General features: G+C 40.9%; 1 protein-coding gene across 3 annotated transcripts; it reads left to right on the plus strand.

The window, feature by feature from the left end:
• Positions 1–10,988: 10,988 nt before the first annotated feature.
• LOC118284177 (protein phosphatase 1B) lies at positions 10,989–47,399 on the plus strand. 3 transcript variants are annotated; one of them, XM_035606885.2, is made up of 6 exons: positions 10,989–11,386; positions 24,934–25,845; positions 27,680–27,797; positions 32,083–32,197; positions 32,584–32,641; positions 33,208–34,055. In XM_035606885.2, exons 2-6 carry the CDS (start codon positions 24,958–24,960, stop codon positions 33,520–33,522), a joined length of 1,494 nt encoding a protein of 497 aa, XP_035462778.1. In that variant the 5' UTR covers positions 10,989–11,386; positions 24,934–24,957; the 3' UTR covers positions 33,523–34,055. The 3 variants fall into 3 exon arrangements, with proteins under 3 accessions (XP_035462778.1, XP_035462780.1, XP_035462779.1); XM_035606887.2 differs by lacking the exon at positions 33,208–34,055 and adding an exon at positions 42,829–47,399 and having other exon boundaries at positions 10,992–11,386; XM_035606886.1 differs by lacking the exon at positions 10,989–11,386 and adding an exon at positions 20,777–20,874.
• The last annotated feature ends 24,690 nt before the right edge of the window (positions 47,400–72,089 follow it).

The raw sequence follows: 72,089 nt of genomic DNA on the forward strand, positions 1-72,089 counted from the left end.
CAGACGGTCCAACACAGACAAAGGAGAAGCACGGAGACTAAATACACACAGGTGGGCGGGGCAAATAGAACACAGGTGAGACAATCACAGGGGCAGGAGACACAGGAAAAACTAGATACAGGACAGGAAGTGGAACAACACAAGGAACAACTTCAAACTAAAACAGGAACCAAACAAGGGATCAAAAGCACCAAAATATCAAATACACAAAAACATGTCCTTGCGGATCATGGCACAACCGTGTTTGATATTATCGTAAGTCTCATGCTCATGCAGATAGTGGCGTGAACATTTTCAACAACCAATAGGTGAGCTCTTTCTAGAACCAAACAGGAAGCAAAAAAGCGCGCGGCAACATCGCATGGAGACTCCAGTGAAGCCTTGAACGCCGCGGTTTCTTGTCGGCTTTTTTTCTGTTCAAAACATTACACACACTAGAGCACCTGTGGCTAAAAGTTGCCGCTTCTTCACCATTGTTCAACAATTTATCTTCATGTAAACTAAGCATGATAGGAAACAATCTAAAAAAGGAATCTAGTTGCAGTCATGTAAATAGTGACCCTGCAAGATCCCCAGTCTTTTGCAAAATCCTAGACTGCGACCAAAAACTCTGTGACTAATGACACATTGTCTTTAGATGTGAGAGGTTGTCAGACTTAAGCTTTATAAAAGTCTTATAAGTGTCTTCACAACTCCGTCTAGTGAATGGGAGGCATCAGTGAATAACTGCTTTGAGATTTCAGGTGTGTCATGAGTCAGAGGAGCTTTTGACAGAGTTTCTGGTTTGAATTCTATCCGGGAGGTGAGAACATTTGTTTTTTTTCCTGTAGAGCAGCTTTATTTTGACTGAAATGTTATGGAAATTTTCCTTTCACAGTTTTGAACACAAAAGTTGAAAATAAAAACCCATACATTTTTTGAATTTTCTGTGGTCCAATCTCCTCTCTCAGCCAAGGTGCCCATGTTCACATCTTTTCCTGTTGTTGACTCACAGCTGTCCAGAAATTAAACCCGCTAGATTTTTATATTCCACAAATTGTCAGCGCGCCAACTCTGGAGGATTGAGTGAAAGGAAGAGCCGAGCGAGACACAAACAAACAAGCAAGTATAGATGAGTAACTCAACAGTGATGTCAACAACACAGCTGTCCTCGTAACAGGAGACACAGGCCCTCTCAACCGTGTCTTACAATTGGCACACAGGAATATAATAAGCATACATCAACAAAATGAAACAGGGCAAATTAATGGGGAAAAGAATCAATTCATCTGAAATCTGCCTCATTCCTAACACGTTATTTTTCTCTTTTTTCCCTATTTTGTCTCATTAACACTTGACAAAATATATTGTATGTGCATATCTTCTTCACACGTGTGTGTGTATGAGCACATATCTATGAATTCCTGCGCTCTCTTTTGATTTATGTGGTGTGGAATGTCAGGCATGTCTCATCGCCTTAGGGAGCAGTGAGGAGGACACTGTCTTCCATTGCGCTCCGATGAAGGCGCCCTCAACACTGGATACTGAACTCCATCCTACAGCACCCCCCACCCCCACCCCAGCCCAACACGCACAAGTCCTTGGCACTAATCAGTTAGAGGGTCTGTGGTTCCCCAAAGGGGGGGGGGGGGGGGGGGGGGGGGGTTGGTGGAGGGATTGCCTGTGAAAAAGTGGCCTGGGGCAATAAGGGTCAAACTACGTCCTTTTTTGCCAAACTGATGAAGGCCGTGAGAGCAGGCAGTTTTGTTTTGAAGGCGATGATGTGATATGTTTTATGTGGCAACACAGTGCACATGGAAAATTGTTGTGTTGCAGCCTTGCGATTAAGTTCAAGTAACAGTCTCTGCTCTCCATCCTCATCATCACCTTCTGAAGGCTAATTTTATTGACAAATACTTCCTTTTTATGGAATGTGTCCTCTTCCTGCTGCTTTTCTTTGTATCTCTCTCTCATTCCCTCACCACTTAAATTACTTCTTCCTCCCACTTTTTCTCTTTTCCTCCCTTGAAACCTGACCCGGCCTTTGACATCCACTCATCATTCCACCAGCCCTTTGGTGTCTTGTCCATCTCTGTATCTGTCTCCTTTCTGTCCTGTAGGCATGAGCTCTATCTTATCCTTACCCCTTCCACCTCTCTTTCCAGACCCAAGGTACCTGCAGGTAGCTGGAGCTGGTCTGTGTCAGGGTGATGAAGCTGTCCTTCACTCTGCATGTGCATGTTTATGGGTGTATAAAGGCACATGTGTGTATTGTGAGAGGGGTGTGAAGACAGCTGTCATGCTATCTCAGGATCATATGCTGGCTGTCAGACATGTTGTAAAGTAACTGGCATTCAACCCCCCAAAACACAAAACACACACACACACAGACACAGACACAGCCACACACACACACACACACACACACACACACACAATATTTCCTCACAGTCCGCTAGCTGTTGGTTCCGTGCGTGCACCGTAAAAAATTCCAGGTTTTCGGCACAGCCCAGGTTCTGTAAAATCGAGAAAAAAAAAATGCCACACAACACTGCGGGTGCAGTTTGTAAAAATCACTCGTCGACACGGTTTTGGCCCAGTGGCTAGTGCATCGGTCTCCCACACCTAACCAGAACAGTACCTGAACAGTAAAATCATAACAACAACAAATAGAGAAACAAGGTTTCTCCAAAATCGCTTATTGCCCCTTTTAATCTAAGATTGATATGCAGGAAAGAAGGTCTTAATATAAGACACAATTTCTTCAAACAACACCTGAAAAGCGAGTGACATTGTTTCAGATTAAGACATTTAATTTTTAATTGAAACATTCAGGACCATCCTCTCCATCCAAGACCACTCTCTCCATAGTCACACAGATCATAGCATTCCAGATCAATCAAAGATAGACTGAGAAGCAATTATCAATCCAATTCAATACATTGTCAAAAAATGTTCGAGCAGCATACTCGACCAGACTAGGGTTATCCTAATATGTGAAATATGAAGCAGCAGGCTGTTTTCTGACTTATTTGCAATGAATACAAATTGATGAAGTAACTTTATTTGATTTCATTTCACAAGAATTTGTTTAAGTGGCCTGGAAATAAGAAAAAAAAAGCACGTACTTAATTTGCAAACCATTGTTTTCACTTGTTACTGTTGTTGTGAAATTGCTCAGTATCAGGTGGAATATCTAAACATATATACAAAGTTAGATATGTTTTCAAAATGACATTACTTTTCTTGAGCCAAACATTCCTGACAAAGAAATAAGATAAGACTTTTTTTTCACTTTCTTGAAATTCCTTTCCCCCCTCTGGCCCTCAAGTGGTTCTCATAGGTGAACAATGGCAGTTCATTGAGTTTTGACTGTGAGATTGGATGACCTCCTCCACTCTGCTGATCATGTTTCATTTTCTCATCTTTATTCTGATCTGTTCTCTTCTGCTCTCCTCTCCTCTCCCCTCCTCTCCTCTCTTCTCTTCTCTTCTCTCATCTTCTCTTCTCTGCATAGCTTCCTGGTGGTGTGTGTCTTTCTGATGTCCAGTGAGACAGGGGAGGCAGGCAGGTCTGCAGGTCTGTGGCCAGCGCAGCTGTCGTTTTAGGTTAGTGCAGGCGAGAGGTAGCTGAGGAAGAGGTGGAGAGGGATGAATAAGTGAAGAGGCTGGACTCATGTTAAATGTTGAAAGACTAACCAGACTAGAGAGAGAGGGGGGAGAGAGAGACAGACAGAGAGAGAGGCAGAAAGAGAGAGAGAGAGAGAAAGAGAGATGCCTGCATGCACACATGAGCACAACAGAGGACCTGCTGCCTGTCCCACTGAGCTTCCAATTAGCACACACCACTAGAGCAGGACACACACACACACACACACACACACTGAAGGACTCTAGAGAGAGGCCTCAAACCTGCCTGTCAGTTGTTGTTAAATCACACTGCTCTAGGCCAACACCACAGCGTGCGGACACACACACACACACACACACACACACACACACACACATATACACACACACATACTTCAATGAAAACTTAAAACTGAGATTACGATCAATAATAGTTATTATTAGCAATTACTGCTGGGAGAACATTGTATGAATCCAATTCTAGTATTGTAAAATTGTATGCCAACAAAAGTTAATCATATGTCTCATATCTTCTGCAATGGTCCTGGGATCCAGGTAATCCTACTTACAGTAATACTTCTAATATTGTACATTGTACTCCCCTGCATTTATCTGACATCTAGTTACTTTACAAATCAAGATTTTACTCACAAAGGATACAGTATAATGAGTTAAACATTTTTTTATTAAGTTTATAGATTTGACAGTAGAATGAATCAATAACTCCTCAAGAAAATTTTAATTTAAAAATGTTCTTGTCTTGTCTTTATTACTTACTTTTGAGTCTTTTGTTTTATTTGCTGTTTTTGAGGAATAATGCCTCAACACAAGAATTGATCATTGGTCATTCCATAATATAATATGGACACTTTTTTCTGCAGAAGCTTTTATGACATTTACTTTCATACAAAAGTAAATTTGGATGTCAATACTTCAGAAGTTTTAGAATTTTGAATTCAGGGGTATTACTTTAACTAAAGTAAAAGGATCCAAATACACCTGGACACACACACACACACACATACACACACCCACACAAATGTTTACATATAGCCTTAGCACTCAGAAACCTCCACTGCATTGCCTGTTTTGTCCTTGTGCATATTTTAATGACAACATCAATAATGGACATTGCCATTCTGTGATACAAGCTGCGATGTGCGCGCGCACACACACACACACACACACACACACACGCACACACACACACACACACACACACATATATATATGAATATATGCATGATGTTAACTTTCTACAATTAACATTATCGCAAGGCCAAATTAGCTGCTTGCGAACATTTTATATTGAAACATTAACTTCAGCATAGAGTCCAGATGATTACATCATGATGTACATAACATAGCAATATAATGGGTTATTTTGTGAAAAGAATATTACAAAGCGGGATCAAAAACTTGATGCTTGCTTATTTTTAATGTATTATGTAAGTTGTTCCATGATGTTATAGCAGTTGTCTCATTACTGAAGTTTGCAGTGTGGAATCAGGTCAAGTTACATCAATCTCTATCACCAGTTTATGTATTTATGTTGAACACTATTATCTATTGGATCTAGTCAATATTATATCTATTGAGATGTTTCATAGTGGTTGAAATACAGACTGACACATAGACACTTAAATTCGGTGAATGCATAGGGACGACCCACAGGACATGTACAAATAACTTACTTCTACTTACTCCTCTGCTCCCTACATCACTTTCTTTTCTCTCTTTTTCTTTTCTTTCCTTGAACAATCCATCTCAAACCATCTTTCCATGAATTGAAAACAAATCCACCTGTGACTGTGTTCTCTTGGGTGAGATCTACGTGAAACCACGAGCTCAGGGTCAAACAAAAACACAGACAGAGAAAGAGCTGGGGCAGTTGATGAAGATGAGGATGAAGTCAAAGCGGAAAGGAAGGTGGTTGCCTTCTCTCTGCCTATTCAGGGAGAAGATTGTCCTTGCATTGTTAAATAATTTCTTCCAGCTGAACTCTTCTCCCATATCAGTCAAAGACAGATCACTGAGAGATCACCGAGAGAAAACAGAGATTGCATGTCTACCCAGAGTTCCCTGGGTCACCTTGGCATACAGTTCACACAACAAATCGATTGGTTTATTGCTATTTCAATAGCTATTCAGGTTATTCTTGTCAGTAGGTGAGGTGCTCTGGCCAAATTGGAGTCAGACTTCCACAGATATTTTTCTAGATTTACATATCTCATGACTGTAGTGGATAAATTAACCAGTTTGAGGCCACTTGCAGAGGGATATAATTAATGATTTGAACTAACCACATAATTACAGATATATTAAACATAAATATTGTACTTGTATCAGTGAGGGTTTTAGTAAATCAGAAGATGGGTATAATTTCATGTCAAAACAACGGTGCTTTCTAATACATGTTCACTTGATGATGAAATTTGAAGGGCTTGAACCTATGACCCAACATAATTAAATTGAAATACATTTTGAAATCATCTGATATCACTTTCTAATAACCAGTTAACTTCGTCTTTGTCTCCATGCCTATCTTTCCTTCCGTTATTTTCTGTGATTCTATCCTTTTCAATCAAATATGTTTGGCAGCTGTACCTATCTCTCCCACTAGATGGGAGTGTGATACTTCTGATCCCCCACAACAACTATTCATCTCTGACCTAGTACAGTGGGATCACACAGCCAGGGCTCTAATTTACTATCTCATGGCAACCTTTCTATAGCAGGGCATTTTGATCGCACTGTAATTACCCTTTAACCTTACTTCTTTGCTACACTGTATGGGATTTTTTTATCCCTGTAGGTCTGCAGGAAGTGAATCAGTAGCTTGATGTTCCTTCATTACCTGCTGTTGAAATGCCCTTGAACAAGGCACTAATGCCTACTCTACTACTCTAATGCAGCTGCTCAGTGGCCCACACACACTTAAGGTCTGTGGTTTTGTGGCAATGTTATTCACCATTAACTTCATCCCAAAATCAAGTGTGGCGAGTGTTAAGATAAGAGTTTAAAACAGTAATATTTCATTATTATTAATACAAAAATATTTGTGTATTACATGAAAATTCAGAGACGTACAGTCAACAAAACCAGAGATTATTACCGCTGCAAAAGTCCAATACTGTTTCAACATGATGATAGTCATCTCATAGAGCTGGTCCCACAATGTCACTTGGAGATCACTGGCGACAAATGGCTGAAGCACATGCTCCCTGATATTAATATACAGACCATGCACACGCAAAATTAGTGGGTGAGTCCCAGAAGTGAGTGAGTGCCAGACTGTCTTGTGTTCTGTGTATGTGTACTATACGTGTGTGTGTGTGTGTGTGTGTGTGTGTGTGTGTATGTGTGTGTGTGTGTGTTTGTGTGTGTGTGTGTGTAGCAAGTGCTGGACATGCATGTGAATTGTTTGTGTCGATGCATAACCTAATGTGTTTACATGTTGTGGTTTTTCGGTTTTTGTTTCGTTTTTTTTTACAGTTTTGTCTCAGTGGGCATATGTGTATGACCATTGAGCACAAGCTTCTGTGGTATAATCCACACTGGGCAGCTGCGCTCATTCATATTCAGCCCTAAGGCACATCTAGTCTGTCTCACTGATTAGGGATCAGAGAGGCAGAGAGAGAGAAGGAGAGGGCAACATTGTAGAGAATGAGGAAGAGAGAGAGACAAAGGGAGAGTGTTGGAGACAAAGCAGGAAAGAGAGGTCTTCTCCCATTAAGTAAACAGTTGGATAATGACTCTAATCCCATTAAGCAGGGGAAGCAGCTTGCCCCATCACATAACATGCATTAATATGCATGTGTAAGTTGTGATGTACATTTTCTTTGTCTCTCACACAAACAAGCACATACACTAGATACATTACACCCAGGAAATTAAAGTGATTTGCCCTCATAAGCTTCAACAAAGCCCTAATGTAACGTTGTGAGCTGTTAAGGAGGCCTGGAGAGCAGACTTATGAAAATGACATGTAAATCAAATCAGTGTTGTATATTTTCAGGCCATATTTGCCAACAATTATTGTTTTGACCTGGCTCCTTGGTTGACAAAAGAAACCTGCTCCCCCCGAGGAGCAGGAAATCAGCTTTTCAAGTGCTCTCGTGTTTGAAGAGCGAGGGCAAGGCAAGGCATGATTGCGGCACTGTGCGGATCAGACCTGGATTGATTATAAGCAGAAAAACGCAAGAAAGGCCAAGGCTAGTTGTTTGATTCTCTTTCACATATAATACATAAATAAGCAGTGCATGACTCAACATATATTCCACTAAATACTGCTGATATGACAATACATTAATGATAAAGAAAACTCTCTTTAGTATATTACACATATTCTTGCAAAAATAATGTGTGTAAAGCTTCTATATAATGTCTAGGATGACAAATAATAAGTGTCTTACGCAGTAACTGTCTATCCATCAGTTAATTAAGTTATTATATGAAAGACATGAATGCAGTGGCATATGCTCATCATCTGCAATACAAAAATGGGGGTTGTTTATTTGGAAAATTGAAAATGTTTCTCAAGTGAAAAACTGTATCTTTCAATGTCATCCTGAAAAGAAGTGGCCACTAAATACATCCACCTGAGGAAACTGTACTAAAAAAGATTTTGTTCAAACTAGGGCACTAGAATGATATTATTTCAGGGGACCTGGATTTCCTAGCAGTTACACTACAGTATATGTCTTGGGAGCAGGATGAGGGGTGGACAATGTTGAGCAATTATTTATTGGCGAAGCCTACACAGTACAAATAGAAGAAAGTGATAAATACAGCTATGCTGTATACAGTATATATAGTCTGCAGCCTGGAGACATTTAGTCATCTACTCCCCAAAACACTCCCCCTTTGGAACCATGTAAGTTTAGGCCTCGTCTCCAAGCCCCAGCTACAGTTGTGTGACATCATTAGTGACATCACAGTAAGTGCAGTTTGTAATAAATGGGGGTTAGGGGTAAGGATTGGGGTCTCGAAATGCCAAGTTTTGTTCGTCCACTTACTTGAAAGGTTGGTCCCAGCTTCTTCCAGTCTGCATGCCGATGTGTCCTTGAGCAACACGCTTAACCCTCAATTGCCTCTGACAGCTCTTCCGGCAGTGTACCGTATGACTGTGCATAAATGTGACAGAAAAAGCGCTGTAAATAGCAGCGCTGTATGAATGACTGTGTGAATGGGTGAATGGGACACGTACTGTTACTCACTTTGAGTGGTCAATAAGACTAGATGAGCGCTATATAAATATAGTCAATTTACCACTAATCTGATAATTCTTTTAAGAAGAAGTGATGTGATGTGATGACTGAATATCGATACTCATTGATAAATACACTTTTATAAAACAAAATAAAACTGTCCCTGAAAGCATTGTAAGGAGTTTGGTCCACATTTCTTAGTAGATAGTGATGCAGTGATATATGAATTCAATATTTCAGTTTGTGACTTCCCTAAAGTTAATATAATATAAGTTAAATACACTAATGTGTATTAATGGAATCATGGATAATGTGTTTATGATGATGATGATGATGATAGTGAACTACTTCCAACTTAAGGATGGTAAAATGACGGTACTTTAAAAAAATTGCTTCACATGTTACAGTATTGTGTATAGTAAAGAGTATTTTCAAGCAAAGCAAGCTTTCTTCATGAGCACATAATTCACTGGTAAACTTTTGGTGCCATAATTAATCTGCTACATACTAACTAAATGACCACATGATCTTAACATACTATATAAATAGGAGACATAAAAAATGTTTTACTTTGTATTTTTTTTTTTTTTGGAGAAAATACATATAAAATTTCCTAAATAAAATCCAACCAAAGTAACCCAGCGGTGATGGCTTGACAAAGCCTACCTTACTCTCTTTAGAATTTCTCTGAAGATATTTTCAATAGACCGTTTTTGACAGCAGGCATTTTGGTATGAAATAATGCGTAAAAACAGAACTCAGAACTTTGATTAGTATTTAGTATTGAAATCTTTGAAATTCAGTATCCGCCCATCCATGGATGGAATAAAGCAATAACAAGAATTTGAAGTCTTAAAAAAGTAATAGTAAAAAAAAAATACTGCACTTTACTGCTGGTAGATAGCAAAAGATTTATACCCCAATTGTCATGAAGAAAATCTGTTTTCGCTTGGACAGAAAAAAACTGCCAATATTTTTTTAGACATTAATTGATCACATTTATGCATTTGACCCCATCTAGTGAAACTTTAGGATTGCAGAGGATCATGCCCATGATAGTTACATTACATTACATTAATTTAGCAGATGCTTTTGCCAAAGAGACTTACAATAAGTGTATTCAACCATGAGGATATTAGTACATAAACATTCATCAAAGACGCAAAAACTAAAAACTAAAAGCTTCAATTGCTCCTTTTAGATTTAAAAAATAATAATAATAAATTCAGGGAGTAAGGTTGTAGTCTGAACAGGTTTATTTTCAGTCTGCAAAGGAAGCATTGAAGGGATTCTGCTATCCTGATGTCAATGGGGAGCTCGTTCCACCATTGAGGAACCAGGACAGAAAACAGACAGGAGGGCAAAGCGCGCCATTTGGCAGAAGCAGAGCGTGTTACATATCTTTTCACAAATGTCCTCTCATTTCTCAGTAGATGAAAATCCATTTAGCATGCATCATCAGAAGAAATGTCTAATTACTTTTTGTAATGCAAGTTCTGCTCTTTCACCCAGTCACTTTATACCTGGCTCCCAGGACGGGATGGGATATAAAATAGCGTTAATCCCTCCAATGTGTTCTGATCTACCCTGGTTCGCCTCCCACTAATAATGTCTCTATTCCATATATGAGTCACAATAGCAGGGTCCAAGGGACTGGCCAGCACTATTTGGGGTGCAAACGCTAACTCTTATATCACCTAATTGTTGCTATAGGATGTTAATATATCTGTCTATATTTCAACAGTCTAACATGTATAGGCTGTTGGACAAAACTTTTTTTCCCATCACAACCCCTTTGGTAACCTTTTGGATGGTCCCAACCACTTTGTTGGGAATCACTGGACTAAACCAGATAACTGTACATATTGCACTCTATAGCTTCACCCCAAGTAACAGTAAAATGCATAATAAGTACTTGTCATATTTCATGTACGTTTTGCGATAACACTTGTCTTGTAAACATCCCCCCCTCTTTCTCTCACACTCTCTCACACACTCTCACACACACACACACACACACACACACACACACACACACACACACACTAGCATTCAGACAACTTGATATTTTACTGTTTACATCTCTTCGAGGAGAGATCAGACAGACGCGTTATTCGACCAATCATATGTCGAGTTTGAATCGGCGTTTGTCCAATCACAGAAGAGAACGATGGGCAAGCCTAGCCCCCAAAACAGTGATTGAAAAGGAACGTCATCTGTCTCATACAGTTAGCTTTAGCCAACATTAGCAAAGGCGTTCAAAACGACTGTGTTGATTTTTGAAACGACTGTCCGCGGGACGGTTATTTATTTGGTGCTTCCTGACTCAACAGTGCGAAACATGTACACTAAAGCCTTACTCCGATGCAGAGACATGCTGAAAGGAGAACTGATCGTGTGAAATGTTGGCTAGCGTAATCCAAGCTAGCTGACGAGCAGGGGCCGAGAAACGAAAGTGGCTAACATTAACGAGAGCTAAGCCTATCATAACGACTCTGGCCACTTAAACATAGCTGACAGTTAAACGACAAGAAGAAGGACGGACGGGGATACTTCCTACCCTACAAAGTGAGTAACGTCTGGTACTGGCTGACGCTAAATGTCGAGTAATCGTATCATACTAACGTATGATAGTCATCCGCTAAAGTGTAGACAACACTTTGACAACTGTGAACTTCGTGAGCTCCTTAGCAACCACCATACGTACCCTTATTGTCTCTGCCAGTGACCGTTGACTCTTAACCATGGGTCATAATGACGAAAGTACACTCGTTGGTGTGTTGGTGGTGATGATTATCATATGAATGTCACGCCAGTTATTACTACGCCGGGCCCCGGTAACTGGCGTCAATTTTTACTGTGTATTTTCTACTTTTACAGTTGGCATCAGTGTGTCGGCTTACAATTGATTAAATTACGTTTCTAAATCGCTGAATGGAAACATTTGATGTATAATGTTCAAGTGTCTGCTCATGTGATGTTACATTCTTTCCCCTTTCACATTGTGTCTGAATACGATCATGTTTTTGACTTCATGATTGTAGAATTGTAGGATTATTACCAAATAATGGCACACACTGAAAGTGATGTTTTTAATAGTATTTGTTCACATGAATATATGCAACAGGTGGATCTGATTAAAATAGTTTATTCTATTATCTGCTAAGAGTTGAGTTTCCCCTGAAGTGGTAGAGGACAACAATGTTTATGTGGAGCTACACACCAATGGTGTAATGAAATTCCTATTTCATTATTTGCAGTCAGTGTTGCATAGCAGAGCGTGCCTTCATGTTTTGTACAAAACACGAGTACAGGTATTGACTTGTTGTACGGCCTTAGTGTGAGTAGGTTTATTGGGTTGTTGGTGTGTATATGGCTGTGTGTATTGCAATGTGCTTGTGTGATGGCATGTTCCAGAAATGGCAGCATCATCAGTGGCCTGTTTGTGTTGGCACCCTGATGTGAAATCTTGCACAAGCCGTGCTGATTTAGCCAGTGACTGCTGCGAGTCTACCAGCCTGTCCAAAGCCATTTATCTTCAGTTTAACTAAAGAAAAGAATGTCAAATGCGAGGAAGGACAGTTGGATTCGCTGGGCACGTGTCTGAACAAGAAAAGACTGAGATGCAGATGAATTTTCTGATTACACCAATTTCCTTTTTAGTGTGATATCTGATACATAATTATCTTGCACACTGAGCTGTGTTAAAACCTTGTCTAATATTTAAACTTTTTTTTAGCCATCTATTATATTTCCGTTGTCACATTGAGGTTATGCTCGCCATTCTCTACCAAAGAGTTATTAAAGTTAAAGATACACACATTTTGACCCGAGTCTATCAGTGATTCTGGACTGCAATAAACCTATAAAATTAAATAATGTGTGGGCTCCGGAAGATTTTCTGAACAATCTTATGTTAATATATCATATATCATATATATTATATCATATATTCCATATGTTATAGGGGTGGGTGAAAAAATCGATTGGCGTATGTATAGCAATTTTGGGGACGGTTTTAAAGATCGTTTTTTCTCCCCAGAATCGATATTTCTATTTTTGATATGGTTGAGACGGTGATGACGCAACGTCATATCCATTTCCGGAAAAGACAGCCGAAACGGCGGACACCCCTAAATCACCGGAGCTTTTTTGTAACTAACATTGTACTGCTATTTTTTACCGTCGCACAACGGGCTTTTGAGCGTAAACAGTGAAACAGGCGGAAGAAAACGACAGAAAGTGTCCAAGTGTCCGTATAAGCGATAAACATGTTACTTTTCTGAAAAGGAAACCACTCATGTATATTTACTATTGCTGCTGTTGTATGAGTGGCGTAACTCCTGTTGTGAATGGGGCAGTGCTTGGAGTGTGCGGTGTGGTGTGTCTACGTGTGTGGTGGGAGACAGAGAAAAAGAGCGTAGCAGCTAGAAGTCCGGTGTGCATACTAGCAGCTTATGTAACAGCTGATGTCTAATAACAAATGCAGCAATGCCTCGGTTCCACAAGAAAGTCTCTGTGTGTATGTTCACCGTGCGGTTGGTGGGAAAATAAGGGGTTGGTCCTGGAGCAGACTGCTTCAGCACTGGAGAAACTATCTCCCTGCTTCCCGACTAAGGTCCGGAAGATGGGCAGGATAAAAGAATCAACACTCCTCATAGGTTTCTGGAGAGGAAGAGCAGGTATATACACATTTTGTTGCTCGCTCATACTCCAGTATATCATGACACATTTACCCTGTCTTTGGCTATAGACTGATTGACTGTTCAAGTAACAGCCCTAGCTTCCCGACGCCACTGCACTGAATATGGCTGAAGCTGTTCAAAGAGCACTTGTTCCAGGAAATTGACTGCTTCTGATCTGGTTTCAGTGATGAGTCATCAAAAGGGATCTGAGATATCCCCTGCCTGTTTATTCCACCTCTCTAATTTGTTAAAAAGTCAGAGAGGCTCATTGAGGGTAAAACAGATTCCATTTCTTATTCACCTATATTTTTATTGAACAAAATTGAGCATATACACATTCCAGTTTTTACAAAATTTTTAAATGTAAGAGTAGTAGTACCTTCAGAATCTTAACAATGCCCATCCCTAGTGCACACAGAGGTAGAGAGAGAGAGAGGACCTGACCGAATTAATGTATTGCACAATTTTACTTAATTTAAATTTAAATTAACATTTGAAATAGTAAAAGAAATAAAAAATCAATAAGTGCTGGTCAGTCTTGATATTGTGTTGGGCTGCCACAAATATATGAATCGGAAACACTGAAAAATCATACAGTAGTTAACTAATAGTTCATTTATTTACTATTACTCAATACAAACAAATTTTTTTGTTGTGGAAGATATAGTTTCTCAGATTCAGATAATTTATATTCGGAAGCTTCTTAAGTTATTCCAGTTAGTTCCTGAATTAGTGATCACTGCATTTTCCACTACTTCTACTGTTGCATTGTAGGATACTGTACTACAGAATACTGTTGCATTTATTCCAATCACCTATACTCTACACCAAAATGAACCAGCCAGTTTGACTACTGTACCCAACTATGCGATTGTGCGCATGCCCAACTCGGGAGACCCAAGGCACAAAAGTTGCGCCTTCCGTGTTCTGTCACACGTGTAGTGCAGTTTAACTGGAACTGCATGCTCTTTTTTTCCCTTTCAACTAGTCTGTGGCCCCGTCCAGACCGGGCGTCTCTAAAAGGTAAATGAAGAAAATGACTTGGCCTGTCATTCAACAATATCGAAACGAACCATCAATGCTTTTTTCCCCCCACATTCACTTAAAATGTGATATTTTAAACTTAAATAAAACAATACATTGTAATTTCTGTAAGTTGTCTATTTATTACCAAAGGATTTATCAGTAATACAATTAAAATGGGAAAACATTTGAATAATTGCATTGCAGGTCGATTTAAGGTGTGCGCCTACATTTTCTGCTTGTGCCCCTAAAATTTTCAGTAAGGGGCTACAGTGCCCTTTAAAAAAAATATGTTTGGAGCCCTGCATGATACTGTCATGTTGTTGACAGTCAGGAGAGAGACAGTTCTAGTTTGCTGCTGTGTGTATTCTGCGTTTGACAGGCTAATCTGGCTCAGCGTGTATCCCATCAGCAGCTGTTAAATTGAGTTAGCTGTTAAGGCTGCCCTGCTTGTCTGAAGTCTGGGAACTGAGGGTGTTCTGGGCCTGTCTGTTAGCAAGCTGACTCTCATACAGCATCAGTGATTTTTGCCTCTGCCATTTTTCAAATGTTTGAGAGGAGAGGAGACAACATCATCACCACGTGACCTACACAAGGCACAGTCTTATGATGACGCTGTGCATCATAACATAAACCCAACTAATTGATGATGAAATTAGTTGCCAACAGTATTTATAATTGAAAAGATTTCATAGATTATTTGTTGCAGCCCTAAAGTAGTGGCCAACCAATATGGCTTTTTCAGGGCCGATAAAGTACAAATTATTTCTAATCTAAGAGACCGATGACTGATATTTGAAACCGATATTGGTCTTCAGTAGGGGTGTTGAACCGTATTGAACTTACATTGGACTGTTTGGCATGAAGCTTTCGGTTGGGCACACATTACAAACCAAACCATTCGTTATGATCCTATTACATTTAGAACAAAAAAATGAATGAAGCTTAAATTGTGTGAAATATAACGTTCTCAGAGCCGCTGCGCTCAACAAGGCAGCCCACACTACGTAACAGGCAGCGTGCTGTCTGCTCCTCCCCAAAGCTCTCCAGTAAGGTATGCCGGGGGGCACGCTACGCTAAGCTAGCTCGTTGCAACATAGTAATGCCATTAAAACACACTGCTACACAAGGTTACATCGTTGGGACTATTGCAAACATGTCAACTCATTTACGCTGACATCACCCCAGTGTGTCAATAGGTGGAACTAGGGGTGGGAGAAATAATCGATTCATAGATGCTTCACGATTGTCTTTTGAACAATTATGTCTCGATGCAGAAAAATTAATAATCAGAATTTTCAACAGTAAGACCCAACTAAATAGCCTCCGTGTTTCACACTGTTTGATGAACCGCTGCAAGCGAATTAGAAACGTGAAGTACGTCCCTCTGACATCAGCTATGGACGGACGTAGAGACCCTGCGCATTGTGTTTACGTTGTAAGCTACATGTTAGCTTGGCTAAACAAGAGCAACCGACCAGAATGTTTTGACAAGCATCCACTGCATGGAAAGCTAGCCTATGGAAGCGTTGCGTCTTGTTTCCTCCGATTTTCAAATTGGCCAAGAGATATGCAAGCCTTCAAAGCAGCAGGGTGTCTCTGCAGAAATAGTTTTTTCTACTGCGCTGCGGAACACACTTACACCGGAGCACGTAGCCTCCCCCTGCTCAACACGTTCAGCTTCCACCAGCTAAGCAGCTTTGCTATGTTGCACTTCTATCATGATTTAATTGTGCTGTTTTTTTGTTCTTTTTTGTTGTTTGTTTACCACATATTCCACAGAAATTACAATTTTTCTATGAGAGCTGGTATAAACTTCTGTATCGTTTTTAGTTTTTTTTAAATGAAAGCTGTTTTGATTTTCATTTATGCTTAAGCTAAATGTAGGTTTGGTTTTTTTTGTCTCAGGGATTGCTCATCGCCCATAACAGAAAGATTTTGTTGGAAGAGAAGTCTTTATTTATTTGTGGACAAGGGCAGCTTTTAAGGTTTTCAAGTTTAGAACACGTTGAAGTGTTGTTGTTTTTTTACAACAAGGTTGCTGCGACAGGCACATTTTTGTTGTTGTTTTCTTTGCTGGGAAATATACTGGCAAATATAACCATCCAGTTGACATATCTCTTCCATTGATTATTATTAATAAATTATAATGGAAAGAAGTGTATCTGTTCATTTTCATTATTTATCAAAAATAATTTTTAGGGATGCATCGAGATGCATCAATAATCTGTTTATAATCAAATTGTAGTCCTCTGAATTTAAAATCGAATCATGAGGTGCCTAAAGATTCCCACCCCTAGGTGGAACTAGACGGAAACACAGAGCAACACGCACGCTACAAACTATCCCTGCAGCATTTAGGCTGCCATTCCCAACTGATTCAAACAGGGCAAAACAAATACCGAGGCGATTGGTATCCTGCGGATTCCTGCTTTGTACAACAAAACTAAAGCCCAAACACTGAGCCAAACGTTCAAAGCAACCTCTGCAGACGGCTGCGCGTCAAGGGCTACACAAAGCTACCTGACAGTACAGCAGAGTCGCCGCCACCAAACAGCCATACCCGACCCCCTCCACCAAATCCGCCTTCCGCAACGGTGAACGGACATTGCACCTGCGAGGGAACCACACCTCTGTCTGGCGGCGCACCCCCACGCCACCGTCTTTGTTTGTAGCTACTGTATCCCAATTTCGTGGCATTTGATGACTGACGCATTTAAGTCCTATGCACGTCACGTGCAGTGCGGTGGATCAAGCAGATTGTGACAAGTGATAGCTATTTTAAACAGTCTGAGTGACAGCAACCAGCAGCTTTCTCTTGCGCGTAGGACCTCTTTTTCTCTCTCTGCCAGAGGTGGTCTCCATAATTTACTCGCCAAAGACAAAATTTACCCACATTTGGCGACTGGCGAGTGATAATTTTGGACCCTGCACTCATGGCTTCAGCACAGAGAGATGTCATCTGCAGCACCTTTATAGCCTCTGAATGTAGAGGTATTAGTAAACAATGCTTTCAAGAAATGTTTATTTTGTCATTATGGGAAGGTGATGCTGTACCTGTGATTTTAGTTTTAGTTCTGTCTAAGATCAATCAGCAACACACCATTTTTGGAGGTTTTCAATTTACAGAGCCAGGGCTGAGTCCGCACACACAGAACCTACAGCTAGCAGGCCGTGAGGAAATACTTGCTGATTTTACAAAAAGTGTATTGGATTAAAATCACTTTCTGCCCCTTAAAAGCATACGCAGAGTACAATTTGCTGGGGGGATTCGTGGGATTTTCCCCTTTCTGGTCTACATATCCCCACCTCTGCTGAATTTTTTTAATCTCTGGTGGGGACAAAATGTATCCCTCCCTCAAAGTGATTAATGCTTAACTTTTAGACCATATAAAATACCTAAAATAGAATTTAAAGCGCTTTAACATGAACAGTCTATAGAACAATAAAATCCGAAATGGACCAACCACGGTCAGTGCTCGTGTTCCTGAGACAATAGATGACATTGCATCTAATTTACCTAATGATCCTGGTTCTATTGGCCTTGATCAATGCAGTCAGGTTCTGCTAGAAGTTCTTCCTGTAAAGAGGGAGTTCCTTTTCTCCACAGTTGCAAAGTGCTTGCTCATTGTGGGATCTATTGGGTTTCCCTGTGATAATATGAGGTCTTGACCTCACTATGTCAAGTGACTTGAGATAATGTATGTTGTTATTTGGCACTATACAAATTGAATTGAATTGAACACACTCATGATATCCATTCTAAAGCAGATGTAAAATATGTAATTTTATTTTGAATTTGTTATATTGTTCTTTTCTTCACAACTATCTCACGACCCACAGAAATTATATGGACCCGCAGTTTGAGAATCACTGAATTAGATAACATTCATACTGCAAGCTCAATTGATTCAGTAGCAAAACATTTTCTAAATTTTCCAAGGGGAATCTAACATTCTAGTACATAGTTTAATTTTAATTTTTTGAGGAAAGTGTTAAATATGGAACTTGAATGGTAATCTAGGGCTATTTTAACTGCTCTAAAAAAGGACATTTAGCAAACAGCAACGTAGTGTAAGCTATTTTATTAATGTTACATACATTTTATTTGGAATCTGTTTTTGAGTTGCCTCAGCAAAATACTGAGTGATTTTAAGTTGGGTTTTTATTCTGAAGGGCAGAACGGAAGAAGGGAGCGGATGCGCTGTAGTGTGTTTGACTGTGATAAATAAAGCTGTTGTTGTTCTGTCTCGGGTCACGCTGGTTCATACTACGGTCTCCCTGTTGTTATTCCTTATAAATGATATAGTACAGGCGTAACAATAAACGCTCGGTTATTGCATCAATTCTTGAAGGAGCTGGGTCCTCAATTTCCTTGGCAGGCATTACTACTATCAGGAAGTAATTTTGAACTCTAAAACTCAACAAGTGACGGCAGTAGTCTATAATCTATTATGGTCCATCACTGCATCGATGCAGCATCTTCCACGTCCGCATCGTAATGAATTTTAGAAAAGGTTAATTTCTAAACCCCTATGGCAGGGTCAGTAATAGAAAATATACTGAATATCAGAAATTGACATTGATAGTCTTGTAGGTTAAAATGCTTAAAATTTCTTCTGGTGATAATTTCAGATTGAGATTTAGGGATTTTAGTGTCTGATTGGACAGTGATCACTGATGTCAAGGGTAAGAACTCCAGGGGGAGGGTATTTGTGTGGTCTGTTAATATGATATCAATTAGTGTGGAGTTAAGAGTATTTTTAAAATTTGGTCTCTAAGGTTTGTCCATGAGTTGAAAAAGGTTAAAGAACCCCTCCAGTGACGTTTTAGAGTATATATAAATAATTTACTATGCCTAATATTTTGTTTAACATTTTTTACCCCCAAAAAAGTTTTAAAACCCCCCTCTGAGATGGGGCTGGAAACGATCCACTCTCTTTACCTCATTGAGGAATTCTGAGACTATGAATATTCATGATGTGCGCATGACACAGGCTGCACGCCTCGCTCACTACAGCTGCAGGCGCTATGTTGACTGGCGCAACAAGACAACAACGGTGAGATTCAGCCATAAAACTTTCTCAAACTGCATATTGCACTGCCTATGTGTGCACTGGAAGTTTCCGGTTTCTTTGCCTACATTTGCATATTCTACAGTGATCGGTTTTCTGTATTTGTGATGTACCAAATCTAGCTTGCCAGGATTCGTTTGATATTCGAATTTCAGTGTACAGAAATCTTCTACTCCAGGAGAGGAATGTGAAAACACCTCTATAGTGACAAAATTTCCTCAGATACAAGTCCCTATAGTCAATGTCAGAAATTTTAGAGGACAGAAAGGAAGAAAAACACATTTTTGAGTGGAGGGGGACTTTAAGTTCAAGGCACTTTCTTTTAACTTATTAGAGCTGTCAGAGCCAGTCCAGGTTAAGATCCCCATTACAATCAATTCAGAGGAGGCATATAGTGACCAGAGCTTTGTAATGTCCTCCAAAGCATCATAATGTGCTGAAAGGGGCCGTTCATACCTACAATGGTCACGTCCCCACCAAGACAGAGGTCTAACACAATATATTCATATTTTTTATGCTCAGAGCATGAGGTTATTTCATGGACAGTGAGACAGTCATTTACATAAATGAGATCACCACCTCCCTTAGTTCTGCGATCACATTTGAAAATGTTGTATCGGTCTAATGCAGTGTCATTATTGGTAATCTTCGAGGAAAGCCACGTTTCAGACAGAACCAGGATGTCTGGGGAGGAAACATTCACCAAAACATGTATATGGTCCATTTTTGGGAGCAGGCTTCTGATATTTAAGTGCAGCAGACCAAGGCCATGACGTAGTTTAAAGGCTTGGGAAGTTTCAACAAGTTTATTAGAGATAAAGTTAGGAGAGAGTGAACGAAGTGCACAAAAGTAGGAGGAAATATTAGGTTTTTGAGGATACATTACTGGGTGAACTCCATCAGCCCTGAAAAAGGATGAATGGATCCAAAACACGGTAAAATTGGCAATAAACCAAAGTCATGAGCACTGCAGGCAGACAGGAACCCTGTGTGGAGAATAGGGATTCTACTTTTTGGACAGCTCAGTGGCAGAATATTGTCCAACAAAATGTAGTTATCGTGACAGGCCTAGGCTGGATACACAACTATTCTCTGCTATCAAGCAGCCTGATGCTGCCGTTCATTTCGCTAATGCAGGTGCTGTAGACAGATAAGACATTATGTTGACCACTCTGTGGAGTTTGTTGATGCTCTTAGTAGTCAGTTGTGGCTAGCCAAAGCACCTAAGTGTTTTTAAGCATAAACCAAAGTACCTGTGCTATTTCTGGATGTGGTAAGCAATGTTTGATTCATTCCCTTAGGCCTAGTTAAATTCTTTCTTTAGGCCTGTTAAGTAAACAGTGAAAGAAACATACTTAGAGCTTCTGTTGTCTATATTTCAACTTCTTAAAAATCTGTGGGACATTTTTAGGGTTTTTGTTATCAGACCCTCAGTTTAAGAGTCAGTTTAGATCTGTAATAGGTTTTTGTTGGCTGAGAAGTCATAACCACTACAATTTAATCTAAGCAGTATAAATTAATAAGTACTATATCAAACTCATAAATCTGGTGCACTTTGTTAGATCTTAATTTAGTTACTTTTTTCACCACAGATAAAACGTAGAGTTCCTCCTTTTCTCAAATGCCGACTTCAAATGGAAGTCATGAACATTCATGGCCTTCTTTGGGCAGAGATTTTACATTACTTGAAATAGCAGTTTCTTATGCCATTGTGCTAAAATGCTTTAGATCAGTATATTGTTTAGTGTCTGTAGTGTGGAATTGGACACACCTTTGGATTTAGTTATGAAAATATAGTTGTAAGCACCAGTCTTCTTCCTTGTTTCCAAGTGTACCAAACAATACTATCTTAAGGGGTAAACAACAGTACACATACAAGTATATTGTTGTCCATCAGAATTCTGGTATTGTCTCACTCAGTGTTTCCCATAGGATTTTGTAAGAAAATGGTGAGTGGATATCAGACCATCTATGGGGGTCCGGGTCATTTTGTACATTTTAGAATTAAAACCATCAATTTGTTGAACTGTGATAGCAATTAAGGAGGCTAGATCTATGAATAACTTTACACTCTTGTAAACAATTATGTGTCGTAGTAAAGAATTTAATCATAAACCCTAACCTTAACCATATGTCTCATGGCCCCCATGAAGTTTCAGCGACTCTTGTTCGGGGTCAGGACCCCCAGGTGGGAGTGACAGTTGTTATGTTAACAACTGAACAACTGTAATGTTAACAAACGAGACCGTCTGACCAACAACTTAGACAACTTAAAGGTGTTGTGCATCGGTAGGAGCTAATAGCAAGCAAACACCACCCGGAAACCGGGACCAGTAACCAAATAGTCAATTCAGTCTCAAAATTAAGGGTGTTTATATCTGGTAGATATGAGAATTTTTGGAGTGAACTGAAGGTGTAATACGAGCACTGACTCTGTCAACCAGCAATATCAATGTACAATTAATACGACTTCTGTCAATAGATAACAATAACGTGTGTGTGTGTGTGTGTGTCATGTGACTCGGCTGATGAGCCGGACGCGCCTCTGGTCTTTAAATTTAACAGTGTGCTGGGTTCAGACGCGATGGCAGAGCAGCACACAAAAGTCCCACTGCTAGGGTAGAAAGCTGGTCCACAGCACCACCACTAAGACGGAATCAGCACTGTTCCTCTTGTATCCGATTTCGACAATCGATCTGAACCTCTTTTACAATACCCTCAAATAAACTTTCCCAGAGATGCTGAGGAGTGTGATTCCCCAATAGTTCCCACAATGTCCAGAGCCCTCAGCATCTCTGGGGGAATCTCATCCCCACCTGGCACCTTGCCGCTGGGGAGATTCTTAACTACCTCAGCGACCTCCGCCAAGGTTATGGGCGAGGCTTCTCCCGAGTCCTCAGACTTTGCCTCCCCCACAGAGGAGGTGTGGCAAGGGTTTAGGAGCTCCTCAAAGTGCTCTTTCCACTGCTCGACGATGTCCCCAGTCCGGGTCAACACTTCTCCTCCCCGACTGAAAACAGTCTGGGCCAAGCCCTGCTTTCCCTTCCGGAGACGCTTGATGGTTAGCCAGAACCTCTTTGAGGCCAACCGAAAGTCCTTCTCCATGGTCTCCCCAAACTCTCATAAGCCCCAGCCCTGTTGGCCTCCCAGTACCTGTCAGCTGCTTCCAGAGACCCTCCAGTCAAGCAAACCCTCCAGCCTCCTACTTCAGCCCGACAGCTTCCCTCACCGCCAGCGTCCACCAGCGGGTTCTTGGGTTGCCGCCTCAACAGGCACCATCCTTCTGACCAAAGCTCCGAGCCGCCGCCGCCTCTGTAATGGAGGCCCTGATCATGGTCCACTCTGCCTCCATGTCCATTTCCCAGTCCCCCTCGGCATGTATGAGAAATTCTTCTGGAAAGTGTGACTTCAATGCCACTGGGATAGACGTTCCCAATTAGGGCTGAACGATTAATTGCATTTGCGATAATATCGCGATGTGATTCTAACCGGACGGGATTACACGGGTCACGTGATACGCGAGCGAATAGAGCACTCGGTTCCTAGAACAACCATCAGTCACGCTGCACTAACCTGCTGCGCAATGTCCTCAAGTCCGACAGAACAGTCGGAGACTTAAGTCTCGAAGAGGAACAGCACGTCCGTTCCAAGGACGATGCTGCGCAGCGTCAGGTGTTGTGCAGAACATGCAGTGCTACCGTTGCTACTAAGGGGGGCAATACCACCAACCTGTATCAGCGCTTGGCACAGCGCCACAGCGGCTACATGACGAGTGTACGGCCAACAAGTGACGAACACAGAACCACAAGAGTTGTTTGAGACTGTTACTCCGCATGAAAATGTCTTACGTGGCACCGTGAGGTGACGAACAACACGACTATTCCCTCGTTAAAGAGACAGACTGCTAACAGAGAGAGAGCTCTCTCCCCTTCTCCTCTTCAACACATCTCGCTCTGTCAGTGTGTGCGCGTGCGTGTGTGCGCTAATTATAATTGCAAATCAAATCGCAATATGTTAGAAAAATCGCAATTCAATAATTTCCCCAAATCGTTCAGCCCTATTCCCAATTCACCCTCACTACTCGTTTGGGTTTACCAGGTCTGTCTGGCAGCCTTCCCCACCATCTGATCAAACTCACCACCAGGTGTTGATCAGTTGACAGTTCTGCACCTCTCTTCAGAGCTAAACTGTCAACAAGTGTCCAGAACATATGGCCGCAGTTCTAATGATACAACCACAAAGTTGATCATCAATCATATGCCTAAGGTCTTCTGGTACCAAGTACACTTGGTACACCGTATGCTTGAACATGGTGTTTGTTATGGACAATCCATGACTAGCACTGAGGTCCAATAACAAAACATATGGCAGGCCATTCCTCCCAATCACGCTTCTTAGGGTATCTCCATCATTCCACACATGAGCGTTGGAAGTCCCCAAGCAGAACTACAGATTTCCCAGATGGGATCCTTTCCAGGACAACCCCCAGTGACAAGAAGGGAGGGTACTATGAGCTGCTGTTTGGTGCATACGTACACACAACCACCAGAGCAAATGGTGAAATAGTTATGTACACAGTCTTGTACTTTATTTTATTTTCTGTTTTACAATTTTTTGGCTCCTAATAAAATGTTTTATGGTAACAATTCCTCTCATGGTTAACTGGCTTGGATCCTGTCTAAAAACTCTTTATACAAGCATTTTTATGAAACATCAATGGAGTGATGTGGAATCGGTTATTCCGTTTTCGGGTTCTGATTACGGTGATTGCGTAAATTTGCTCCCGTTAGCTAACACAAAGACTAAATGTCACTTTGAGATGATACCCTACCGCCACTGGCAGCTCTGACGTCATTACGCTGCACTACAAAGAGACTTTATAGAGAGAGATAAACACTGCTCTTTGCTAAAACAGTTGTATTTAGATGGAATAAATATGTAATACGCATCCGGTCACTGTTTTTCTGTTTTTCAAGTCTTTGGACTGGCGACTAACTTTGATCTCCTATCAAACTTAACCTGCTCTGGAGCATAAGTAACGATGATGATTTACCCCAGTAACAAGAGAACCAGCTTTGTAGGACGGAAAACCCAGAGTTTAACCTGATGTTACATGATAACCGCAAATCCTGCTTCGTAGTACAGGCCCCCGGTCACTTTTGCAATTTCAAAAAGGAAAAAAGCTAGCAGCAACAAAATGGGCCAAGCAAACATTCCATTCAATGGGCAACATTGGTCTCACTATTGTCAAAGCCTAAAGTGACTGAACTGTTCAATTGTCTTTTTATCTTTTAAAATTTTTTGTCTGGTGTCTCTCTTTTTTTCATCTCAGACAGGTAGCAGTGGGGGCAGAGCCATGGGTGCGTTCCTGGACAAGCCCAAGACAGAGAAGCACAACTCACATGGTGAGGGCAATGGCCTGCACTATGGCCTGAGCTCCATGCAGGGCTGGCGGGTGGAGATGGAGGATGCTCATACAGCTGTTTTGGGACTTCCTGCTCCTGGTATGACTGACTGGTCATTTTTTGCTGTGTACGATGGTCATGCTGGCTCAAGGGTTGCCAACTATTGCTCTAAGCATCTCCTGGAACACATCATCGGTGCTAGCTTAGTGGCCAAGGCTACACAAGGCTCCCAGGCTGGTTCAGACAGTTCCACCAGTGACCCTTCAGCACCAGTTCCTCATACAGTGGAGGCTGTGAAAGCTGGAATCCGGACAGGTTTCCTGAGGATTGATGAGCACATGCGCAGCTTCTCTGATCTTCGAAATGGCATGGACCGTAGTGGCTCCACAGCAGTGGGAATCCTCCTTTCTCCCGAGCATTTTTTCTTCATTAACTGTGGTGATTCTCGAGCTGTTCTTTACCGCAATTCAAAAGTGTGTTTCTCTACACTTGACCACAAGCCTTGTAACCCACGTGAGAGAGAGCGCATCCAAAATGCTGGTGGCTCCGTGATGATTCAGAGGGTGAATGGGTCACTGGCTGTATCAAGAGCCTTGGGGGACTACGATTACAAGTGTGTGGATGGGAAGGGCCCCACGGAGCAGCTGGTTAGCCCTGAACCAGAAGTGTTTGAGGTGATTCGGGCCCCGGAACAGGATCAGTTTGTAATCCTGGCGTGTGATGGCATCTGGGATGTCATGTCCAATGAGGAGCTGTGCGACTATGTGAAATCCAGGCTTGAGGTGTCAGATGACCTGGAAAGAGTCTGCAATGAAGTGGTGGATACCTGCCTGCATAAGGTGTGTGGACATGTTTTTTTATCAGGTCTTTTGTCTGTTTTTGCTGTGATAGCTTCTGTTTGTTTCTGAGTTACGGAGAGTAAAACCATTGACACAAATTCAAATTTTAAATCCTTGTGTCACCAAGAAAGCCATTTTAATCTCCTGATTCAAAGGTAACTGCACGATGACGAAATGTTCAATGTGTATATTTAGTTGTCAGAAGATGTTTTTGTTTGTTAGACTTATCAGCCCCTCCAGGATTTTGCAATGTTGCGATCACAACGATTATCGCAAACACAACTAATCTCTGTTAATTCAGCGCGACCTTGCAATTTTGTCCAATCACTGCAACTTTTCCTCAAATTTGGCCGATCATAGCATTCCCCGGGGCAAAATATTGAGCTACACATCACCAAGCTCACTGCCTTGTTTCTGTTTTTGAATATGCGGACATGTGCGACGCAAACATCTTGCATTTACCACCAAAAAAATTACTGTTGAAGACTGTGAAAAGCAAGTCCATGAGGTTCTACACAAAAGCGGAGGAAAACTGTTTTGCACTGTGTGCAATTTGGTGGTGGAACACCAATGAAAGTCATTGATTGACAAATACCCTCTACTGCTAAACACACCCGGAGAATAGCTGAAACGCGGGGACAACAGACAAGAGAAATCACCGTGACAGAGGCTGTTACATCCCGACCTGTTGCAAGTGCTTAAAAAGTCAAGGTGAGTTGGATTACAATGTTAGGTATAGTGGTAATGTTAGTGTTAGTATATCATAAATTTATAGAGGTGTGTTTGTGGGTGAGAAAGTCATCAAATGAAAAGTAGCTCAAACAATATCCGTGTTGTCAGGGATTATTTCCAATTGAGAGTGCATATCGTCTTGAAAAGATTTATTATTTTTGTATTTCCCTAAGATTTGTGAAGATTGGGTTGCCAATTTCACTGCAGTTTGCATTCCACACACAGAGTGATCACTGCAATGAGAAAATTTTTGATGGAGAAGGTTGTCAATGGAGAGTTGAAGCATATTTATTTAAGTTTTTTTATTCTGTTATTTCTATCCACTCTTTTATACACAATGTTTTATTATTCATGTCTTTATTTTAGTATTCTATTAATTATTTTGTCACTGGTGTTAAAAAGAACACAATTTGTCATTGCTATTGACATCATCAACTTTTTGTGGTTGATGAATCAACTACTTCTAAGCTCCAAAACAGTTTTATTATTTGGAGGAACACTCTCAGGAGCATTCTTTATTGAAAAATAAACATATTTAAAGCTGCAATTTCGTAATCCAGAGCCTTTTTGGTAAGATTACTTACATCAATTTTGAAGTCCCTGCAAATTCATAGCAAAAAAACCACCCGCAATTTTTTTAATTAAAGCTGACGCAAAATCAGGCATTTTGGCATCAACAATCAAAATAAATGCCCGCGAAATCCTGGAGGTGCTGACTTATGTTGTTAGTAGTTTTTACAGCTTTAATGGCCCATGCATATGACTATAATTTGATGGGCTTCTGTTGGCTTGAAAATGGTTGTAAAAATCGTGCAGGTTACCTCATTAATCTTGATCAGCAGCTGTGATCAGTTTTAATTCAGTGGATTGCAATGCATTTAAAAAGTAACAGGTGCTCAGGTGAAAAAAAATGTATGAAATAGCACTTTTATGTCCTCTTGGTTGAAATTTACCTGGATGTATCAACATCTCAGTTGTTTCTCAGTATATACTTTTCCATTACTTGTGCTTTGGAAATCATAACCTTTTCTATCAGCATTACACAAAAACTTTGTCTCTTACCTGCACTTTCCTTATTCCTCTCTCCCTCCATCCATCGTAGGGGAGTCGGGATAACATGAGTGTTGTGCTAGTGTCTTTGCCCAACGCTCCCAAAGTGTCAGAGGAAGCTGTGAGGAAAGACGCTGAGCTCAACAAATATCTGGAGTTGAAGGTTGAAGGTGAGAATGAATGAATGGAGTAAAGCTGTTCAATATTAAAAAATGAAAAATTCCTCAATCTCATAATCTTTATTTAGTTTCTCCTGAAAACAGTTCTGGATTATTCACATTCCTTGTGTGGCTTAAAATGAATGTTTGGTCTTTTAATTTAAGTAGCTGCATGGAAAGAATGCGAGTGGAACACAAGCTAGTGTCATGTGCAAAGTTGTGTTATAAAAGCCTTTGGTTCATATTTTTATTTACAAGCTCAATAAATTATTTATGAACTCTAGTTACACCCTTTAATACTGTCATTGAAAATGTTGATTTGAGAAAAACAGGTCTGTATCTTTGTTCTTGCAAAGGTTTCTCATCTTTCTCCAGCTGAACCTATATCATGTATGCATATGTGTTTTCTCCATTCACCAACCCTACCACTCTAACCTCCAGCCACATCACAGCAGAAGAATGACACCATCATTGCCTCCATCTCAATTTTAGCAAGGATTTCCCTCATTATTCCATGTTTGGTCCTATCCTCTTTTCTCTCCTTGAACTACTTTTTCTCCACTCACTTCAGTGTTTCCCCTAGGATGGAGTTGTAGCAGTGGAGGTGAAGCATGCGTGCGGGGTGAGGGGGGAAATTGTGAGCCGGCACTCTTATCGATACTGCTTATCGATCCGGTACTTTAACAGTTCTCTTATCGGTTCTTTTTGTAGAAAAAATTAGACTAAATGAGTTTAAAATGGAGTAGAGCCCTTCTTCAGTTGAACACTGAACAGCACTATTTTGAAAAAAATTACTCATGTAAGTACTTTACATTTTTTTTGTTGAGTGATGGGACTAACATAAAGCCTGTCAAAGCCCTTGGACTCTACTGTTGTAAAGGGTTGTAGGTCTTTCACTACTCTTTCACTGGCTGCAGCTGTAGTGTCTGACTGGGACCAGCAGAGGTAGAGTTTACTTTTACTTCCACTTTGACAAAATATTTCCCAGATCGCTCGTTTTACAACATTTACTTGCAAAACATTTGTAACACTTGTGGAAACGAGGGTTTTCTCCATTAATTTGTTTTCAGGTAAGAGACATTCACTGTCTTCCACTGTCACACGGAGCAGGTGAGTGTCTCTGTCTGTGCTCCGTGTGTCGCGCAGAGAGCTGGCCACAACCCCTGCACAGCGGCTCTGACACAGACTCAGGATTAGGAATAGCGAAGATTCATCATAGACGAATGAATGAATTTCTTCAATACCGTTAGCAGTACCGATAACGTCAGAGCTCATTGATACTACGGTCACCTCTAGATAAGGCGGAGTCCAATCTCCTCTCGTTAAAATTTTGCGGAAATAATAATTCAGGAGCGGCGGTCAAAATCCAGTAGTGGTGGGTTTTTCTTCATCTGGCAGGACCTGTCTGTCTACGTCAGCGTAACAGCACCTGTGTTTTGATACAAGTTAGCGCTTAGCATGCTTGGCTAACGTCCAAGTTTCAGAGTGAAACATGGGCCGCGGTACAGTCAAAAGTCTGGCTGCACTTTAACAGAGAAAGCGACAAGTCAAAGTACAGCATTTGCGGGAGTTTATTACCTGCAAATTGGGTCGCACCTCGGATCCTTCCAAACATTTAAGGCAGCACAACATTAATTTGGAGCAATGTACAGTGTTAGATGTCTTGTGGTCTCTGAGTGCGACTGTATGTCACCCTGCTCATCAGCACAAGCGGAAAATTACAGTGTTATAGCAGCAGGTATCAGACACAAAACACACCTGACAAAATATAAGAAATATAAGAACTGCAAAATTACAAGTATAAGTAATGTAAATGTATAGAAAATTCATAATATTTGTGAAAGCATCAGTTACCAGTATTGTGCATTAGAAGGTAACTGGAAGGTAAAAATGTGCCGGAATTTGTGTTAAAGAGAGAGCGATAGGAGAGAAGCGAGGGAAAGGTAGATTTAACAAGCTAAAGATTAAAAGCACGTTTACTATGCAGCGTTTTTTTCGATTTATATTCTTCCCACACCAGGTTTAATAAGGGTTTCACGACATTGGGGGTTAGCTCCCCCGTTGCTGAAAAAAATCCTAGACGAAACTGCTCTGAAGTCTTTCTTTGTTATGTCCACTCTCTTGCCTAACTAGTTGCTTGTTAGTTTGTGTAAAACCTGGGCTTTTCAGTTGTTTCAGATTCTGGCCAAACAAGAAATCTATTGTTAAACTCGAAATTAGTAAAAAATTAATCCTTACAATTGTCTTGTTTTTAAAAACCTAGTACCACTTTTGTCCTGACCCACAGAATGAAAAAAATAACTAGGTCTATTAGGAAGATACATTGTAATATCCACTGTAAACTGTGTCATGCAGATGGAGGTAGTTGTTTATAATACTGCAAATTAATGTTTGCTTAATGGATTGATAGGCACTCAAAAATGGGTTCGCGTTGAAGGTCAGATCAGAGTTGTGTACATTTTTTGTTTGGTTGATGCAGAGTACATGTTAGGCTTCACTGTTAAATACTGGAAGAGAGAGAGAGAGAAAGAAAGACAAATAGAAAAAAAAATGGAACCGAGAGAGGAAGAGGAATGCTCTGGCTCCATGCCATCTCGGTTGCAGGCCCCTCTCTGTCATCATCTCTCTCCCTCTCTCTGTCTATAAAACAAACGTATGTCCACAGACAGTGGTTGGTATGGTTATATACCATAATTCTGCATGTCTTATGATTTTCCTTTAATTATCCCTATCATACATATGTTTTATGATCCTCAAAGAAATGAAGATCATTTTCCGACATATCCATTTTATATATAAGGGCAGCAGAGAGGCTACTCTGAATGTAATATAATGTCAATGTGCTCTCCACTGCAGGGCTCCAGACAAAAAAAAATATCTCGGAACCATTGGCTCCGAAACCCAGAGTATTGTAGACCCAATGAAATTTTAAGTACAAAGAAAAAAGTACAAAAAAAGTACAAAGTCTAATGTCTCCCTTACCTTTTCTTTCCCCCCTGGAGGAGGTGTCCTTTGTCTACCCTGCATCACAGTGTACACAATGTATTCTTTGCACAGTATGTGCCATGTCCAATGTGCTTTAATCTTGTTACCATAAATGTCCCCAAAAAATTAATAACTAAAATGAGCACTTCAAGCTGTTTTTGCCTATTTGACAATTGTTTATGATTCTTGCCCTTTTGGGTATTATCTTCATGGGTGAATGCACTAATTGTAAGTGGCTTTGGACAAAAGCGTCTGCTAAATGAATGTAATGTAATAGTTTTCGTTTAAGCATTTCTTTTAGAGGTGAACGTTATCCACGATTATATGTAGTTAGTTACATTGAACTTATAAATTAAAACTCTGTCGAACAAATTTACATCGAAATAGCCCTAATAAAACACCGTCCTCCCGGTGTTGCGCAATAGCGACGGGAGATAAACATTGGCAGCGGAGAAGCCGATGTAAGTTGCTGCTGTCTATGCTGCTGGATGATCAGGAGTTTTTATCCGGGTGAAGTTTAACTTCATGTGGAGGTGTCTTTGCCTTGTGTTTTCTGTTTGCTGCGGTTTCCTAACTGCTTCTTTCTCCTCCTCTGACACCATCTCTTATTCAAACTCCCGCTGTCACACATTTGTTGTTTACGGGTCAAGAAAGTGCAGTGTTGAATTGGGACATGGTTAGGACCATGATACATTTTGAATATACAGCTGGTCATCACTCTGGAGCAGCGGCATCTGGGACTCATCAACTAGAGACGTTGTCAATCACGACAAAGGCGTGTTGTTCTCCTGTTCAGGGTTTTGTCTGAGTCAAGCTTCACTGAACTCTGAATAATCAGGTGAACTGCTGTTAGTTTGTGCAGCAGAGGGCTTCAGAACTCTGAGGACTGATTCCTGCACAGTGCATGCTTAAACTCCCGTGGATCCCACAATGCCTCCTCTCTCCTCTCTTGGTCCGTCGGGTACACCCCCATACCTATCTGTGCAGCCTCACTGGGGGTTGTCAACCGAGGAGCGGCACATGGGGGGCGCACACTGGTCTCCCTCTTGCTCGCTGCTGCGCTCTAATGAAAAAAAATGTCAACCTTGCGGTGCCCCCTGACATTCTGCGCCCTAGGCAATGGCCTATGCCAAGAACTGGCCCTGTCCACAGATTCACTTGTACAGTATCCATCTCCACTTCTCTTTCTTCATCACATTTTTGGTCTCATCTGTTCTCCTCCCCTTCCACTATCATTATCCCAAAATGTTCTTGACTATCACCAGCTATGTTAATACTGACTTGTGTTACAATATGCCTGGTGATGTTTCAGAGATGCTTTCTCGAGCGGGAGAGGAGGGGTTTCCAGACTTGGTGACGGTGATGAGGAACCTGTCCACCAACAGCGGCATGCCTCCTCTACCACCAGGGGGAGGTCTTGCCAGCAAGTAAGGACCACTTTCCTCAGAGGGAATGCTGTGATATTTCTGTTATTTCAACACAGGAGTCCTAAACATTTTGAATGAAAATATGAAATTGTAAGGAGAATGCAAAACTTTGGCAAACCTTGTATGTTTCGGCTGACAAGTGACTTCTGAAAAAGCCATCAACTTGCCAGTACAGAGCCAGTGTTGACATGATATTAAAAATAAAAATAATATAGAGAGTAGCATTTGCAGTTGTTAAAATGTGAACAAGATGTTTTCCTTTTTCACAACTTAACCTTACTGTCTCTTGTTTGACCACATACATGCACTTGTTACTTTGATGAATTGTTTGAATTAAACAATTCAAGAGACCTAAATAGAATTTGTTATGCGTATTCTTCCTGCAGACGCAGTGTTATTGAAGCAGTCTACAGCCGTCTGAACCCATACAGGGAGGAAGATGCGGTGAGTGTCAGTATATGTGATGACAAAGCTGTGTCCTTCTTTGACCATTCATACAACACACACAAATCTCTTGGGGCTGCATAATTTATCTGGGTTGAGTCTTTTACATTCATCTTTAACATGCAAGTTTCACACTATGATTACACACTCAATCTACATAGCTCTATCAAAAGTCTTGCCCTTGCTAAACTGTCTCCAAGAGGGGCACTTCCTGTGCATTGGAGAATCCTTTATTAGTTTGCTTCTTTGCCTTCCCTACTACTGTAGCTGTTTGATGATTGTAAAGCTAACACTTAAACAATAAGTCTGTATTCATCACATGTCAAACACAAGTATTTGCCGCTGGAACTACAACAATGTTCTCCTTTTTGAGCCTAACTCCATGGTATATAATATTGTAAGCATAATTTCCCTGCAGAAAGTCAGATGTGGCTCTGCTGAAATATTGGAAATACTAGGTGCAGACTTGGACACACTCACAGACTCTGTAGATCGGTAGTAGTAAAAAAAATAACTCTTAACCAAAAAAAGGAAATGATAGTAAGTAATGTCAATATGTACTACAGATCCCAGAAAGGACCACTCAACTGAAAAACGTTCAAACACGCGGCTTTAAAAGTGCCTCTGACAGGTTTGTAGTTTGCCCCTTCATTGAAGACGGTGACTTTAGTCAATTAAACCAACACAATGTTTCAAGATGTTTTGAAACCATTGCTGTATCATTTTCCACTTGTTTGCTGTCTGTCGTTTTGCTCAGCATGTTCCAGACACCCAAATACAATAGTTTTTGTTTTTCGTTAGTGCAGGTAGTTGTTTACCTTTGTGGCATACAACCAGGTTTTTTTTTTGCGAACAATAGACAATTATGCATATTTATGTAATTGGAAAAAAAACCTAGGCATGTTTCTAAGGGTATCTGGTTTCAAATATAACCCTATTTAGGCTATGGCCTCTTTTTGAGAATTTGTGACACTACGGTGTCTGTACAGAACAGAAGTTGGCATCATACTCCTGTGTTTAATGAAGTACTCTTGCCCACAAATTTTGAAATACACACATATATTGTATGCACCCTTTGACATGATGGCTTAAAAAAGGGCTTAAATGACACCTGTATTGTCCTGTTACTTTCAGAACAGAACATTCATGAGTGTGTGTGTGATTTTAAAAGATGAATTGAATATGTTTGTGAGGTTATGGCACACTGAGATCCCAATGTGATAGTCTGAACAATCATTAGCTTTGTAGTGCAATTTCAAGGCTGTCCGGTTGTTGTTTTTGGTGTGGATTCCTGTTTGATAGCCCATGTTAGGGTGAGGTGATGTTCACGTTGTCTTGGTTTGTCTGTTAGGACGAGGAGTTGCTGTGATTGTTTGCATATATTCACACAAAATTAAAACCAACTCTGCTCAAAGCCACTTTTTGTTTATAGCATCTTTCAAATAACTGGGATGAAAATATATAAATAAATGAATAAATAAACTGATAAATAAATATGCGTGCACACAAGTCAGTAAGTAATTAATTATTTGGACAGCATCATCATCATCATTTTTTTTATTTTGTCTCTGTACACTGCCACAATGGATTTAAAGTGAAACAGGCAAGATATGATTGAAGTCTAGACTTTCAAGTTTAAGTCAAGGGGTTTATGGAAAATATTGCATCAACCTTTTAGGAATTACAACCATTTTTTCACATAGTCACTCCATCTCCAGAGGCTCAGAAGTAATTAGGAAACTGACTGTCCAGCAGTTTGATGGTCATGTACACTGTGTGTGGCATATCAAGATGCTGATTAGACCGCATGATTATTGCACAGGTGTGCCTTAGGCTGGCCAAAATAAAAGGCCACTCTAAAATGTGCGGTTTTATCACACAGCACAATGCCACAGATGTCGCAAGTTTTCAGGGAGCGTGCAATTGGCATGCTGACTGCAGGAATGTCCACCAGAGCTATTGCCCGTGAATTGAATGTTCATTTCTCTACCATAAGCCGTCTCCAAAGGTGTTTCAGAGAATTTGGCATTACATCCAACCGGCCTCACAACCGCAGACTACCTGTAACCACACCAGCCCAGGACCTCCATATCCAGCATCTTCACCTCCAAGATCGTCTGAGACCAGCCATCCGGACAGCTGCTGAAACAATCGGTTTGCATAACCAAAGAATTTCTGCACAAACTGTCAGAAACCGACTCAGGGAAGCTCATCTGCATGCTCGTTGTCCTCATCGGGGCCTTGACCTGACTGCAGTTCGTCGTCGTAACCGACTTGAGTGGGCAAGTGCTCACATTCGATGGCGTCTGGCACTTTTGAGAGGTGTTCTCTTCACGGATGAATCCCGGTTTTCCCTGTACATGGCAGATGGCAGACAGCGTGTATAGCATCGTGTGGGTGAGCGGTTTGCTGATGTCAACGTTGTGGATCGAGGGGCCCATGGTGGCGGTGGGGTTACGGTATGGGCAGGCATATTTTATGGACAACGAACACTGGTGCATTTTATTGATGGCATTTTGAATGCACAGAGATACCGTGACGAGATCCTGAGGCCCATTGTTGTGCCATTCATCCACGACCATCACCTCATGTTGCAGCATGATAATGCACGGCCCCATGTTGCAAGGATCTGTACACAATTCCTGGAAGCTGAAAACATCCCAGTTCTTGCATGGCCAGCATACTCACCGGACATGTCACCCATTGAGCATGTTTGGGATGCTCTGGATCGGCGTATACGACAGCGTGTTCAAGGTCCTGCCAATATCCAGCAACTTCGCACAGCCATTGAAGAGGAGTGGACCAACATTCCACAGGCCACAATCAACAACCTGATCAACTCTATGCGAAGGAGATGTGTTGAGTCAGGCAAATGGTGGTCACACCAGATACTGACTGGTTTTCGGACCTCCCCACGGACCCCACCTATACAGTAAAACTGCAAATTTTAGACTGGCCTTTTATTTTGGCCAGCCTAAGGCACACCTGTGCAATAATCATGCTGTCTAATCAGCATCTTCATATGCCACACCTGTGAGGTGGATGGATTATCTCGGCAAAGGAGAAGTGCTCACTAACACAGATTTAGACAGATTTGTGAACAATATTTGAGAGTAATAAGCCTTTTGTGTACATAGAAAAAGTCTTAGATCTTTGAGTTCAGCTCATGAAAAATGGGGGCCAAAAAAAGTGTTGCGTTTATAATTTTGTTCAGTGTAAATTCCCTCGTTATTCCAGGAAAAATTCATTTGCTAAAAGGTTGAGTTGATTCCAAGTTTTAAACTTGCATTTGGTAGCTGTTTAGTGGAATTCTCCATATGAGGTCCAAAGCGATGTTGATGCAAGTGAGTGGGTTTCCCCCTTTCTGTTTTCCATAACCCCACCTTAGTTGAATTCCCCCCCCCCATCACATTATATTACATAACATTCATTTAGCATATGCTTTTGTCCAAAGCGACTTACAATAAGTGCATTCAACCATGAAAATATTACCCAAAAGTGCAAGAATCAGGGTGCATAAACATTTATCAAATAGGCAAAAACAGCTTCAAGTGCTCATTTTAGAATTTATTTTTTATTTTTATATTTAAATTAATTCAGGGAGTAAGGTACAGTCTGAGCCGGTGAGTTATCAGTCTGCGACGCAAGCTTTGAAGGGTTTCTGATGTCAATGGGGAGCTTGTTCCACCATTGAGGAACCAGGACAGAAAACCCACCCCTTACAGTGAGTGAGTAGCAAGCTGTTTGTCAGTAGAAGAGCAGAGTGGACGGGCTTTGGTGAAAGGTTTGACCATGTTCTGGATGTAGGGAGTGCCTGAGCCATTTGCAGCACGATAGGCAAGCACCAGTGATGGTGCACTCAATGGCACTCAATGGTGATGGAGAGGTCGTTTATGCGAGAGGCGAGAGAAAAGAATCTCGGTCTGGTCCAGATTGAGCTTAAGGTAGTACGTCGACAGCCACTAAGAAATGTCAGCCAGACATGCAGAGATTCATGCAGCCACCTTAGTGTAGATTGTGGAAAGGACCAAATGAGTTTGGTGTCATCTGAATAGCTAAGATAGGAAAAGCTGTGTGAGTGAATGACAGAGCCTAATGACCTGGTGTAAAGAGAGAAGAGGATGGGGCCCAGAACAGAGCCCTGAGGGATCCCAGTAGTGAGGTTGCAGGATTCAGACACAGATCCTCTCCAAGTAACCCTGTAATTGCTGTCCTTGATGTAAGATGCTGGGAATCTCAGACTCGGCACTCTCCCTGTTCTTGGAGGGTAGGGAGGAGGATCTTGGGTTTCACTGTCAAAAGCTATAAATCTAAAAATCGAGCAGGATGACAACAGTGAAAAGGGAGGCTGCTCCAGCTGTGTGAAGTACCTCTGTGACAACTAGGAGGGCAGTCTCTGTTGAGTGCCCTGCCTTGAATCCAGACTGGTGAGGGTCAAAAAGTTTTTTTCTGGTTCACGACCTCAAAGGCCAGATTGAAAACATCTAAATAAGCCTGCCCAGTTCTGGAATATGATTCTTTGTACAGATGAAACCAAGATGAACTTGTACTAGGATTATAGAGAAGAGAAAAGTATGGTGAGGAAAGGAACAGCTCATAATCTCAGTGTTATGGGATGGGCATGTATGACTGCCAGTGGAACTGGGTCACTGGTGTTTAGTGATAGGACTGCTGATGGAAGAAGCAGGATGAATTGTGAGGTGTATAGGGCTTTACTTTCTGCTCAGATTCAACCAAAAGCTGCAAAACTGTTAGGACAGCACTTAGCAGTGCAGATGGGTGAAGTCACCCTTTTCAGTTACTGATGACAAAACAGACAAAAGGACATACAGACAAGCAGCAACTGAAGGCAGCTGCAGTATAACCTGGGAAAGCAACTCAAGGGAGGAAACTCAGCATTTGGTGATATTCATGGATTACAGACTTCAGGCCGTCATTGTTTCCATAGAATATTCATCCAAGTATTAATAACAATCGTTATATTTGTAATTATGTTACTCTGTCCAATGGAGCCTGTACAAATGGTGGGACAATGCTTAAAATCGTTCTAATTCCTAAATTGTTAATACAATAGGTCTGTTAAAGTCCTTGCCTCAAAACTAAGTCTACATGTCAATTACATCTGGAGTGTTTCATTTCAAATCCATTGTGGTTGTGTATACAGGTAAATTGCTGTCCAAATTCTTAAGAACCTGACTGTATATAATAAATAAAGCAGTTAACAACACATTGTTTTTCTTCAGTTAAAAGTGCAATCAGTAAATTATATCTCTTGAGCACATCTCATGGCTGCTTTTGAATGCTACATCTGTCAACCCCCATGTTAAGCAGTTTTATGATAAGATTTCACAGGCAAATGTTAAAACCACGGCCTGTTTGGTATAAACTTTATGGTGCTACAGAGAAAATGTCTTCATTGACAGCAAACTGACTTGGGTGATTTGGTGCTACACTATTACATCTAGCAGTTAAACCTGCTGTTAGAATGAGTTTAATCTACAGTGTGTTATTCCTGTATAAACTGACAGGACAACATAAATTGCAATATTGTTACTGAAGGCAATTTCTTAATTAAAGAAAATGTAGTTAATTTTTCATTCATCATAGTTCTTTTGAATGTACTCAAACTCATTTAAGATTTTATTTCAATAATGAGACCTGAGGACATTCAACCTGGTCCATAATAGATCAAGGGATATTTAGTCCCCATTCAAGACGTGGACCAGCAGTAGTAAAATCATGATGCTCCACCGATTAATGAGCAGCAGTTGTAGAAAAGAGTAACAAGAAGAAATTGTTCCAAACCGTAACCAACTAAGCAACAGACAGGGACAGTTTATGGTGGCGCTCCGCTGATTCCATTTTACTGGCAGCTCTGAAAATTCAACGCGACTGCGCGTATTCTGGACTGTTTGTGCAACCTTATTAAAACACGACGTAGCAAACATGGCGACTTACACGGAAGTCGGGTCCACCTAATGAAACTATATATAACTCATTCAAAGTTGACGAAAAAACCTTGGTTCTTTGTTGCAGTTTGTTATACATATATGAACACAGTTTTGGACAATATATTCAATTTCTGTGAGTAAGTTCTTCTAAATATTACATACTGTAGCTTTAAGCAACACAACATTTAAAACTGATGTTTGTTAATGAACTTGGTGAAAAAGCTTGAAAATAATTACTGATGGCACCTTTAGATAAATCTAAAAAATATATATTTCAAATGGTATGTGTGAAAGTACATACCTATATACACATCACACACAAATATAAGGGTTGTAACGATTTATCTAACTGTGTTCACCCTCTGATTAACGCAGCCCTCTTGTTTCATTTGGTAAGTGATCATATATCACATTTAATTGTTACACCCCTGCCCTCTTCTTCCAACCCCTAATTTACACACACCCACACACATGCATATACACAATGTCTGTGGAGAGTCTCATTAATCCATGTCAGAGTTATCCAAAAGGGAGTTGAATCAGGAGCAACTGGAATGACGCACACAGACATGAACACACACACACACACACCTTATATACTGTGAACGTCAGCTACATGTTGTTGACGGGACACAGAATGAATAGATCAGGAGACCGTAATTCTCTCTGTATTTTGATTTTCATATAATTTCCACTATCATATGTTTTGTGTTCCTCAAAGAAATTAAGTCAACTTTAAGACACTTGTAGGTGTATATGCTGTCCCCATCAGTTCCTGGTAGAATTACTGCCTTGGTTCCTACGGTACTTACGCTACTGCAGAAAAACAAGTACCTTTGCGTTTTAAGAATGTTTGGACCGACTTGGTACCGTAGTATCGGTTCTGGTAAAAACCCTAGATGTAAATGATTTGTATGCGTCGATAACTTACATGATGACGTGCGTTTCTTCTGGGTCATATTCATACTCTTCTTCTTCTTCTACTTTGGGTTGAAACTTTTACGTCCGTGCATGGCGCGTCACGTTAAATATCGCTGCCGCAATGAATTGTGGGTCGTCTATTTCTCACTTCTTTTCTTATAGGAATGTCCGGTGTACCCTACGCTAAAGGAGATAGGAAAGTAAGCATTGAAGCTCCTTTCCTAAGCATTTAGAGTAGTGTTCGACCGATTTATCGGCCGATGTTTGCATTTTTTACCTGTATCGGCATCGGCCGATGCGCGGCTGCTACGTCCACCATTAGTTTTTTTTGGGAGGGCAGATCCGGTTGCCTATCGGCCCGGCCCCGCTCTCTCGAGAACCATGTACCCAGCACCATTGCGGTGCCTCTGCCCTAGGCTGCCGCGCTGCACGCCCGCTGGGTACCAACCTCTCCGCCGCTGCTCCTCCTCCGACTTCTCGCTGGCTCCGGCCGGCTTAGTCGTGGGTCGCGGTGGACAGAGCGCCCGGTGGGTTTGTGTCTTTCTCCTTTTTCTCCAAACCCTTTGCCTCGTAGATATTTACTTTTAATCTCGGGGGGCCGCCGCCGACGGACGGGCGCGAGGCTCGTGGTTGCTGTTTTACGCATCCTCCACGTCCTCGCGCTCTCTCTGCTGCGTAAAACAGCAACCACGAGCCTCGCGCCCGTCCGTCGGCGGCTGCCCCCTGACCGCACTGCAGGCTTTGCGCAGGGTATCCCGTTGGCGGGCAGACGAGTCCCGGTGCGGTGGGAACTCCCGAGAGGCTCCAGAGCGACGTGAGCCTCGTCTCCCTCTACCCAGGGAGGCGAGCCACGGCCTTGGCCATAACCCCACTTTGACTAAGACCTAAGATCAGGATTTTTAAAATTTGGTCTCTAAGGTTTGTCTATGAGTTGAAAAAGGTTAAAGAACCCCTCCAGCGACGTTTTAGAGTATATCAAAATAATTTATTTATTTATTTTAAATAAATATTTAAATATTTTTATTTTCAGATGAGACAACCCGCTGAATTTAATTCTATTTAACTATTAAATTGAGGGAGCAAAAGTAGTAATTTAGAGAACCCAAAACAGCACTTATCATGGCTGCCGATCAAATACTTCCAGGTCACTTCAAGATTCTGGAAACTTCCTAAGCAAATTTGACATTTTGACTGTACCCAATGACTGACACAGCACACACTAAGCAGATAAGCATGTGCAGTCACAGGACCTACATTATGTTAACGTGCGCCGAGGATGTGAACTATTGTGTGCCCCACAAGTAGTGCGCACAAACATGATGAAGGCTGAGCAGATGTACCCACCTGTGAACTGCAGATCGAAAGTTTGGGAACATTACGGGTTTCACAAGAGAGACAGGAACATTGACAAGTGTTGCGCTGCTGTTAAGGACACAGGCAGTAGAACTAACCTCATAACTCACCTGATGCGATGAAGCGGTGTGACCATCTGTCAGTTAACTGGCTTCCCCCAACAGTAACTACCCCCAACTGTGGTGACGGTGAGCAGAATATTGCAAGTTTTTTCCATGCCCTGCTGGCTGACCGCTACACTCGATCAAAGACAATAACTGACACTACAGCCTCCTTTATTTTAAAAGATATCCAGCCTTACATTGTTACAGAGAACGAAGGCTTCAAACACCACCTCCACGTTTTAATAATATAATATAAAAAGTAATCCACTACTTCAACAAAATCAATGGAGACCACACTCGTTGCCACAAGTGTAACAAATGTTTCACAAGTAAAGGCAGTGAAAAAAGCGATCTGTCGAAGCATTTAGTGTAAGTTAAAGTACACTCTACTTCTGCTGGTCCAAGTTTTTTTTTTTACAGCCTAGATGGTGTGAAAAATTGTAATTCAGATCTAAAAAGATCATCATCAATCTTTTGGCCAAAACACCCACCCCAAGCGTCATTGTTTCTAAACATTTCAGTTTTTCCCTGTCCATACTACAACACAGCACCGGAGTTTTCAAACTAAAACTGGGTGAGCAGCTTTTCCAAGCTTCTCTGTTTTATACAGAAACCCTAGAGTAGTGTAGATATAGCAGGCGTAAATGTAGCAGCAGTGATACATTTTAAAACAAAAATGTAGTAATGTGGATGTATCCTTAGTTAGAACTTAAGAAGCCTCTTGAATGAGAGGTGAAATGTCTTCAAGAATCTACTGTCAAGTCCATTTGCTCCTGATCCAACACCCTGTTGGGCACACATACAAACATTGGTGAGCCTTTTTACAGGCATGTAAACCTGGATTTACTTTGTGCACAGCGTCGTTGACGTCGCTTTTGATTCGCACCTCCCATTTTTTGTAACTTGGCTTACGAGCATTGAGGAGATGGACATTTGTAATTGAAGTAGTCACTGCCTGCAGGTGGAGTGCCTCTAATCACGCCATGTTTTCCATCGATGCACACTACACAATTGGGAAAGTCCCACTTACCCTTTCGCCCCCTTTGGGCAAGGACACAAAATCACAGCTCGGTGATAATACTGGAGACGGTTGGTCAAAGGACGAACAGACCACCTTTTTCATGTGCGTGTTTTCTGAATGCAAGTTTAAAACCAGCATTTCTTTCTTCCTCATCGAAAGACTGCAACAACTCAGTTGCTATGGTGCGTGACACCATCCTCCTCATTTTTGAGATTCCAGCTGTGTACATGGTCTTTGGTCAGAAGCGACACTTTTCATTTAGGAGAAAACTGCACTGTGTCACGCCACACCTTCATCAGTCTCCCTGCTCTGATCTACTCTATAGCATGTGGAGCTCCATTTAGGGTGAAAGGTATGTGTGTAAAGACATGACTGTCCAGGTGTGACAAGGATGAATGAGTGTTCGTCGTATTTAATGCTGTCAGTCTCTCACTTCACACACACACACGCATGCACTGGCCCTACACGCATGCATCACTGTCTCAGTCTTTCCACAATTGCACTGTCTGTTTCCCATATTACCCCCTGCAATAACATGAAAGGCCTTAGAATTGTCCTGTTGGCTTAAAGAAGCTACAAACTGAGGTTGAAAGTGTGCCCTGGCTTACTCCACTATTGTAACTTTTTTTTTGGATCATTGGAAAACCTGCCCTTCAAGACCAGGATGAGGACCAAAATGATTGAATGTTACCGTAAAGATTGTATTTCTGTTTGATAACAATGCCCCCCACCCCATATGTCTCCCTGCTCTCTTACCCCTTGTCATGTTTCCCTTATTTTTTCATTCTTCCTTCCTTTTTTCCCTTCCCCTTCTCTTCCCTGCCTTTTATCTTACAGAATGCAGCTGACTTGGAGTATCAGTGGTAGCTGTCCAGCACAACTTTCTGATCCAGCAAAACAGGACCACTTTTCCACACAAGATCACATTCATAGTCACCTTTCCTCTGGGATTTTTATTATTTTAATTTTTTTCCTTCACACAGAGATCAATCAAAGCAGAAATCCTGGTTTTAGAAACACAACACACCCAACTGAGAGGACTGCAAAAGAGATTTTTTTTTATATATATATAGAACAAAATGGTAACAAACAAGAACAACTGCATCAATTGTGAAAAAGACAAAAGGCATATACAGTGTATACATCATAGGAGGGGCAAACAAGCACAGAATCTTTTGCCCCTCGTCTTCTTGCTTTCCTTGAAGTTGTTCTTTTGATTGTGGATCGATGGAGACACAGGAGAAGTCCTGCTCTGAACACTTTGGGGCGTTGGTGCCTTGCTCAGAACTGAAAGAGATGGAGGACCTTACAACAACCAGCCACAGCCAAAATGCCACTTGTGAATGTCTTTCAGATTAGACTTTAGAGGTTTGTTGGCTGCATTTTTTTGGCATTATTTATTTTGAAGTGTGAACTTTTCTTGCAGCTGACTGGTAGCTGATCGACAACACAAGCCTGTGATTCCCACACATACAGGCATTGCTAGGAATCAACCAAGGCCCAACACTTCCCCTGCACCCAGCTCGTCAGAGAACACCTCACCAAACTCAGAGGTTTAAAACTCCCAAAGACCTCTGAGTTAAGGCCTCAAATTCAGCACCAGAGATCTCCATCACTGAGGCTACACCTGAACACAGGGGAAACGCTCCTGAGAGAACCAAGTCTGTGCGGCAACAAATGTCAGTTTCGTCCAAACTAAAACAGGACATGGGCTGGTGTGCCTGGCTGAAAAGGAATTACATGGAATTATACTGACTTCTTGCACATCCCTGCTCACTTTCTCTCCTTTTGTCTCGTCAAGGATGCTATTCAACAGTTGTTTTTTCACTCCCTCCATCTCTCAACTACTGTTTCTTCATATGACAGACGAGACTCAACGAACATGGCCAGAATCCAAAGCCTGTGAGCCTGCTGTTTTTTAAGAGATAGAAACTTTGGGCGTTGACATTGGCAAAAGGACCCGGCCTCATGCACGGGGCACCATTTGTTGTGATTACAGTTGATCAGCTATGGCTATCAAAATTCTTTAAAAAAATAATTTAAAAAATACAAAAACAATATAATATTAAATAATATCTTTAATTAATATTAAAGTCACCTCACGGCACCACGTCCCATCAAAGGAAGGGAAATGATAGCCAATTTACAATTCAGTCTCATTTATAATACACTATCTGTTAATTTGGAATTATGATTCATAATTAAATTAATAATTTCAACCAAAATCACCATATTGGTGGTTAGCATAGGTTGAAGGATTTGGAGTTCTCCCGGTCATAGGTTGGCAATACTCACTCTTATGCAACATTAAATAGACCAGACTGTATATTTAGAAACACTTATTTTTACATTACATTCATTTAGCTCACGCTTTTGTCCAAAGAGAACAAGTAGAAACAAGAATATCTAATCTAACAAATATAAATATATACAGGTCTGCGTATGTGTGTCTGTCTGTTTGAGTGCACAGAGTAGATGCCAGTTTCTAATGGTGAGGTCAATGGTCTGAGAAGGCCTAGAAATAAGATGGCGGTAAACAAATAAAGGCAGAATCCAAGGTGTCTACTCGACCACATGCCGTGCTTCTCTGATAAGGCCATTTGGTGTAGGACAAACATGCCAGGTTAAAAGAGGGTTAGTTACAAGATACGAACAACAAATTCACATCGGAACAAATATAATAACATCATGTTTACACATTGAATCCAATCAATACAGTTCTACCAAAGTTAAACATTCCTATCGTGTTATGCTATGTTGTGACCAGGTTACGTTACCAAGTCCATGGAAAAAGAAGAAGGTCCTTTCATTTGCTGTTTGTGTGTCCAGAAATGTTGTGGGGTTTCAGTGTCCTTCTTCTCCTTACAGAGTGTGGTCGACCTCAACTGCTTGGTGGCTCCTGTTGCTTAGATCAGCTGGCAAGACTTAAGATGTAAAACCAGACTTAACTGCCTTGGTTGGTCCTTAGGCAGGCCCCTTGTGTCACTACCTTTGGAAGTGGTAGCAATCTGCATTAGTCAGGCCTGCATGGAGGTCAGGATCCTCAGAGAGCAGATGGGCCTTCCCCAATGGGGGAGAAGCAGAGATGTTTACTCTCCGAAGAGAGCAGGAGAAAGATCTTTACTCCCCAAAGGGAGAAGAGAGAGAACAGGGGGAGCGCTGGGGTTTTATAGGCCTCGTGGGACACGTATGACCAATAGTAGCTGGAGTTTGGAGAAGATTTCATACCCAAGGTGTGATAAGGTGAAAAACCATGGGAGTCTGAGTTTCTTAGTGTTTTCCTTTGTCTTTGGAACAAATAGTCACATGGTCAAATCATTTTCATGAGGCACAACATCTATAGTTTTTATTAAATTTTTTGTTTCATTTTATTTTCTAGCCATTGTTTTCTTTGTGGCATAATGTATGTGACCCAAGTGTAAATATGTGTGTCTCTCTGTGTGTGTCCAAGTCCAAGATGTGCGCACAGTTCCCACAGAGCAATGTTCCAAAGACATGGTTGGAGATAAACTGATTCCAGCCTCACCTTTTTCTTTCTCCTCTCAACACACTGTATCTACAAACAATCTTGCCTGTGCTACAACTTGTCTTCTCTGTCTTTCTCCTCTGTTTAAAAAAAAAAAAATCCTATTTTGTTTTGATTGAAAACCGCACATAACAAATGTTTTCAGAGTACTGTGGCTGTCGTCCTATTACACATGGATAAGGAAACGCCAAGGACGTTGGAAAGAAATCTATGTTGTAGGCTAGAATGTGGGAGAGAAGTAGGTTTTTGGTGTTTCACTCTGGAAAGTAAAGGAGGAAGACGAGGACAGAAGAGAATAGGCCCTACACCCAGAGCTGTGTTCACACTGTCAATGAAATTCCTCTCCTGAATTTTTCCAGTTACCTTCATAGACTTTGCCTCAAAGGCACATGGTGGTTGCTGGGAAAGCCCTGGTTTGACTCTTTGGATTTACCAGCAATCTGTTTCATTTCTGTCAATCATTGAAACCTCAGAAAAAATATTTGTCAGAAATGAACTCTTCAGTATTTTGAAACAAATGTGTTGCATAGGCATACTTTAGGGTGTGTAATTTTATTTATGTAGATGAATTAAAAAATGGGCTATAAATATATACACAACTGTAATATACACTCTTTTCAATCATTCAATGGCAAATTATTATGCTTTTTGAAGTGGCAGTATTGAAAGAGATTAGGCCTACAAGGTGTTTGCTTGCTGGTTATTGTTCTTGTGGTACACTTACCCTTGGTGCCATATGACAAATAGGTACTTGAATGTGTATTTCTTTTGCAGTTGCGCTGTTTTGATAGGATGATTGTTTTGTTTTTTTCTTTGTGGTGGAGGGAGTGGGAGGGGTGCGATCTCTTTAGTTGTGCATGTTTTGTGATTGAGGGAAGAGTGTATTTTGTGTGTTAGTGGGAGATGTAGTGGGCTGGTGGATGTTCAGTGTGGTGGAACACAATGTAGAGAGGAAGGTTGTAGCAAAATCACGAGAAAAAAGTAGACTGAAATCCAGCCACTCAGTTATTTTTCTCAAGCCCCAAAATAGTTAAATATTTACTGCATCTGAATGAAATTATCTTCAACTCTTTTATTTCACAAGGTCATCATATGCAGTGACTTTAATGTTATATAAGGTTTTACCACACTGAACAAAACCCTAAGTTTAGGTTTATGTTTAATTTATATCTGACACTGGGCAAGGAGAGGAGTGAAGGGGGGAGAGACATTTATTTTTTGGAATGTAACTTTTCATTATTCACACTGATTCAACTGCATGGACTAAACACAAGCAACAAGCAGCATCACATCACATTTTCTCCTCATCGGTCGTCTATTTTCAGGACAAGGTCTCTTGGGAAAAGAAAATTACTAGATATATTCAACATGGGAGGACTTTTTAGAGGAGACTTTGGAGGTTTAGCGATACCTCAATGATTTGACCCTGACTTGTTGCTTTTGATTTAAGGACATGTTTTTTATGATACAAAACATATTGTCTCCTGAACCTGTCAATTATTCTGGACTGGCTGGGTCGATGTGATTGTGAAAACGACAGAAGAGGGGCCACCTCCTTCTATGGTCTCTGGTCACTCGTTATACACACTGTCAAAAATTATTGAAATGTATTATTGTAATGATGAATTCCTCACTGGTTTTATTTATTCCAATCCTTTTTAGCTCCTATGAATATGTTCTTTTGAAGACAGAATGATGTAATGATTGGCTGGTTAGTGATTTAGAGTAATTATGACCCACTCACCTTCATTTTTGACCTTTGATAATACTAAAAGACCATTCACCATCTCTTCTTCTTGTATTAATTTGCCAGTATGCTATTGTGATGTTACAGACCATACAATAAACATAAACGTGAAAATAAAATGGAATTAAGTTTAAATGGCTATGCTTTTTTTTAATGCCAGCTTGAAATTTCTTTTTGTCTTTTTGTAAGCATTTATGGTTCAGTACAACGATAGAAAAGTTGTAATTTAATTTTTCTTTTAACCTGAGACGGCTGGTGCTCTGTGCAAGATGTTCAGCAGTTTGTTTGTTTTTTAAATGAGTCAATGAAACTCGAGACAGTGAGCATATGTCTGTCAACAAGGCCTATGCATTTTAATGATTACAAATTATGTGAAGTGATTGAAAGTATGGTAAGTTTTTCGGGCACAGCCTTGCTTCCCCGCCCACAACTGAACTTCTATATTGCCTCAGCACAAATCATGGTACAAATTCAGACTAGCAGTTAGGGATGGAAAAATAAATAGAAAATCAATATATTGCGATGCAAAAATCAGAAAGGGCTATCCTGGAATTTCCTGGTATTTAAACAATGAAACGACATGATCTGGAATGACAACCACGAAAATATCTGTCATAATTACCCACTTTCGACAACAGAGGGTGTAATTGCAATTGTATGCAACAGGGCCTACAACCAGAAATTCTGGAACTGAGACATAGACACTAAGCTACAACTGGAAGATGGCCTCATACAGTTATCCAACGTTGGATATAATAGCGATTAAAACACTCCAGATATGCAGAAGTCACGTGTGGCAAAACTTTGTCTTTCCAGTGAAGTATGAGAACAACAAACAAAATAGTTGTCAACACAAAGACAAATTGTAAGTTGTGCAAAGCGATACAAACCTACACAGCAGCTAATTCCTCAAACATGACTGTTCATCTTTAACAGTGCCATAAAAAGCATTTGCTTCAGCTTAACAGCCAAAAAGCTAAAGAGAATAATCAAACCCATTGGGAAATTCATAGCCCGTGACTAACCCTATCCCACAGAATCTCGATTGGATTGAGATCAGGGAAATTTTAAGGCCAAGTTATCACCTTGAACTCCTTGTGTTCCTGAACCATTTGTGCAGGATGTCAGGGCTAATTATTCTGCTGAATGAGGCCACTGTCATGAAGGAATACTGTTTCCACTCTTTTGTGGTATCAGAATAAATGGGCTATCCTTCACTCTCCATACCCATCAGTGAGCCTTGGATGCGCCAGTTCACCAGTGGTCCGTTCCTTTGACCACTTTTGGTAGGTACTAACCATTGCAGACTGGGAACACACAACAAGACCTGCAGTTGTAGAGATGTCCACAATTAGGCCTTTGACAAGGTCGATCAGATCTGTACACTTACTGTAATTGTTACAGTACACTGTGACTGTAAGCAGCTTGGGGGTGGGGGGCGCTCCATCATGTCCATGTATCACATGTTTTTTAAAACTCGTTTTTCTGAAAAGAAAATCCAATGACCAAAACATACACAGACCCAGTGATCCACTTTTTCACACAATCAGTGCTATCCACCAGAGATCTAGAATCACTAATCCAAACCTTCATCTTCTCACACCTTGACTACTGCAATTCCCTATACTCCTGACTCAGTCAAACAGCCCTGTCTCGCTTGCAACTAATGTGAAATGCTGCAGCCAGGCTGTTGGCTAAATCCAATCGCAGATCGCACATTACACCAATCCTTGCACACCTCCATTGGCTTTCCATAAAGTACAGAATAGACTTCAAGATAATGCTTTTCACATACAAGGCCCTACACAATCTTGCCCCTTCATATATCTCGGAACTCCTACATCCCTACACTACCTCTAGGCCACTCAGATCATCTGACCAGGGTCTTTTAACCGTACCCCGCTCCCACCGCAAATCCAAGGGTGACTGTGCCTTTGACATTAGGGCCCCATCCCTCTGGAACTCTCTGCTCCAAGAAAGACGGCAAAGCTGTTCTCGTCACGGATAAGGTCGACGGCCATGGCATTCACCCCGAGCTAGCCTGCGGCTCGGACACTGATGCTAGCACTAACGACCCCCCATACTCGCAGCCCACCTTGAATAATATCTTGACAGCTATCGGGAAACTGGATGAGGACATGAACACAAGATTCAACGCACTATACTCAAAGCTTCACCAAGTCCAGACTTCCCTGACCGACCACAAAACACGCATTGCTAAACTAGAGGGGTGCGCGACCGATCACGAGACCCGCATCACAGACCTTAAAAAGCAGTGCGCGGAGATGATGGAGGTCAACAAATCCACCAAGCATAAACTAAATGATCCAGAGAGCCGATCAAGACACTCGAACATTAGAATCAGTGGCTTACCAGAAAAAGTTGAGAAAGGGAATCTGACGCAGTTCATCACAGAGCTCCTGCTGCAACTTCTTGGCACTAATAACTTCCCCAATGGACTCAAGGTTGACCGGGCGCACCACATAGGTCAACAATCTTCAGCAGCGCACCCACGCTCCATGATCGTGAAGGTTCGCCATTTTCCAGAGAGGAAGAAAATCCTTAAAATTGCCAGCCTACAAACTCCCGTGTCCTACAATGGAGCCCAGATCAGCGTTGGATATCTCACCTGAAGTCACAGAGCAACGCCGTGCTTTCGACGGAGTAATGCGGGAATTAAACATGGCATTCTCTTCCCCCGCAGTTGAACAGAATCTCCCTAAAAACTCTCTTCATGCCCTTCTTTTTTCTCCAACCAATTATCTGACAACTATTGCAGATTATAACTTTGTAGTAACAAGCTCTTTAAAAATTTGGTATCAAATCAGAAATGAATTTAAGTTGCCTGAAACCTCCATCTCTACCCCTCTTTGCCATAATCACGCCTTTCCTACTTCACTTACTGATCACACTTTTGTACTCTGGAAAAATAAGGGTATCGGCACCATTGGAGACCTTTATATCAATAAAAGTGTTGCCACCTTTACTCAGCTGAAAGAAAAATATGCATTATCAGATACACATTTTTTCCGTTATCTCCAGATCAGAGACTTTACCCGCAAGAATATCCCACACTTTGCGTCAATACCAGCTTGCCTAAAATGTAGATCAGCTTAGGTTACCCTAGGTCACCTCTTCTGGCTTTAATATATATTGCTGTGATATCCCCCTGACCCCTGCACATCGATTTTAGGTTGCACCCAACATCTTTCTACTCTCTCCCACTTACACCGTAGGACAATACAACATGTTATGGTTGTTGTTAAAAGGAACTTTTTTACTCACTGGAAAAGTGAGGAAGTCCCTTCTTTTAAAACCTGGCTAGCAGAAATCACTAATCTGTTACATATGGAAAGAATCCGACACAATGTCTCTCTCAGATCCGCAACCTTTGACATGATGTGGCAACCATTCTGGTCCTACTTGTCAAGAGTGACTTAAAATCATTGTATATGTATGTGTTGGCTTATGTGAGGTAATTATACTTCATTATAATTGTATTGCAGAGCAAGTTTTCCCATGTCTCTCTATTTGTTGTTTTTTCTGGGGTTTTTTCTCTTTGCTTGTCTAAAAAATATTTAAAAAAATATACAAATATACAAATAAAATTTTACTTACTTACTTACTTACTCTTGTAAGTCTTACTTACTCAGTTCTGGGGGATGACCCGGAGGCCGGGCAGGCATAACAGTTCTGGGGGAAGGCCTGAAGGCCTTGCAGGCAGGCATAACAGTTCTGGGGGAACACCCCCGAGGAACGTGTCGATCGGCCCACTGACTGGCGACGAGGAGCAGAGTTTGTCCAGACCACCGACGAGGAGCGTGTCGATCGGCCCATCGACTGGCGACGAGGAGGATTCAGGCGAACCACCGACGGGTGACGCGTCGATTGGCCCACCGACTGACGACGAGGAGCAGGCATCGGCCGGACCACCGACGAGGAACGTACCAAATGGCCCACCGACTGGAGACGAGTAGGGGGGACCGGCCAGACAACCGACAAGGAATGTGTCGATCGGCCCACCGACTGGAGACGAGGAGGGGGGATCAGCCAGACCACCGACGAGGAACGTGTCGATCGGCCCACAGACTGGAGACGAGGAGCAGGCGTCGGCCGGACCACCGACTAGGAACGTGTCGATCGGCCCACCGACTGGCGACGAGGAGGGGGGATCGGCCGGACCATCAATGAGGAACGTGTCGATCAGCCCACCGACTGGTGGCGAGGAGGGGGGATCGGTCAGACCACCGACAGGGAATGTGTCGATCGGCCCACCGACTGGAGACGTGGCAGGAAGTTTGCAGGCCAGATGCTAGCCGACGTGGAGGATGGCTGGAGGCAAGCAAGCCGCAAGCCTGCCGACGTGGAGACCAGCTGCAGACTAGGAACCCCGATGCTAGCCGACGTGGAGGTCAGCTGGAGGCTACCAGCAACAGGGGTGTCCAACTTACTCTTTAATTGAGGGTACCACTCCAATGGCCAAGGTTTTGACTGACAAACGCTGCATCAAAGTCCTTATGGTGACTTTCTGTGCCATGCTTTTGGCCAGCTGTAGATATTTAAAAAGTCCCTCTACCTGTCGTGCCGCCTCGAAAAACTCCTCCACCAGAATGCCACTCTCTGCTGGGTCCATGTTGTGGTTGGTTCGTTCTGTCACGTATGCAGGAAGCATGACCCAAATGCAGAGGTGGTTAAAAAAGGATATTTAATCATAAAACGAAAAGTCAAAATCCAAACAAGGGTATAAAATACTTCAGCATAGACTTAAAAAGACGTGTTTATAGTGTGCTTATTCCAATATTTTGTACAGTAATCAGTATTACTCATGTATTGGTGTACTTCCCTTAGATTTTCTTGAAGAAAACGAAATTTGGAAAGAGATTTCTAACAAGAATTATGCAAATGCGCAGAAATATGTACTGGATCACCTCCGGGTCATATCACATTCTACACACCACATATCAGGCGTTGCAGAAACTGTTATGCAGAAATGGATCACGATACCTTGTCTCAACACAAAGCTAAGAAATATTGTTGATGCTGATAATAGGATAAATACAGCACTTAAGGAATCTCTGTATATTTGGGAGGATAAAATGCGAGATATGTCAAAAGATGATGTGTATTTTGTAAGATGAGAAGAGTGTCGTTTAATGGTGATGATAATACAACACCTGAAACTGTCAGATCACAATGTTGGATAGTTGGTTATATACAATATTATTGAATGTAAGACAAGAATGATGATGTGATTGGATATAAAAACCTTAAATAAATGAAGATATCACTTATTTTTATGATAACAAACCATGGAGCAGGTTATGAAAAAGACATACTATGCACCTGAAAATACAGGAGGGTATGGCAGTAGACAAAACTTAAAAATGCTGTATTTGAAAGTACAGGTATTTGATGTAAATACTCCGATATAGAAAATTGGCTCTCAAAACAAGATACGTATACTCTCCACAAGACAGCTCCTGTTCATTTTAAGAGAAATAAAGTTTTAGTGAATGAAATAGACTTGCAGTTCCAGGCAGACCTGGTAGATATGTCGGCATACTCTTTGGAAAACAATGGGGTGCATTATTTGTTGACATGTATAGACTTGTTTTCCAAATATGCATGGGTTGGAGTCTTAAAAAATAAAAACGGATAAAGTGTTACTGCAGCCTTTAAAGATATATTAGAAGAAGGCAGAGTAACACACAAACTACAAACAGACAATGGAAAATAAATTTTTAAATAAGGAGTTTAGTTCATTAATGGAAAATAACAATATCATCCACTTTACAACAGCGAATGAAACAAAAGCTAGTGTTGTAGAACGTTTCAATAGGATTCTGAAAACTAAGATGTGGCGTTATTTAACAGCCAATAATTCTAAACGTTATGTAGATAATTTACAAGACTTAACCGATCCTGCAATTCAAGTTATCATTATAGCATTAAGATGACACCGTCTGAGGTCACAAAAGACAATGAACATATTCTTTTTTAATAATCTGTATCATACAAAAGACAAAGGTCTGATCAATTTTAAATAAAATGAGAATTTCTAAATTAAGAGGTCCTTTTAAAAAAGGTTATGAACAAAATTATACTGTTGAATATTTTACTGTAACTGAATGTATTCCTCGAAGGCCTCCTGTTTACGGAATAAGAGACTACGATTGATATATACTGTGGGGTACCTTTTATGAACCAGAACTACAAAAAATTATAGTGGATAAACACAAGACTTTTAAAATAGAAAAGATCCTATCTAGAAAGAGAGGACATGGACAGAATATGGTATTAGTGAAATAGCTTGGATGGCCTGATAAATTTAATTCATGGATTTTGGAGAAACACGTCATTCATCTACCGTAAGGATTTCCGAAAGCTTAACGGATAAAGACAGATGTCTGACATGGAGGGCGAAGGATTCTTTGAGACGTTACCTAGGAATTCTTCAACATTATTTTTTCTTAACAATAGAATAACCAGTTTTACAACAAAATTGTCCAAACCCTTAAACTTTAGAGAACTGTATGAAGTGGGCTTAATAGAAATACAATATCCGAGAACATGGACAAACTTCCCATCCAAAGATGGTGAATTTTATGCGTTTGACAAAAAATCGAAAAAGAGGGTTCATCACTTTTCGAAAAGAATTCACAAACCCCAATGATAAACCCACACCCGGGACCTTTATTTATACAAACCGCAAACAGAGTGCAACCCAAGATATAAGTACGCCAGCATCAGAACCCCCCCCCCTCGAGGTTTATTAGGCTCCATACCCTGCAGATGTCCATGCAGGCATAGTTACGTACCTCTATTGAGAATCGTACATATTACAGGATCACACAATCAAACAATCAGAAGAACTTTTGACAAGCCACACAACATACATCTCTCCAAGTCACACATTGTTGACATAGAGATTTCTCTCAAATCAGATCAAAATCAAAATATTCCCTTCACATACGGAAAAAAGATAGTTAAACTTCATTTTAGACCTGTGAAAACATCCATCTGTGTGGGATTATGTATCAACCATATGTGCACAACGCGGATAATTACATATCATACTATACGGCACAAACGGGTGGAGAGTTACTGGGATACAGCAGTCTTGGAGCACACTATGGGGCGGGGCTTGGAGGTATATTTCAAAGTCTGTTTAGAATGGCGTTTCCATTGTTGAAGAAAGGATTTTCGGTCGCCCCTCATCTGAAGACAGCTGCTAAAAACATTGTATCCGATGTTGTTCCTATTGCATGACACATGCCAACAAAAGACAAGAGGGGTCAGGAATGGTGTCAGTATCACAACGACCAATAAAATGACCCCCTGCACAGAGGGTGGTTCCCAAACAAACAAAAGATGTAGAGTCTTAAATAAGAAGAAGACATCAAGAGCCAAGAAAAGTACACAATCAAGAAGACGTAGGTCAACACAACATAGTCAAACCGAGGCAAGGGATATATTTTAGTAATAATGGCACTGGTTCATAGTATGTCGAAAGAATGCATAAAATCCGAGTTAGATCTTTTTATGGTACCGCATGAGTAGTACAAGCTGTCAAAAGGCATCCTCAGAGCTATCTATGCAGATAGGGTCAAGGGCAGGGGCGGACTGGCTATCAGGAAGTTCCGGTGATTTCCCGAATGACCGGTCAATCCAGCCCCCCCCCCCAAAAAAAATAAGAAAAAAATATACATATTAAAAAAAATTCCCTTCAGTTACAGCCCTCGGCCGCGAAATTGGCTGGCCTGGCTTTCGCATCTGCAGACATCAGACAGAGCCAGTTTAATACGGTAAATGTAGAGGGGGGATGCGAGTGGCCGAACGGCCCTTCCCAACTTGGACTGCTCTGCTCCGCTTTTTGTTAAATCTGATTGGCTCAGCCTGACCCTCGGCCGGGTCAATTACTTCCCTCTGAAGTTACAAGGAGAAAAACAAAAATGTCTAAGCAAAAAAAGAGGTGGTGGTGGAGATGAAAAAGAAATTGGAACAATTGGAGCAAGATGCGGCAAAATGTGCAAAATTAACAGACATTTTCCATAGTGGAAAGGGCAAGGCCAAGTTTAGCACTGTCAGCGAGAGCACTGATGAGGCAGGACCAGGAACCAGCAGCAGAGAAATCACAGGTGCACTTTCAGGCATGTTTGGCAGTAATATGTGTGCATTAGGTCAAAGTAGGTAAAAGGCGGCAGTCAGAAGGATTGAGAGGAGTTCGGACTTAGTCCCGGAATTCAAAATCCAACGACCCCTGGTCCCTCCCCCTCCGCTGCACTTCGGTTCTGCCTCCACAGCTCCTCCAGCCCGCCGTGCCCGCGCAGGCTACCATCGCAACTGAAGCCAGGCCAGTTACGTAACATGCCCTTTGCATCGGGGAAGAAGCATAGGCGGACTACTGTCTACATTGCTAGACTATAACACGTTTTATAGTTTGTTGCCTCACGTTATTACCTGTCACTTTTGGTGTTAACAATATAGCCAGTGTTTTTGCACGTAGGCTACAGTAAATCAGTTCATATTAACTTGTTTACGTATCCAGCGTTAGCTAGCACATTAGCTATTACAGAACGTCACATGGTAGGCCTGTAAATTAGCAGCTTTATCTTGACATACATCATTTGTTGCTTTGCAGGATGATTGATGCTTTTCATCTATATTTTATAACATTATTAGAGCTTTGGGATTCAAGGCATTACAAATATATTAATTTGGGGTTATCAGATTCACTGATTCAGTACTACCCATGCAATATCTCAAAGAAAAGCACAACAAATTTATGAAAGTAAACAATGATGTAATATTTTCAAGCTTTATTTTGCACATGAATACAATACAAAGTAGGTGTGTTGAATATTTCTAATACTCAGGTAGACTTATGTATTGGATGTAAAAAATTTAATGTTTGAACATAGTTGCAGGATTTGTTTCCTGATTCATCCGGATGCTAATCCAAGGCAATAAAATTATATTTTTTGTTTTCAAACACCTATCCAAGAAATAGGAAATAAGACTGTAAGAAAAAGAAAACATGCGTTAATATTTACTAATTTAACTACAACACTGACATGGAATCAATCACAACCCAATAATCTTGCAAAACTTTTCTTATCCTTTTATAGCCGTAAGGTCTTCTTTTGGGTGGTCCGTGGACATGGTGGTTGTAGTCTGAGCCAGTCAGTAAGATTCTGGCTTCATAGACGCAGGGCTGATGCTGAAGTGCTTGCTGGCATACAGTACATTAGGATGTGATTATAGAAGGACTCCAGCTCTGCAGTTGACCTGCCAGTTCAGAGGAAACTGTTATAATACTTTTTATAAAAAACAATGTAGTCTAAAAATATTCCTCCTTACAAATTGATCACAAATCGAAATACTATGAGGGGGATAAATCATCCACTTTATATGCTGCATGTAACCAACTTGCCACAAATTGTAAAAAGGGAATTTGCGTACATAATCTGTGGTCATGATTATCAGAGTCAAATAAAATGTGTAATTACATGCCGTTCAAAGCAGGTGTGATGTGCATTGTACTTTTCCCATTGCCAAAGTAGAGTCTTGCTTCGGGACAAATATCTTTCACTTTCTCGACAGTGAAAGTAACAGTGTATAAACAACACACAGTAACTTTAGCTTTGTCTGGAGACGCTGCTGTGTTATTGACAGACTATAACTGGCCCTGTACATCTACTACTGTTGATGTACTGCTAGAGTTAGCTCTGCTTCACATCACATTTGCTCAGTCACTCTCTCTCACACTCATTACTTTCACACATAAATATAAATAATTTGACAGTCTACACTACAGTGATAAATAATTACCTATGTGATGATTGTATTTGCAAATTCAGTACGTGAACGTGACTGTAGCCACAGCTGGGAATATCAACACATACTTAGCATTTAGCATAGCACGGGATGCTACGTTTGGGGATAAATGGTGATGCTAACTTAACAATACGACACTGATGAGGGAGCATTTAGCCCAGAAAGCACAGGCAACAGCTCCCACACGTCTTGAAAACTTAAACAGATTAAACTGCTTGGACACTATAAAAATATTTTCAGCCACAAACAAAACGCTAACCTGGCAACTAGCAGCCTGATTACACCACAGTATCATACTGTATGGTTACTAAATGCTACAATAAAATGAAAAATGAAATAAAAGGTTAATGAAACATGGATAATTACCGGTCAAGCAGAAGGCATCGTTTGTGACTCCTTTAGTTTTCGTAGAGTTCTCAACTGCGGACCGCCACTCCAATTTTTACACAGGTTTTTAACTCTCCTCGATCTGCTTCCTTCTTTTTAGCTCGTTTTTACTCGTGGTCTTTGTCGTATATGCAGTTTCTGGCAAAGGAGGTAGGCAGTTTTTCGATGCTTGGGTTATGTTAAGCTTCACATATAAAAGCAACATAGAACTGAACCCTTAATGCAGACACAAATCAGACCGGAGACAAAGCTGAGTCAAACTGAGTCTTTTACTGGTTAATCAAAGTCACAGTTTTGAATGGCAAAGGTACTGGTGGGATCCGGGGTAAGGGAAATCCAGTGGGCAGAAGAAGAAAGGGTCCAGGGGATATGAGCCAGAGGGATCCAAAAGTGGGGGGGATCAGAGCGGAGGAAGCGGCTGGACGTGGCATGCAGTGAGGCTGGAGATGATCTGCTGGCAGAGGAGAGCAAGGTCAAAAAAGGGTAACACGACAGACTGGAGCACAAACTAGAAGGTACAAGGAACTGGATCGAGCCGTAGCGTTTACCACATGAGGTTTTGGAACGAACTGACGAAGACTGAAGAGGAGGACCAGGTATTTAAATAGGAGCAGGTGAGTAGGTGAAGTGGCAGGCACAGAAAGTAGGTCAGACACGCCCAGCCAAGGAACACACACACAGACACACAAACAGGTTATGCTTTCTCTGACACAATGTTTTCAAACTAACTCCGCTTCTGCTGCTGGCTCCTCGTTGCTAAGACGTGAGGTTGGTCTTGACAATGCGAGTGAGTCTGTGCACATGATGATTGACAGAGTGGAGAGACACCCCCTGGCTGTGATTGGTGATTTTTCTTCGGGAGTGGTGGATTCTTGCAAATGGCATTCAAGGCAGTAGGGGTCGCTAAATGAACTAGATTCTGTCACATATGATCAGTTTCACATATATTGACAGTTTCAGCAAATATGAAAAAACTTATTTTTACAAATCCTACCTTCTGTACTTTATAGGGAATATGCATTTTTTATGCTATTATAACAATGACTTCCTAAACTCCTAAACTCATTAATATAGGTCTATAATTTAATTTATTGTATTTGTTTGTCTTTTATTTTGTTATTGTCTTTGTATGTAAATACAGTATGCAACGTATTTCAAGCATATCATTATTTCTATTGTTATTAGTCATGTACAGTGATTAAAGTGGAGGTGATGCTGGGGCACAGGGTGACTCCAGCCATGGTGTTGAGGAGGAGGAGGAAAAGGATGAAGAGGAGGAGGAGTATGGAACCAGCAACATTACAGTGAAAGGTACAAGTGCAGTGTGCAGGGCTGGATAGGCAAATATTTTTTTAATAGAAATAAAAACATGAAAGAGTTGTATGATTGTTTTAAATTATATAAAACAGAAATTAAAAGAATATCCACTATTGCCTTCAATGTAACGTCCTGCTGAATTAAAAATCTTTATTACATTTCAATGGTTAGTTATTGGTAATTGTATAAGTTACTGATGTCATTAATACTACTTCATTTTCATGCAGATGTAGTTCTACAGTCAGCACAGGCACATTCAGGCTCCAGTAAAGGGGAAGTTGAACGAGCTATATACCCAAATGAAGATGAGGGATTTAATTTTTTCTTTTGCATGCCATCCTCAAAAGATTTAAATGTATTTTTTTAATTCCACCTTCAACAATCCCCCATAAAAGTCATGAACATCTATGAAACCAAAGATGGTATAAAGGGAAAGTGGCTCACATATTGTAAGAAAGACAACGCTCTGTACTGCTCAGTATTTTTGGCCTCTGCATCGTGACCAAGTCAGGAAGAAACGCCAAGTCATGGCTCGTGTCATATAAGTGATCAAAATGTTAGGAAAGTGTGGTCTCAGCTATAGAGTCAATAAATTTGAAGCAGCATACACATGGGAGAATTTAGCTGTTGACCATGGAAACTTCTTGGAAATTATCATTCTGCTAAGGAAATTTTGTTCCAAGAAAATTCTCTCCAAGAACATGTGAATGAATGTGTTCAAAAAAGCAAAAGCCTACATGAGAGCGGTGCTAAAGGCAGAGGAGCCCTTGTTACACTGCTCTCTAAAACATCTGTCGACAAAGTGATTGACGTCATCAGTCACTTTATTAAGGAGAGCATATCTAGGGAAGTAATGGAGGCAGGGATGTTTTCTCTGCAGATTGACACCACGCAGGATGTTACCTCCACAGACCAGTGTGCTGTTATCCTTAGATATGTGACTGATGAAATTCATGAGAAGCTAATAGGTGTGGCTTGAAAAGGAATAATTGAAGGAGTGGATGCTGATTCAGGGAGACGGAAACTGTGGATGTCTTAAGCAGAAGTGTTTATTATAAGAGCTCAATATATATCAAGGAGATTTCTGGTTCGTTTACACAGATCAACAAGGTGGTCAGTGTATGGCGCCCCAAGACAATCTGCCTGTTCCCTGTCTCTGTAGTGTATTTAGTTCAGGGTAATGTCGTCATCTCCCCGCGACTATGACACCTCGAGAGAGACTTCAGCTGCTTGATGATTGTTGTGGCTTGCCACAGACAGCTTGACCTTGCTTGGTTCCTGAGAAGACTCATCTTAACAGTTTCTCAGGGGAGGATAGACAAAATTCCACGACAGTTTCTCCCTCTTGTTGACTTGTTCAACACACAAACATTAATAAAAGATAAGGACCGAGACAGGTCTTGAAACACCAAGCACTTAAAAGAAAAGACAATAAAATTGCATACAGAAATCAAAGCGCATCAAGCTCAGTTAATTTGGACCCCGCGTCAACACACAAGCGTCCAGTCTCCAGGACAGCACCCCTGAAGGTGTAAATGTCCTTCCGACCATAGCCATTCATCAAGGGGGCAATCACATCAAACCTATCTGCTAATCAGAGTAAAAGATTTTGTAATTTGCCAACATGCATTCATTATTTTATTCATTTGGATCATCACATCATCAATTCTTTCTCTCATAGTCAGGTTTGCTTTAAATAATCACATGCTGAATCTTTACCAATCAAGACATCAATCAAGGCTACTATTCAAATAATAGGATGAAATATAGAACAATGGTTAAGTTCATTCTCTCATTCTCACTCATTCATAGCCTTGACAGCTTGGCATATGTATCAAATCTATTTTCATACTTATTTATGATAATAACAATTGACTATTTTAATTCTGACAATAGTGATAAATGATTCTTTCAGTTGATAGTAATAAGTTACTATTTTAATCTGATGGAGGCTGTAAGTGGTTGTGTTTCACTGAACCTTTCTTTCTTTACTTGTACTATATCGTGTGTGACTTGAAAAAAATCATTTTTACCTAATTACTTAATTCTTTCCCCCTTTTCTTACATGTGTCGGACCGTGTGAAAACAAGGGCCAAAACATGAAGGAAGAACTTTAACCTTTATACCAGAATCCAGGCTCATATGAGAGCATATAATTCTGCTGCTTGTCGACATGCCTTTAGACATTGAACTGCTTCCATAATTTCCAAATCACTCACTACAGCGCATCCAGGTGTTCGTTATCTTTAAATCCATCAATTTACAAATTCAGATCAGAATTGTGAATCAGTCTGCTTTAATTCTTTTTAAAGCAATGTGAGGGTTGACAATATGAAAGCTTCCTAGTCAGATCTCCTTTGCTGCATCATGTTCAAGATGTGCAGCCCTGTATAAACAACATAAACAACACAGACAACAGTCGTGGCCAAGTACTATGGCTGAAATTTAACAATTATGACAATTATGGTAGTAACAGTGGCTACATCTCTGAGACAGCTCGCCATGCCAAGACCACTGGCGGAAACCAGTACGAGTAAAATGCAACAGGGCGATCATGTGACACACACTTCTCATGCAGGTGGAAGCTGATGATGTTCTGAGACTCAAAGCCGGTGCTGAGGTGAGGGCTTGCCTTAGATCACGCAAGGCCTTGTGCACTGGAGGGCAGATACAATGTTCCTTAGACAATGTCGGTGTGGCTTTATCTTTCTCAGCATGAAAAGCAGCTTCAAACTGTCTTTTAGATGTATATTCCAGTGTCTCTTGTTCTTAAAAACAGTTCAGTGTCTCTCAACTTTCTGTTGTTGACCTTTGGCCTCTGTAAGGGTACTGCATGCTTCTCTCGATGTTGACTTCACTTCTCACCGCTGCCACGCAAAACTCGAAAAGGCCTCCAACTGTGTTTGGAGCTAATCTGGCCCAGTCATTTGTCTGTCCTTACTGTATGTAAAAACAAACAAATGCTGACTGTCTCTCCACTGTATAGATCAAAATGAACTCAGATCAAAGACTGTGCAGTATTGGTACTATTAGCAAAATATTTGTACTTTTCAAAAAGTTAAACTGCTGCAATGTTTGAAAATCAACAGTAATGTTGGGTCTTCATAATGATAATTTCAAAGTTGAATTTTAACTGCTTATAATTTAGAATCTTCATCTAAATCGTTACATTCCCTGTCTTTCTCAATGCTGACATTTTGTGTGTGTGTTTCTATGTGTATGTGTGTGTCTATGTGTGTGAGTATGTGCGGTGGGTGCGTGTGTGTGTGTGGTGAGCCTCTGTGTCTTAGTGTCTGACTCACAAGGTTGAAAGACATCTGCCACTGCCAGTGTTTTGTTTTCGGGCATTTAAAGGAAAGAAACATCTACTTTGATCATTCAAATTTAAGACTTAATCTTCATTATTTTGTAAGAACATTGTCTATCTTTCTTTTCAGGCTAGATAATAATTGACAGTAATGAAACTTATTTATAATCCCAGACTTTTCTTTACCGTGAAAGTTCTTTACTTAAATAATTTTCACGTAAACTTTTGCATTATTTACGTATCTGAAATCCCAGACTCTTCTTTACTGGGTTAAAAAAACTGAGCTCTCTCTCAGAGATCGATGTTATGGCTTCATCAATCAGCTGTTTACATTCTTACAAACTCTCGCTCACACATTTAAACAAATTCAATTTCTTGGAGCTCTGCTCGTGTGACCCGATAAACCCTCTCGTCTTTGAGCAGGTCTCTGTCTCGTGTGCTCCCATTGGCCAAGCCTCACGGACTTCCTCCTCTGTGAAGTGACGTCATCGTAATCTAAGCCACTCTAAACTATTGGATAAAGTACTTCTCGTTTGTAGGAAACATTGGTTCTAATTTAAACCTTTTTTAACATTAATACTTTGGCACATAGACATTTTATCTTTGTCTTTCACACGTCATTTGAAACTGCAATCTCACGTTTCTCAGTCTCATGGATATCCAACACATCAATGGATCACAAGGCGTGAACACTGTCATCCTCTCCGTCCACCAGCAATGCCTCACTCTGGGCGAAAACTTTATGTTGTATTTGAATCATTCTGAGGTCGCGCTTCTTATCTATGTGTGTGTTTCTTTGCGGTTTACGATTAATCTCTTCTGTAGACTGATTTCTCATACGTACACATCTCTCATACGTACAGCACAGCCGCACTGTTGGATATCTACCTGCGCCAGATTCAGCAAAAGGCAGAGCCAGAAGCAACTCTCTCACAGAGAGGACCTATGCAGTCTCCACAAGGGCACGTTCAATTCCCAATGGGATTAAACTACTTAATGTAGTATTTCAGCTTGAACTTTAAGCTTTTAATTCCAACTCCTTTAACTAACTTAGTTTATACATCCTAATTTAATTCGTCACAGGCCAATTCAAAATTATAAATTGTTAGCCAAATTTTCAGGCTTTTTATGGTTCCATCAAACACAGACTAGGCAAGGCATTTAAAGAATGAAACTTTAAATTTGCACTTACCAGTCTCCGTTGTATGTGGAATCCTGTTTGTCAGATGCTAGTTCAGGGTAATGTCATCATCTCCCCCGCGACTATGACACCTCGAGAGAGAGACTTCAGCTGGTCGATGATTGTTGTGGTTTGCCACAGACAGATTGACCTTGCTTGGTTCCTGAGAAGACTCGTCTTAACAGTTTCTCAGGGGAGGATAGACAAAATTCCACGACATGGTTGAATGTGATTCAACAACTGAAGAGTATTTTGTGGAGCTACTTAAAGAAACTCTGCAAAGGTGGACATTGATCTTCAGAAATGTGTAGGCAACTCAACTGATGGTGCAGCAAACATGCAAGGCCAATACAAGGGGTTCTCTACTTAACGCTCATCAGAGCCTCCTAACCAAGTGCACATCTGGGGCTATCTGGTTTTGGGAGACACCACAGCCATAGTGATCAAAAGCGCATCTCTTTTTTTCAATTTGAATGATGTGGCTGTATTTATCAAGGACTCATACAAGCGTATGAATGTATTGGTGAAGGTGAATGATGACAAGCGACACAGAAGGCTGTCTCCAATAGGAGCAACTAGGTGATGGGCAAAGGATCAGGCTCTCAGCAAAATATTTGGCTGTTTTGGTAACCTGGACAATGCCTTGTTAGTTGATTTAATCATAACACTGAATAGGATAGTGTATGATAAATCAATGAAAGCAAATGTCAGAGCAAGAGCAAAGGGTTATATTGAGTCCCTTCTTAAGCATGAAATAGTCCTGACAGGACAGATGTTATAGTATGAGTATATTTGAAATCACCAAACCACTCTCCAAATACCTGCAGTCTAGTGGCATGGACCTAATCACTGCTCATCGTCTAGTAATGGGGGCCGAAGACAGCCTAAAAAAATGCACAAGGGACATGGATGGTGTCACAAAAGGTGAAGTAGCAGAGGAATAACATTCATTGAGTGCAGAGGATAAGTACAGGATCAAGTTACAGAATATAAATTTGTAACTGAGAGTATTCACACTCGTTATACGTGAGCCCTTCACGCGCTCTCATAAAAGGCCGCTACATCCCAAGTCCCATGTCAAATTTTTGTCCCAGTACATCCCTGGTAAAGGGCGTGGGAAGGTGGGCACTGAGGGTGATTCAGCACCCCCTAGTGACAAGGGGTGGAACACACGGTAATTCGTCATCACGTCGTCAGCCTGACTTTGACCTGACGACGATCAATGCTTCTTCACCAATAGACCATATACAATACCTAAAATATAATTTTTTAAACTAAGTAAAGCGCTGTAATGTGAACAGTCTATAGTGCGATAGAACGATAAAATGTGAAATGAACCACCCACTGTCAGCGCTCGTGTTTGTGACTCAATAGATGACATTGTGGTCAATGAACCTGGTTCCATTAGCCTTGATCAATGCACGGCTTTTCAGAATGTCACCAAGCACGAATTTTTGGAAGGGGGATTTAATTCTTGCATGTTTTGTTTTGTTGTGTAGATGCCTCACTCGCCAACACCTTAAGGTGTGCTAGCAACCATTTCTAATGCCTAGATACATAAATTATTCTCTGCTATCAAGCAGCCTGATGCTGCCGTTCATTTAGCTAATGCAGGTGCTGTAGACAGATAAGACCACTCTGTGGAGTTTGTTAATGCTCTTAGTAGTCTATTGTGGCTGGCCAAAGAAGCTTTTAAAGCATAAACCAAATTACCGGTGCTATTTCTGGATGTGGTGAGCAACAATTGATGTGCAACAAACAACGGTATTGTGCATTCAGTCGCTACATCCGGAGACAACACCACCAACCCTGTATCAGCACTTGAAAAAGCACTACAGGCAGCTACATGATGAGTGTACGGCCAACAAGTCGGAAAGTTGTGACGCCCCTTCTAGCAAACAGTACCACAGATTCGTTTGCGACTGTTACTCCGTATGAAAATGTCTCACGTAGGCACCGTGAGGTAACGAACACCACGACTATTCCCTCCTTTAAGAGACAGACTGCTAACAGAGAGAGAGCTAAAGTCTCGACACCGCTGTGATAATTCACCGCTCTCCCCTTCTTCTCTTCAACATATCTCGCTCTCTGTCATTGTGTGTGTCTGCGCGAGTAATTGTAGGGGAGTTCCTCCTTTTATGGCCTTAGTACAATTTCGGGCAGAGATTTTACATTACTTGAAATAGTGGTTTCTTATACCATTTTGAAAAATGCTATAGATAAGTATATTTTGTAGTGAAGGGAATTTGACAGCTTTGGGTTTTGTTATGAAAATACAGTTGTAAGCACCAGTCTTCAGTCACCAGGTTTCCAAGTGTAGCTAACAATACTTTCTTAAGGGGTAAACAACAGTACACATACAAGTGTGTTGTTGTCCATCAGAATTCTGGTATTGTCTCACTCAGTGTTTCCCATAGGATTTTGTTGGACTATGGTGAATTAAATCCATCAACCTGGTGAACTTTGATAGCAAATTAGGAGGATAGATCTATGACGAACTTTACACTCTTGTGAACAATTGTGTGCTGTGGTAAAGACTTTAATCATAAACACAAAATTATTATTGTCACGGCTGGACTGTGACGCCGGAGGATTCTAGCACCTCCTCCCCTTTCCTGTGTCTGTGTTTTCTTTGTGTATCTGTCTTGTGTTTATGTTTGGTTGTGTGCACGGCTGCTTGTGTGTGTATTCTCCTCGTAATTAGCAGCTCATCGCCGTCAACCTAACCCTAATCCTAACCCCGTGGGGGCAGCCACAGGTTGCACTCATCGTCATCAGACTCTGGCAGCATAAAGACGTGGACCTCGCAGAGACGCGTCGCCAGATTATTATACCAGTTACATGGTAATGTTGAATCGTCAGCCACTAAACTACATGTTTAGTTTCATCCTGTGTCTTAAGAACTAACTCCACGTCTTTCTCTCCTGCCTACAGAGATTCAGAATTGGATCCTGCCGAAACGGACCCATTCCACAGGCCAATCACATGGAATCTCATCAATGAATTATTGAATAAGAAAAGGGCCTACACAACCATTCCATCTCAGTTATCTGATGGTGTCAGAAATTTCACTAATCCTTTGGACATAGCAACTGGTTTCAATGACTTTTTTGTAAATATGAGTCCTTCCTTAGCCAAAAATATAAAAATTATAAATAATCCTGTCCTTGCCAATATCAAATTGCAATTTTCTTGTATAAGGTTGTTTGACCCTCCTACCTCCAAAGAAGTGCATGACACATTAGAAATGAAAGATTCGGTTGCAAGCCATGATGAGATAAAATGTAGTCTTGTAAAGAAGGAAGCTTCCACTAATGTTGAGCTCCTCAACCATGTTTTAACTGTATCCCTCAAAACAGGTGTCGTACCAAGTGACCTTAAAGTAGCAAAAATCACACCTTTGTGACATCAAGTGACTCCAGCAAATTCACAGAGTACTGTCCTATATCTGTTTTTCTAAAGTTCTTGAAAAATGTGTTTATTCAAGAATCAAAAACATTTGGTTGGGGGCAAAGTACTGTACAGGCATCAATATGTTTTTTGTGAAAAAATGTCAACAGAAATGGCTCTTTTGCAGCTTGTCCATATATCTTTACATATTTATATAGCAATAAATTCTCTCTTGGCATATTCTTAGACTTGTCAAAAGCCTTTGACACTGTTGATCATAACATCCTTATTGCAATAAACAAATACATGTTTTTCATGGTGTTGTTTTAAAATGGTTGGATCATTACTTAAAGGACAGAGAACAGTATGTATCCATAAACAGGCAAAACTCAATTAGAGCTAAGCTACTGTGTGGGGTACCTCAGGGTTCAATCCTTGGACTTCTCTTGTTTTAGATTTAATGAATGATTTACCTAAGATCTGTAATCATGCATTGTCTGTTTTATGACACGTCTTCTTGTTTCACATCAACATTTTTGCACACTGTTTCGGCAAACAGATGAAGGGCTATCATTAATTTCTAAATGGTTTCAGATGAACAAACTCTCACTCAATATAAATTAATCTAATTTATGATATTCTGTCACAAAAAAAATGCAAAAGAAAAAGCAAAAAATTCATAGACAACATTGAAATAACTCTAGTTAATTAAATCAAATTCCCAGGTGTCATAGTGGATGAAAATTTAAGGTGGAAAAACCATATTGAATGGGTGTGTTAAAAGACTATGAAGTCACTTGGCATTTTGAGTAGATCATTGATAAATCATTCTTGTATTTAACTTTTTATTGCAGTTTAATGTACCGATATATCATGTATTGTAATACTGTCTGGGCCACCACTTGTCGTCTAGTGATTCATCTACTCCTCTTCAGAAAACATAAAGTTTTATACATTTTTAATTTTTTTAATCAGACTTGTGTTGGACGTATGACAATCAGGGTAAACAGCAGAAGATATTTTCTCAAAGTGAGAGTTAAGTTACCCAGAGGTACAGAGAAAGCGCACCAACTTGTATGTTATGGTGTCAATGATATAGCCAATGTGCAAAGAGTCATTCAATCTGAGCAGCTGAAAAAGGTTCTTTTCAGAAATCAAACTGGAGGATTTAAAAAGACCAGAAAACATCAAGCTAAATAAAATAAACTGGTCAGAGTCATTGCCTGGGTGTGGAGAGCTGCTAAAGAGTAAAACAAAAAAAATGATGAGCTCATTTCCTTGGAAGGCAAAGTGGGATGGAATTCCTTCAAGAGAAGAGGCAAAGGTGAAAGCTAAGAAAGCTGTGCTCTCTGTCGGAGAATGTGACGAGAGATCTCTTCCTTACAGCCCAGGAAGGAGTAACATCATGATACTACTCTCAATAGCCTGGCTGTGTATGAAGAGGAGGAAACAGGACTTTTATATATATATATATATATATTTCAATGAGGAGAATGCAACAATACCAATCCTTCCATATCCACACTCCTTGCTCAAGAAGCAAAACCACCGGGAGCAAACCACAAAGAAATAGCAGGAACACTCCTGCGGACGAGGAAGAAAGCCTGGGTAGTAAAAGGCCAAAGATTGGCTAAAAAAGTTGCGGACAGCTGTGTGATATCCAGAAAGGCCAAAGCAAGGAAATGCAAGCAAATCATGGGTGACCTTCCATCAGAGTGGACAAAGCCAGCAAGACCTATTTGAATTCACCACAGTAGATCTGTTTGGACCATATGATAAGTGAAAGATCAAGTGAGGAAGAAAGTAAGGCTGAAGGTATGGGGCATCGTCTTCTGCTGTATGGCATCAATAGCATTACACGCAGATGTTGTTGGTGACCAGTCAGCTGAAGGCTTACTACTAGCCTACAAGATGTGGTCGGATTCTGGAAAAAACTTTGTAGGAGCCAGACCTACCCTAAAGGAGCTTTACATGTTTCTTGACTGCTTGGACAAATCAGAGCTAGAGAATGAAGCTACCAAACAGGGAACAGAGTTGAGCCGCTGAAGAAGCTGGTCGCAAAGTGAAACGGGCCCTAAACAACCTGGGAGGAGAGGGAACCTTCACTTGGGGAGAATTTCAAACATTTCTGTACATGGCAGCTATCTTTTCTAACGAGAGAACCATCAATGTCAGGAATCAACGGAGGGGGAACTCCATATGGAACATCTGCCCTATCTCCCTTCTGCTTGGAAGGGCTGGACCAAAAAGAGACCCAGGAAGCTTTGAGTTTGAAGGCTATTCTTATAAAAGGTTGAGAGGCATCCATGTGTGGACATTGGTTGGCAGACCAGAATGCTTTCTGAGAGAGTGTTAGGATAATCTGATGAACACAGAAAGTTGAATTCGGTTTTTAGGCAAGTAGTAACATTTAATATATACTTGCTGCAAGGAGACAAGTCAATACAACAGCACAGTGTCCGAGTACCGAGGTTGTCCGACGAATACAGGAGATACAAGGGTATTTAAGCATGATGGGCGGTTCCCCTTTACAACGTATATCTGGTTGGTACTTGTTTACAGATAAAGTCATACAAACATCAGTTGTCTACACAGACAGTCATATGGCAGTCATGCATTTCCTGAGTCTTATTGCAGAGTCATGCATACCCTGAGGGGCTTCCGTTTCCATAGTGGACAACAAGACATACAAAGATCACGTCTGTCTACAAGATACAAGTACAGACTGTTCTCTTTAAGATCAGCATGTTCTTTTTAGATAGTTCTAATACATATTTTTCTGACAGAGAGGTCAGTGAAAGAGGTCAGTACAGACATGCCAGGGTGGTCAGTGTCAACACAGACGAAAAGGGCAATGTAAGGGATATAAATGTCCGCACAAGCTGTTTCCAAGCTACCCAGTCCCATCTGTAAAGTCTGTTGAACAACCTACCAAGAGGAACATTGTGAACACAAGCATAAAAGACAAAAATCCTTGCTACAGTTCTCCACAGAGATGTCCGGCACATAGTAGTTCTGTTTCCCATAACAGAGCAAAATGCTGGAAGAAAGGACAACAAAGAAGAGGATCAAACTGAGGAATAATCTTCAAACTACAAACCAAACAACAGCAATTTATCCCTTTTTTCTACCTCCAAATATGGCTCAAGAAGAGCTTAGTAGTGGCACCTGTGTGAGCACATTCACAGAGACAGAGACAAAGCAGACAACCAGAAGATTAACTCATGGCTTCACCAAAGACGCTGCTGGTATGGAATGGATATGAACTTTTGCTATTGAGGAATTTGTTTTGACCTTTTGACCTTGTTGGAAAGAAATATAATGTAAACTGAATTTACTGAGTACCACTTAAATTGAAATACTGATAATGTTTATTTAATTAAGCAAATAAGAAGATAATGTTTATTTAAATATTTCAGGTCTTTTATTTTAATATTTTATTTGTTTATCTGACTTATTGATGGTACACATTTTGTTTTCTTTAAAGGTTTTCAACCTCTAAGCAGCGCTAAGAAACTTTAAGAACCACTCTAAGAAGCTCTGAAAAAACTATAAAGACTGTGATCAAATTGTGTGAAAAAGTGGATCACCTGTGATGTCCAGTGAAAACTGAAATTGATGAAAATAAATGAAGAAAGAGTGAAGAGGTGAGATTTTTTCTGAGAGTTAATCAGAAAAACCTCATAACTTGACACTGGAAGAGATGCAAATGAAAAAAGAAGTGCAATGTTTTGCGAGTTCATGTACAAAATATATATATATATATATTTGGGTTCATGATGTGTTGCATTGAGATTTGAGCATCAGTGGAAGGGCTTGTATGGCATTTGTCATGTATTGGTTGGGTCTTCATTTTTTATGTAGTATGTACACTAAGCCTGTACTTTAGCTATCTGTTATTGTAAATCTATGGTGTTCATGTCATAGTAGAGCCCCTTTCACACTGGCCAAAAAACCTGTTTAAACCCGCTAACACCCGGCGTTTTCTGCAGTGTGAAAACGTCTAATCGGCATTCAGCCGCGGGTCAAATGACTCTGCAATAGACCCGGGTAATAATCAGCTTCACCACTGATCGGCATTGATGTGAACGTCACACCAAGGTGAACCCGCTAATTTGTGCGATGACGGAGGCAACGAAGGCTCGACTCCTCCGTCGGTAACTGCTGTTCCCTCACCAACAGTAGTAAAGACACCTCTCGCATGTAGCTAGTTCGCTTAGCCTAGCTTTGGCTCTGACAGTCCAGATCATTGATGAGGTTCAGAACGGGGCACTTTATTTCAACCCTTCAGCCGACATACACGGCCTCATCAGGCGGTCTCTCATTACACAGTGGCCATAAACTGTCGCTAACATGGATGATGTGCGGAGCCCATTCTCCTTGTGGCTGCAGCTACGTACACAACAACAGCGCGCAGAGCCAAGCTTCTTCTCTCATACACACACACTTCAAAACCAATATGCCCACCTGCTTAAAGGGCCGGGCTCGGCTCGTAACACTGCGATGAGTTTGTAAACTTGAAAGAGTGACAGTGACAAGTACAAGATATAAGGTAACGTTGACCACCGGCTCACTGGCTACCATGCTTTCTGTTGTTTACTACACTGTTTTATGGCGCGTGCCGCTCTCTACCGCCATCTATGGCCGCCAACTGTCATCGTTCTACACGGTAATTTTGGTTTGAAAGTGGTATAAATGTCACTTTTTTACATGTAAAGTCAGAGGGGCACTTCAAGAGTAGTCACCCTGGGGCACCCTAGGGTTTTAATCCAGGACTGTAGATATCCTAAAAGAAACATGACGTGAGAGTTCTCCTGTAATGGTTGAGAAAGAGCAGGACCCAAATGCAAAGTGCAACAACTTTATTCAAATAAAAAGGCAACAGAAAATCTTGGTATGCAAAACTCAAAATATCCAAACACAACTGAAAAGCAATAAAGTAACATATCAAACCTCACAGAGAACAGGGCAGAAACAGGTTGGGGTAAAAATCAAAGGTAACAAAAAGGGTGAACTGACAGAGGACTGGGAGCACAGATAAGAAGTGGTGGGCAGGGCAAATTGAACCAAGGTGTAACATATTAGGAACAGGTGCTGACAATTGCAGGGGCAGAAGACACAGGGAAAAAGTAAAGCGAACAGAAACAAGAAAGGAAAAGGAAGTGAAGCAACACAAGGAAAAGTAGCTACAAAGTAAAACAGGAAATTGAAGACTAAATACAAGAAACACAAGGGATAACAAAAGTAACTTAACAGAGGTACACAAGGAATGTTATATGAATAAATCAAAGTCCACAAGAAATAATTAAAACAATAATAATAGTCAACAAAGACTTTTCAAGAGTCTACCAAGTTAATGGGGGCAGAACCATGACATCTACGTCCACTCAACCATAAGTTGAGAATG

This window comes from Scophthalmus maximus, chromosome 10 (genome assembly GCF_022379125.1).
Source record: "Scophthalmus maximus strain ysfricsl-2021 chromosome 10, ASM2237912v1, whole genome shotgun sequence".
Lineage (NCBI taxonomy): Eukaryota > Metazoa > Chordata > Actinopteri > Pleuronectiformes > Scophthalmidae > Scophthalmus > Scophthalmus maximus.

What these genes read in the sequence shown, in the direction of transcription:
- LOC118284177 (XM_035606885.2), top strand. Translation starts at nt 24,958, where the DNA reads ATGGGTGCGTTCCTGGACAAGCCCAAGACAGAGAAGCACAACTCACAT. An exon ending in TGGATACCTGCCTGCATAAG is followed by an intron (nt 25,846 to 27,679) that starts GTGTGTGGACAT and finishes CATCCATCGTAG; the next exon opens with GGGAGTCGGGATAACATGAG. An exon ending in CATACAGGGAGGAAGATGCG is followed by an intron (nt 32,642 to 33,207) that starts GTGAGTGTCAGT and finishes TATGTACTACAG; the next exon opens with ATCCCAGAAAGGACCACTCA.